General features: G+C 43.1%; 4 protein-coding genes across 10 annotated transcripts; 3 read left to right on the top strand and 1 right to left on the bottom strand.

The window, feature by feature from the left end:
* The first annotated feature begins 10,208 nt into the window (after positions 1–10,208).
* LOC124978971 (39S ribosomal protein L49, mitochondrial-like) lies at positions 10,209–10,709 on the top strand. The gene has a single exon (XM_047542965.1). The coding sequence runs from the start codon at positions 10,209–10,211 to the stop codon at positions 10,707–10,709; it is 501 nt and encodes a 166-aa protein (XP_047398921.1).
* A 16,159-nt stretch (positions 10,710–26,868) lies between these two features.
* Cntrob (centrobin, centriole duplication and spindle assembly protein) lies at positions 26,869–42,926 on the bottom strand. Of its 6 annotated transcripts, none has more exons than XM_047546983.1 (19): positions 41,715–42,924; positions 40,855–40,939; positions 40,517–40,598; positions 39,903–40,059; positions 39,119–39,235; positions 38,786–38,902; positions 38,350–38,448; positions 36,878–37,114; positions 36,379–36,525; positions 33,436–33,569; positions 32,747–32,872; positions 32,299–32,461; positions 31,126–31,384; positions 29,639–29,793; positions 29,307–29,370; positions 28,990–29,160; positions 28,736–28,868; positions 27,670–27,722; positions 26,869–27,389 (listed from the first exon to the last, which is right to left on the bottom strand). In XM_047546983.1, exons 1-19 carry the CDS (start codon positions 41,985–41,987, stop codon positions 27,346–27,348), a joined length of 2,616 nt encoding a protein of 871 aa, XP_047402939.1. In that variant the 5' UTR covers positions 41,988–42,924; the 3' UTR covers positions 26,869–27,345. The 6 variants fall into 6 exon arrangements, 5 of the variants coding, with proteins under 5 accessions (XP_047402939.1, XP_047402938.1, XP_047402936.1 ...); XM_047546982.1 differs by having other exon boundaries at positions 27,650–27,722; positions 40,517–40,580; positions 41,715–42,921; XM_047546980.1 differs by having other exon boundaries at positions 27,650–27,722; positions 41,715–42,920.
* A 125-nt stretch (positions 42,927–43,051) lies between these two features.
* Trappc1 (trafficking protein particle complex subunit 1) lies at positions 43,052–44,662 on the top strand. Its single transcript, XM_047546986.1, has 4 exons — positions 43,052–43,295; positions 43,451–43,521; positions 43,827–43,965; positions 44,282–44,662. Exons 1-4 carry the CDS (start codon positions 43,197–43,199, stop codon positions 44,408–44,410), a joined length of 438 nt encoding a protein of 145 aa, XP_047402942.1. The 5' UTR covers positions 43,052–43,196; the 3' UTR covers positions 44,411–44,662.
* A 522-nt stretch (positions 44,663–45,184) lies between these two features.
* On the top strand, positions 45,185–53,107 carry Kcnab3 (potassium voltage-gated channel subfamily A regulatory beta subunit 3). Of its 2 annotated transcripts, XM_047547495.1 has the most exons (14): positions 45,185–45,826; positions 47,121–47,164; positions 47,252–47,289; positions 47,521–47,600; positions 49,353–49,397; positions 49,483–49,527; positions 49,735–49,778; positions 49,954–50,040; positions 50,311–50,396; positions 50,543–50,663; positions 50,748–50,842; positions 50,928–51,048; positions 51,224–51,312; positions 51,590–53,107. In XM_047547495.1, exons 1-14 carry the CDS (start codon positions 45,585–45,587, stop codon positions 51,665–51,667), a joined length of 1,215 nt encoding a protein of 404 aa, XP_047403451.1. In that variant the 5' UTR covers positions 45,185–45,584; the 3' UTR covers positions 51,668–53,107. The 2 variants fall into 2 exon arrangements, with proteins under 2 accessions (XP_047403451.1, XP_047403452.1); XM_047547496.1 differs by lacking the exon at positions 49,353–49,397.
* The last annotated feature ends 4,354 nt before the right edge of the window (positions 53,108–57,461 follow it).

Below are 57,461 nucleotides of genomic sequence, written 5' to 3' on the forward strand. Positions count from 1 at the left end.
CCTCTGACACTGCCTGCAAATTTGGGGGCTTCTCAAAATCACTCTGTGTGTGTGTGTGTGTGTGTGTGTGTGTGTGCTTAGAAAAGAAATCACTTGTGCTTTGCATATTAGAAAGTCAACAGATAATTTCTAAAATTGAAAAATGAAAAAAGAGCAGTACCTGCATATTACTTAAAATTAAGAAAACAAATACTAAAAGCAGTCGCTAACAAAGACTTTCCTCTATGCAGCAGGCCTAGGCAGGAAGAAGAGACACGATGGACCACTCTTGCTTTCACCATGAACCTTTTAATATGTTTGATGATATTGGCTAAGTGAATGCATGACCTGGCCAGATAAAGAAGTAATTTAAAAAATTTTTTAGTTGTAAATGGACACAATGCTATTATTTTATTTATTTTTATGTGGTGCTGAGGATGTAACCCTGTGGTTCACATGTGCTGGGCAAGCGCTCTACCACTGAGCCACAACCCCAGCCCTAGAAGTCATTTTTAAAATCTATGTGGAGAAGTTTGTTACCATATTCAGAATTACAAAGGCCAGCCACATCATGAAGATTTGGGAGAGATGGGTGCAGTGGAAGCCTGTTTAGGGAGCAAGGAACAAAAACCAGAAAGGAGAAGCGAGTTGTGGAGAGCAGCCGAATGGGGTCTCCACTTGCCCTGAGCAAGTTGTGATGGCGGCCAAGCAGGGAAGCCACAAATTCTGACCAGAAGGAATGAAAAGAATTTGTGGAGGCTGGGACTCAGAAAGACCCTGAAAGAACAGATTTTTCATAGAGAAGTCGCTTCATCATTTTCCAAATCTTTTCAGTTAGACTTAGGTGCTGCCAGTCTAGGGAGATGACAACAGAAACAAAGGACAGACAGGCTACAAAAAACAAACACAAGAACTTAAAAAGAAAAGTCTATTAGCATGAGGAGGAAAGACTCACTTTCATACTGTAGGTACCCCTGGTGACCATCCTGTGTCATAATCCAGGGTAATTTTTTTTTGGCAAGGAGTACAGGAGTTTAAACCTAGGGACATTTTACCACTGAGCTACATCCCCAGTCCTTTTTATTTTTTATTCTTATTATGTTTTATTTGATACAGAGTCTCACTAAGCTGCTGAAGTTGGTCTAGAACTTGCAATCCTCCTACCTCAGCCTCCCAAGTCGCTGGAATTATAGCCATGCAACACGGCTCCTGGTTCAGGGTGACTTATTTTTATAATGATTGTATCAAGTCATTGGGAAAGTTGATCTGTGTTCAGTGGGCTCTGCTTTTTTTAGGACAGAGTTTTAGAAATATGTCCATTGAAAGTGGCTTAAATTATTTACAATGTGTTATCCTCAGTTATCTGTCCAGTCTGTTTTTTTTTCTCCTAGTTCCCTGAGAACTTTCCCTTGTCCCTTTGCCCCTTAGTGGGGGAACTACCCCCTCCATCTCCATAGGTCTCCCCAGCCTTGCCAAGACTGAAAAAAAAAAAAAAAAAAAAAAAAAAAACAGTTCTGTCACCTTGATGTCCCATGTTCTGTCACCTTGATGTATGGCCATTCAGTGAAGGTCACTCTCTGGCCTTGCTAGTCCTAAATGACCAAGATGCTGAAGCTAAATTCCATGGTAAAACCTGTAACCCACTCAGTTATGGGGTGATGATCAACTTTCTGGAGAGTACCCAACCTCACCTGATGCATGCCACCTGTTCAGTGATGAAGACTTATTGCTGAAGAGCTGCTTTCCTTAGAAATCGAATTGTCTGAGTTCCAGAGATTATTTTGCACTGTTCACTATGAATCATCAGACAAGTGAATTCATTCCCTGCTCTGGTCTTAGGTGTCCTCACTTGTCTGAAAAATAAAAGTACAGAACTATGGGGCTGGGGATGTAGCTTACTACGGCATTTGTCCAGCAGGTGTGAGGCCCTGGATTTGATCCTCAGAAACACAAAAACAAACAAACAGGCCATTTTTAAGGTTGCTTTCTTCACTAATGTTGTCGAACTCAACTATTCCAGCCACAGGTCCCTGAGTTTCTGTGTTCATCTGCCTCTACCACAGATGGGGTTCATTCTGCCCTTCTTTACTGACCATCTCTAAGTCTGGGAATCTTTTCTTTTAATTTTGACAGGGTTTTGCTAAATTACCCAGATTGATCTCGAAGCTGCAATCCTCCTACCTCAGTCCTCCACAGTTGGGATCACAGGTGTGCCACGTAGCAGTGGCATATATATTTAGTCCGATATATGACTGGACCATAATTTACCACTCCCTCATTACTGGACGCTTGGATTGTTTCCTTCCTTTTGCTGTGAGAGTAAATGAATGAATATTCTTGTATTTACATCATTTTCTGCATGGACCTGTATCTCCTGCACAAAACTTAGAGATTCATCCTTTAGGCTGCATCAAAGAGAACATGCAGAGAGTGTTTCCCTAAAAGTTGTTAGTTAGAAAAAAAATTGTGTCTCACTATCGTTTTAGTTTGCATTTCACTTCTTTTAATGTGCTTGAGATATATATTGGGGCTGTGGTTTTAGTTCAGTGGTGGAGCGCTTGCCTAGCACATATGAGGTACTGGGTTCGGTCCTCAGCACCACATAAAAATAAATAAATAAAATAAAGGTATTGTGTTCATCTACAACTAGAATTTTAAAAAATATATATTGTATAATCTCATCATGACCTTTGCTTTTTTTTTTTTTAAATTGGGCTAATATTTTTTCTTAATTTCTGGAAGCTCTTTGTAGTTTAGAAAGTAAGCCCTTGGTATTTGATATGACTTGTAGATGTTTACCCTCAGATTGTTGTATGTCTTTTGACCTTATTTGTAATTTTTAATTTGACATCTTATTCTGAGATATAGTCACATATTAATACTTGTTTAGAAATATGGCACATCTCATGTCCCCTTTACCCACATTACCCCAATGGTAACATACTACAAAATGATAACACACTATATTTATGAATGTTTTTGCAACAAAAAAAGTTTGTTGTCGCTGTTAATTTAGTGGAATTTATCAGTCTTTTTATTTGTAGCTTCTGATTTTGAGTTACAGACGCCCTTGCAATACTTAAGTCACCAGTAGAGGGAGCATCACTTCCATGACTCAGTTTAGTAGGGAAATAGCTAGAGATGTCCTTTTCCCTGAGAGTGGTCTCTCCATCCAGCATGACTTTTGCTTTCTCCACAGAGCCCACTTCTTGTTGCTCCATGCTCTGGCCTTGGCCCTGGCCTGGATATACAGTTTCTGGCAACGCAAACAGCTCAACTCAGCTAAAGATGGCAGTGCTGAGAGCTCCTGGGAAGGCCTCATGTTCCCGCCCATAAGCCCCTCTGGCCTATAAACTACCCAAGTCAGGGCCAGTTAACTGGGTAGGCAGGCTTGGGAGCAATGCCATTTCAGTGCACTTTCAGCGCCCTGTCTGTCCAGAGTTCCCTGGGATTGGGGCAAACCTCTCATGGACAGTTCTCAACTCCACAAACCTCTTGTTTTCCTTCACTCTCCTGCCTTTTCTTCTCACTACAGAGTTGGGGACTGTGAAGTCAAACCCATCCCCAGGCTTCTATCGACCACCTGCCATTTCTGCTGCTTAAGCCACAATTACCGGGCTTCCTACACTTGACCTGTAATTGAATTTCCTTGGGAACTCAATGACAAGATTGATTCAGCCTAATTGAGTCAAAGATCAACTCTCCAAGCCATTCATCTAGTCCTGGTTTCTGCCTGGGGCTCTCTGGGTCAGGGCTGTGACTTTCACAGTTTTTGTTTAAATAGTGAAGAACCCAACTGACACCTTTTAAGCACGTTCAATGGATCCTATGAACATTGACCTTTTTTTGCCCCCTTCCTTGTTCTATGTTCTAGCCGACTGAGGGTAAAGGAAATTTCTGCTGTTAAATTTGTTTGCGTTTTCTTCACATGAATGTTCCAATGCAATTCTAAGAAGAAGAAAAAAATGTAGGCAGTTCAAAAACAAGTTTGGAAATGAGTAAAACATCAGCTTCTAGGAAGTTAGCAGATTGTTCTTTTTAAAATTGTCTCTATATGACTCAATAATAAAACAACAAATGAGGGAGGGAGGGATGGGGAAATGTTAATTAATGGGCACTAAATTACAATTAGTGGAAGTAAGCTGCTCTGGTGTGCTATTGCACAGTAGTGTGACTATAGATAATAACAATGAGTACTGTATATTTCAAAAAGCTAGATGAAAGGAACTTTAATGTTTTCACCATATATAATAAGTGTTTGAGAAAACATGTTTAACCTTATTTAAATATCATGCAGTGTATATAGGTATATAGTGGATATAGATATTGAAACATCACATGGTATCCCATATATATACATGTATATATATATATAATTTTTATGTTTTTATGTATCACTTAAAAATAAATTTGAAGTCAGACATGGTGGTACACCCCTGTTACCCCAGGTACTTGTGAAGCCAAGGCAGGAAAGTACAAGGCCAGCCTCAGCATTGCAAGATCCTCAGCAACTTAGGGAGGCCATGTCCTAAAATAAAAAGGACTGGAATGTAGCTCAGTGGTAGAGCAAGCCTGCCTAGCCTGTGTGAGGCCCTGTATTCAATCCCCACTACCTAATAAATCAATCGATCCAATAAAAAATTTAAAAAGTTAAATAACCCACTTTTAAAATGAACCTAATTTTTGTTGCATGCCTGTAGTCTCAGCTACTCTGGAGGCAGAGGTGAGAGGATCATCTGAACCCAGGAGTTGGAGACCAACCTGGGTAATATAGAGAGACACTCTCTCAAAAATAAATAATAATAAAATGAGCAAAGAATCTAAATTGCTAGTCTTCTAAAGAAGGTAAAAAATTGGCCAAAAGCACATGAAAAGATGCTCAACGTTATTAGCAACCAGGAAAATGTAAATTAAAACTGCGGTCAGAGGGGCTGGAGTTATGGTTCAGTGGTAGAGCATTTGCCTAGCATATGTGAGGCCCTGGGTTTGATCCTCAGCACCACATATAAATAAATTAATAAAATAAAGGTCTATCAACAACTAAAAATGTTTTTAAAAAACCACTAGAATGGCTATAATATGAAAGATCGATAAGAACATGTTAGAGTGAGGTTGTTGAGAAATTGGGACACTCATATGCTGCTGATGGAAATGCAGAATGATGTAAGTTCTTTGGAAACAGTATGGCAGTTCCTCGAGAGGCACAATGCAGTTACCATGTGACCCAGGAATTGTATGCATGGTGTTTATACACACACAAGAGAAATGAAAACATGGTTCACACAAAACACACACATATATAGTCTTATTCATAAAAGCCAAAAAGTGGAAACAACCCCAAAGTCCATCAATTGATGAATGGATAAAGTTTGGTATAAGGATACAGTGGAATTTCATTCCACCATAAAAGATAATGAAGTACTGATACATGCTACAACATGACCTTGAAAACACTATGCTAAATGAAAGAAACCAGACAAGAAGACACACACACATTGTATGATTCCATTTACATGAAGCATCCAGAATAGGGAAAAACATGAGACAAAGTAGATTCTACGGTTGCTTTTTAGGACTGAGGAGGGCGTGGGGGTAATGGATAAAGGGTGTGGGGTTTCTTTTTGAAGATATGAAAGTGTTCTAAAATGGATTATGGTGATGGTTGTGCAATTCCTTGAATAAATTAAGAATGATTGAAGCTGGATACGTTGGCGCACGCCTGTAATCCCAGCAACTCAGGAGACTGAGGTAGGAGAATTGCAAGTTCAAGTTCAGCCTCAGCAATTCAGCAAGATACTGTTTCAAGAAAATAAAAATAAAAAGGGCTGGGAATGTGTCTCAGTAGTTAAGTGCCCCTGGGTTTAATCCATAGTACCCCCACCCCTCAAGAAAAGAACTATTGAATTGTACACTTTAAATAGATGAATTGTGTGGTATGAGCATTACATTGCAAGATAACTGTTAGGGCGAAAAAGTTAATGCCAGGGAAGAAACTTTCCCAGGCAAAGTCTGAAAACAAACAAACAAACAAACAAACAAACAAAAAATGATGAAGAGTAGGTAGTGCATCACCTGGGAGCTCAGCAGGACACTCAGGCGCCTCCCAGACCACAGATTCAGAGACTGCAATTGAACAAGATCCACAGGCAATCTGTATTCACAGTGCAGTTTGAGAAACACTGCACTAGACGACATTCTACAGTGGAAATTTTAAAACTACCCCTCACTGACCTGGTTCTGTCTCAAGTATTTTTGCAACTTATGTGAATGTGGTAGACAGTCTCCAAAGATGACGGCAGTTTGGGATAGGAAAAATCAGCACTTTGGACATTTCTGACATCAAAGTCTGTGTGTGTGTGTGTGTGTGTGTGTGTGTGCGTGCGTGGTGTGTAGGGGTGGTGTGTTCCCACACACTAAAGCAGTTCTCCAGCAGACACCAGCTGGGCCTCCTCTAATTCAATTCAATTCTGACCCCACAGGTTAAGGGCTCAGTTCCACATGCTTCCCACCACTGTCCAATCTAGTTCAGGCCACAGATGTGCTACCACTGCATATATCTCAGAGAGATTGTTCAGGTGGGTCCTTCCACAGCAAAGAACCTTGTGCAACTACAATGCAACTTTGTTTAAGTGACTGTTTTAGGGTGGTTTGTTTTGTTTCTGTGGTGCTGGTAATTGAAACTGGGCTATCCCCAGCTCCTTTGGAATGTTTTGTTGCAAAGTAATATATAACAGTCAGAGGGGTGGAGTGAAGGAAAAATAACAGAATGATATAAACATCATTACCCTATGTACCTGTATGATTACACAAATGGTGCAACTCTACTTCATGTACAACCAGAGAAACAAGTTGTACCCCATTTGTGTACAATGAATCAAAATAAATAAATTAAAAAAAAAAAAAAAAAAAACCAACAGTCAGGCACTTGGAGCACAGTAGTTCCTGTGATCCCAGTGACTTGAGAGGCTGAGGCAGAAGGATGGCAAGTTCAAGGCCAGCCTATACTATAATCAACTTGGTGAGAACCTGTCTCAAAAACAAAAACAAAAAACAAAACAAAACAAAACTGGAGCTGTAGCTCAGTGGTAAAGCACCCACCCCTGGGTTTAACCACCAGTACCAAACAAACAAACAAAAAAGTAATATATAACCAGAATAACTATACTATTCTGAGGCTGGACATCTGAAATTGGAGGTCATGGTTAGCAGAAAATTCTGTAGCTAAGTATTAATTGTGCTGTATGCCAAGAACCAGTGATTTGTTTTACTGCCTAAATTTAAAACCCCTTACTACACCTTTCAGGCAGTTACCATTCAAGATATCACAAGAGGGGCTGGAGGTGTAACTCAGGGGTAGAGTCCTTGCCTTGCATGTGTGAGGCTCTGGTTTCAATCCCCAGCACCTTCATGAATAAAATGAAGATATCATAAAAGGTAGAAGAGAAAAAAGAATAGCAACATAACAACCTAAGAGTCAGGAAAATAACTGTCCAAACTGTATTTATTTGGTACCAGGGATTGAACCCAGGGCCACTGAGTCACATTCTCAGCCTCTTTTTGTATGGTATTTAGAGACAGGGTCTCACTGAGTTGCTAAGGTTGCCCTTGACCTCACAATCCTCCTGCCTCAGCCTCCTGAGCAGCTGGGATTACAGGTATGCACCACGACACCCAGCAGTTTTCAAACTTTCTTAAACAAGATGTTAATGGTGTACACATGTGATGTACCTCTATCATCAGTGACTGTAAATAACTGATGTTTATGAGTAAAAAAATGGAAATGAAAGACAATTCCGAAAAAATTCAAATGCTATGCTGGAACCAGGGAGGTCCAGTTCCACTGCCACCAGATGAAGACAAGACTCAAGAAGCAGAAAGATGGGAGCCAGGCTTGGTGGCCACGCCAGCACCTCTGGGAGGCTGAGGCAGGAGGATCGAGAATTCAAAGCCAGCCTCAGCAAAAGTGAGGCACTAAGCAACTTAGTGAGACCCTGTCTCTAAATAAAATACAAAATAGGGCTGGGCATGAGGCTCAGTGGTTGAGTACCCCTGAGTTCAATCCCGATAACAAACAAACAAACAACAACAACAACAACAAAACAGTGATATGGGAATAGAAGGAGTTTTAATGGCAGCAAGCCAGCAGGTAGAACACAGAGGGCCTTGATGCAAGTCCATTAGCCAGGGTCACAGGTGCACAAGCTTATATGGGAAGAGATGGGTGCAGGAAGCAGTGGTCCTTAACTCTTACAGTAATCATTTCTCTTGACGGTTGGTTTTCATGTTGGCCATAGGTCACTAGGTGTCCTTGTAAACCTAAAGAAAGATACTAATAGGGAGGTTGTTTGAGTGGTGTTGTTCTTTGATGTTTTCCTTTATTCTTCTTTCCAGGAAAAGCATCTAACTTAGTTGGTTAATTATTTGGGGAGAAGCAGTGGAAAAGCAGACTTGCTGGACCTAGAAGCTACTTAAGCCATTCACTGGTTTCAAAATCAAAACACTAATCAATGCCTTATTTTAAACATTTTAGAAAAAGAAAAGTAAATAAACTGACAAAAATATTTCATTTATGATCACAATAAAAGCCTTTAAATACCTGTGGAAAAAATAATTAGAAGTGTCCAGGACCCACAGCAATAAAATTACAAAGCTTTACTAAAGAAAAGGCAAAAAAAAAAAAAAAAAAAAGTGGGGAGAAGCAACAAAGATGAAAGAAGCATTATCATGAAAATGAAAAGTCTCCTGAATTAGTTAGTGTTGCATCTTGTTTTTTCTGATGCATTCAGTTATTATCTCTAGTAATTTTGAAGGGATTTTCATTTCATTTGCAAAATATGATAGTTTTACTCCTTTCCTTTCTTTGTGTATATCTTCCTTTCTCTTCTCAGATGGCTTTGTCAGAATTTTTAGAGCCAAGATAAATAAGGGAAATAATATGTCCTTGTCTTATTCCTGTTTTATAGAGGAACATTTCACACTTCTCCATTAAGTGTAATTTTGACTTTTGGTTTTCAACAGTTGCCTTTTGTCATGTTAAAGAGACAATCTTTTATTGCTTTCAGGAAGAATTTCAATGAAGAATCCCCTTTGGGTCTTTATGGAAATAATTATATGCATTTTTACAATTTTTTCAATAATATTATTGGGAATATTATTAAGCTCAAGCTGACTCTTGAGCTTTGGTGGCAAAGAAACTAGAAATGGTTAAAGCATATGTTCCTTTTAAAATTACATTATATTCTGATTGCTAAAATCTTATCTCAATTTTTTACAAATCCATTAATGCATGACCTTACTGTTTAAACTTCTATTATAATGTTATTCTTACTAGATGTGATAATCCAAATCTGCCTCATCAAAAAAAAAAAAGAGACAATTTAGAAAGAAAGTTAATAGCAATAGCAATAAAAAACTTAGGCAGTCCAACCTCACTAGGAAAAAAAATGCTAAATAAAATCATAATGAGATACCAAAATTCACAGCAAGTTTTAAGATAATCCCAGTTCAGAAAAAAAAGGGATACTTTTCTTGCACAGAAGTATAAATCAGTACAACTCTAAAATTTTATGTTCAAAGCCCAAATCCAATGAACTCAGGAAAGAGAAAGAAGATGGTCAGATATGAATAGTTCTGGATCTCTTCTTTCTTGTACTTTTCAGATTTTCTACATATATATATGTTGCTTTCATAATTAAAATGTGCATATCCAAATTATAACCACAATGAGATACCTCTGCACATTCACCAGAATGGCTAAAATGAAAAGTAAGAATAATATTAATGTTGGTAATGATGGGGACCCCTGGGAACTTATTTGTTTTTGGTACTAGGGATTTAATCCAGGGGTGTTTCATCACTTTCACCACTGAGCTACATCCCCAGCACCCTCCTTTTTAGTTTTCTTTCTTCCTTTCTTTTTTTTTTTATTTTCTTTCTTTCTTTTTTTTAATTTTGAGACAGAGTATCACTAATTTACTTAGGACCTTGTTAAATTGCTGAGGCTGGCCTTGAACTTGCTATCCTCCTGTCTCAGCCTCCTGAGTCATTGGGATTACAGGCATGTGTCACTGCACCAGCTGCCCTTAGAATTCTCAAGTATTACTTATAAATTGGTTCACCCACTTTGGTCTCACTAAATTGCACAGCCTGGGTCCTGGGCAGTGCGCGCGGGCGGGGCGGCGGGACCAGGCCGGCTGCGCGCGCAGAGGCTAGCGCAGGGGCAGGCCAAGATGGCGGCGGCCGTGTTCGGGGCGTCGCTGCGGGACTGCAGACCTGGAGTGCCGCAGGACTTGGCGCTTTGGCACCAGAGCCAGACCCAGGGGCCTCCTGATTACCCCAGCTTCGTGGAATCTGTGGATGAGTATCGCTTTGTGGAGCGCTTGTTACCTCCCACCAGCATCCCAAAGCCCCCAAAGCATGAACATTATCCCACCCCTAGTGGTTGGCAGCCTCCCAGAGATCCCCCACCCAACCTGCCCTACTTTGTGCGGTGTTCTCGAATGCACAACATCCATGTCTACAAGGACGTCACACATGGCAATCGCCAGATGACTATAATCCGGAAAGTGGAGGGGGATATCTGGGTCCTACAGAAGGATGTGGAGGATTTTCTGAGCCCACTGCTGGGGAAGACACCTATCACCCAGGTTAATGAGGTGACAGGTGCCCTGCGAGTCAAGGACTACTTTGATGAGCAGCTCAAAGCCTGGCTCCTTGAGAAGGGCTTCTGAAGCCCACCGAGCAACCTGCATGGTTGGCATAGTCCCCCATAGACTATGTTCAGGCGATCTTGGGAATTGAGAAGTATGTTGTAACCCCTGGGACAGGAAACAGAAAACAGGGCTAATGACTTGGGCAGGGCAGACTATGAGGGCTAAGACTATTGACCCAGGCCTTTCTTAAATCAAGAGGGAAACAGGTGTCCACTAGGGCAGAGCTGTCAAGCATGAGAGACCCACCTTGAACAGCCAAGCTAGGAGAGGACATTATCTGCTGTCCCTCCCCTCATTGTGGGACAGTCCATAAGATGGTGCCTGGGAGCTCCTCAAAGGCCAGTCCAAGACCATCCTCCCAGCCCAAGACCATCCTCCCAGCCTGTTGACCTGCACACAGGAAGTTGCAGGCCTTTCACTCCTGTGGGTCCTCCTCAGGAGCCAACAGACCTTCACTCTTTCCTCACTCTGGAGTCACAGGGGCCAAAGGCCTGAGGGTCATCCCCTGCCCTCAGACTGGCTAAGACAGGGTTTGGATCTGGCTTCTGTAATTGGTCTCTGACCTAAGGCAGGGTACTGATTCTCTCTGGGACTCAGTGTATATGTAAAATGGGTATGTCTTTGTAGTTATTTAATAATCAAGTGTCTACTCCTGGAAAGTACAGACCATTATCAATTCTATAGCCTCAGTAAGGAAAAGGAGCCCAACCCTAATACTGACACAGACCCCACCAGTCATTAATGCAAGTTTTTATTTGGCCATATATACAATTTAAGCTATTAAAATTTGTACGATATTTACAAATTAAATAATCATCTGGGAAAAAAAATTGCACAGCCTGGTCTCAAGCTTGGGATCCTTCCACCTCAGCCTCCCTAGTAGCTGGGATTACAGGCAGGCACTACCCCTTCCAGCTGTATGAACCGTTTAACCAAACAATTCTACTTCTAGGAAATTACCCAGAGGAAATAATTCAGGATCCTAGCACAAAGATTTATGTCCATAGATACTTACTGCAACAATAATGCATTGTATTAAAACCTTTAAAGAAACTCTTGTGGTCACTAGGCGCGGCAGCACATGCCTATAATTCCAGCTATTGGGGAAGCTGAGACAGGAGGATCTCAAGTTCAAGGCCAGCCTTGGCAACTTAGTGAGACCCTGTCTCAAACTTTAAAAAAAATAAATGAAAAGGGTTGGGAATTTTGCTTAGTGGTAGAGCACTCTAGGCTCAATCCTTAGTACTAGGAAGAAAGAAAAGAACTTATTATCCAAATGGAGGGGCCTGGTACAAAAACTTACAAGCATCAGTTATTCCCATGGTATGTGATATGTCTATGTGATGTAATATTCTGTAGGTACCAGAATTTAGGATATGGACTAGAGGTGCAGCTCACTGGTAAAGCACTTGCAAGGCCCTGGATTCAGTCCCCAGCACCACACACACCCAGGCTTCCAGGCCTAAAATGAATACTCATATTCACAATATAAATTTGTGTTTAACTAATAAATGGTGTAAATTAAACATGCAAAATAGTATGTACAGTGTCAGTATAATTATGTAGAAAACAAAAATATGTAAGAACAGGGACAAAAAACAAGAAAAAAGAGACTAACACTGTGTTGTCATTGACCCTGAAAATACAGCGTGTACAGGCAAATGCTTTTCACTAATGTCCTTCTTTTTTAGCATTGGAATTGAGACCTGGGTTGAGCTGGCCTCAGCACTCACCAAAACTCCAGATCTCCTTTGGGTTCAAGCAAATAAGCTCATTAGGAGGTTTCTAGAAACTGCCTGACTTTGATGGTTTCTTTAAGACTAGAATCTCCCTGTTGCAGCTGGAGTTCTTCAGAACTATCCTAAAACATCAAGAAGACAGACTCAAATTATTGCTTATGTCAGAAAAGTTTTCTTCCACCCTGTTAAGTGCATTTTGTGGGAGTGGTGCCGTGAATTAAACTGACAGAAGAAAGATTTGTGAGAACAAAGACAAAGCTTATTCCCATACTTACGTGGTAACTCAATGAAAAGTGGCTCAGGTCAATAACTAAAGGTAGGGGTTTATATACCCAATTTAACAGAAGAAAGGGAGTGGGAAGAGAAAGGCTTCTGAGGGAAGAATAAATGAGTTTCTTTAGGAATAACAAATAGACTTTTAGAGGGAACAAAACAGGAGATAAGATTATTTATGGTAATGTTTGTTTATGCAGGTGCCAGTGGTATGAAGAGGGGGTTTATGGTAGTTTCATTCTTGGTCTCCTTCCTGGGAGTGAAATAACCCAAAAGAAATGCTTTATGGTGGGCTGGGGTTGTAGCTTCAGTGGTAGAGCGCTTGCCTAGCATGTGTGAGGCACTGGGTTTGATTCGCAGCACCACATATAAATAAGTAAAATAAAGGCCCATTGAAAACTATAAGAATATTTAAAAAAAAAAAAAGGAAAGAAAAAAAGAAATGCTTTATGGTAGTCTCACTCCCAGAAGTTTCTGCTATTAGTCAGAAGTGGGTTGGCATGGGTGGTGGGGGCACGCAGTGGAGACTTTGGGTCTGACTCTCTCTGCATCTCTTGATTCCCAAATGTCTTCAGTTCAAAATTATTTTTGTGCCACTGTGATATAACTTGAATCTTTTCACTTGCCTAGAAAGAATATTTTGAAATACTATCCCTCTTTCTTACCGCTTTTCCTGTTAAACCTCAACCCTATCTCCAATCACTCTTCCAAGTATTCTGCATTCAATGCTTCAGGGAAAAAGGTGGCACATCTGAACACATAAAAAAAAAAAAAAAAAAAAAAAAAAAGATAAACTCTTGCTGACTTACTTATACTTTCAAAAAGTCTAGGCCACGTGGAGAACAGGAAGGAGTTTGGCACTCAGTCTGCCAGGGCAGGGCTCTTCATTCCCCGACACGGAGGAGAGAGAGAGGGGAAGGGAATGTGTGCTGAGTGCCCTTCATCCTCACACCAACATTTGACTGCTCGGGGACAGAATCAGAAATCCCAGATACATTTGGGGGTGGTTGGGTAAAGGGTAAGAATCGCAGAGAAGAAATGGCTGGTGATGTGCTCAGACCAGGAGCCCACTGTAGAGGTCCCATGGGGTTCCTGGTGATCAGGCCTGTGACAAAGACGAAAGGGCCTAGGTGGCCCCATAGAGTTTCCTCAGCACAGAGGGCTGAGGGAGCAACAGACTGGATTCCCAGAGGACGTGAAGGTTCCAAGAAGTCTCCAGCCTTGAAGAAGGTTCTGGGTTGGGAACACAGCACAAACTGCTGCAGTACCTGGGGCTCCAACTGGGATGAGGCAAAGATGACCCAAGTGTGATGTGATGGGAGGAGCATTGGGACAAGTTGGAAGTGTTACGAGAATCAGGTCTGTGCTAATCACAGTTCAAAGGTCAATCTGGAAACAAGAGTTGGTAGGAAAGAATTGGGTGTATTAAAGCCCTGAAGAAGATGGGGTGGGGGGCTGTTGTCCTCATAGCTTTATCTTCCAGAACTCAAGGGCACAAAGTTTAGAGGGAAAGTGTTGTGGGGTGCAACTTAAGAACAGACCAATCACCACTGAGAAATCCAAATTTGAGAGTCTTTATTAAGCTGGTCGGCTGACTGTCTCACACAATGCCCCAAAAATGGCTATTGGGAGAACAGCCCTGACCATAGGGTTACAGGGGTTTTTATACCACAAATCAATACATCAATCATAAGTGTCTGTTGCTATGATTTAAAATTACAAACTAACATCATGAGATCTGAAATCATTAGCAGAAGGGGGAAGTGGGTCAAAATGACCTTACTTAGGTACAAATTAAAGAATGATTATTAACATCTAGACAATCACTGTTGACATGGTACATTGTTTAGGAAAATAGAAATCAAAAAGAGAATAATTTTTCATTATACAAGAATTGCCGTTTTGTGTTGCCAAACATGTCATGCTAAGCAACTGTTGATGGGTACAGAGTCGGGGTGTTCCCTTGGGAGAAGCATTTCCTACATAACATGAAGTCTCAAGGTAAAATGGAGTCTGTTTAGTCATTGCCCATATAGCCTGGCCTATAACATTTCCATGGAGTCAAATATGTCAAACTCACAGAAAAAAGGTACATGGAGACAAGGGGCAGCATGATACATGTGGATCATGGTCTCCATCACCCAGAGCAAGTATCTCCTTTGTTTTCTTTTTTTCTGACCTGAGCGCCACATCACAGTGGACCTTGACCTCCTGTAGACTAGTTCCTGCATTTTCCTAAAATAGACATATTTCTTTTCTGCAAGTTAAAGCTCACAGCCATGTACTTGCTTTGTGTGCATGGCGCTGGGGATGGAACTCAGGGCCCCACACATGCTGGGCAAGCACTCTGCCACTGAGCCACATCCCCAGCCCTGCGGTCTTCATACTTGTGTTAGTTGATGCATGAAGACTGAGAAGGCACAATACAAAGGTCACCAGATGGTCTGGGTTCTGGAAATCGGAAGAAAGATTATATAGCACTTAACAACTTAACCATTGAGGTGCAGCTTCTCTTTTGTAGCATGCTGACAAAAGGGTGGGAGTATAAACCTGTGAGAAGATTAGAGAAGCCTGGCATGGTAATGGTCACACACCTGTAATCCCAGCTACTCCAGAGGCTAAGGCAGGAGGATCACAAGTTCAAGGCCAGCCTGAGTACTACTAAGACCCTGTCTTAAAATTTAAAAAACAAACAAACAAACAAATAAAAACAAATAAGCAAAAAACCAACACAGGGCCGGGGGTGTAGTTCAGTGGTAAAGAACCCCCAGTTCAATCCCCAGTACCAAAAACCAACAAAACAAAAACCCTTTCTCGAAATAAAATAAAATTAAAAAGGGCTAGGGATGTTATTCTGTGGAGAGCGCTTGCCTTGTATGCCAGAGGCACTGGGTTCAATCCCCAATACTGAAAAAAAAAAAAGTAATGAGATGCAATTAGAGGGAAAATGTATGATGAGAATTATATGCACAGAATAATTCCAATTATGTGTGTGCATGAATTAAAAACTAGAATAAAGTATGACTCTTCTATAATAAACAAGAATAAGCAAGCTTTATAATAGAAAATCAAGTTTTAAAACTCCATTTAACAATGATTAATTGAGCAAATACTTCCTGCCAGGCTGCATACTTAAAGCCTGTAACACCAAGCTAAAGAATCCAGCCCTGCTGGGCACTGTGGCACATACCTGTAATCTCTGTGGCTCAGGAGGCTGAGGCAGGAGGATGGCAAGTTCAAGGGTAGCCTCAACAATTTAGCAAGGCCCTAAACAATTTAGTGAGACCCTGTCTCAAAATAAAATATATAAGCCAAGCTTGGTGGCAAACACCTGTAATCCCAGTGGCTCAGGAGGTCGAGGCAGGAGGATCAAGAGTTCAAAGCCAGGGGCTGGGGCTGGGGCTCAGTGGTAGAGCACTTGTCTAGCATGTGTGAGGCACTGAGTTCAATTCTCAGCACCACATATAAATAAATGAATAAAATAAAGATCTATCAACATCTAAAAAATCTTTCTTAAAATAAATGTTCAAAGCCAGCCTCAGCAATTTAGTGAGGTCCTAAGCAACTAAGCAAGACCCTGTCTCTAAATAAAATATTAAAAAGGACTGGGGGTGTGGCTCAATGATTAAGTAGGTTCAAGGTTCAATCTCCAATACTAAAAACAAAACAAAACAAATAAAAGAAAAACCCCAACCCAGCTCTACTTAAAATCTATTGGGAATAATTAGCTGGGTATAAGTGGCATCTGCCTATAGTCCCAGCTACTCATCACCTTGAGCCTAGGAGTTTGAGGCCAGCCTGGGAAACAGTGAGACCCCATCTCAAAAAAACCCCAAAAATCAAATGGGAAAAATGGACATGAAAACAAACTGTTTAATTCTGAGCATGAGTCCATAAACAGCCTCAAGCTTAAACCCAACAGAAGCCCATCGAATGCTAAAGTTTTGACCCATCAGCCCCATCTGTTTTCCATATTTGTCTCAATTGTTTTATTCTACTTTTTTAAATAAAAAGTTGATATTCAAAAATATACACAAATTAAAAACACCATTTGAATACCATGAAACATCTTGAAATGTTGGTTCATTTGCTGATATGCAAAAGCCCAAATCCAGACTTGAAAGGCAGTTTTGAGCCAAACATATATAAATTACAAATTGTGATCTGTCTAAAAGATACACATTAAAAAGTCGGGGATGTGGGTTAGGGATATGGCTCAGTGGTAGAGCATTTGCCTAGCATGTGGAAGGTCTTGAGTTTGATTGTCATCAATCAAACTGAAAAAAAAAAGGTTGAAGTTGACTCGTTTTGAGGACTGACCCCAAGTATGCCCTCATCAGACACATTCCCACCTCCTGGGACAAAGGCTTATGAGAAATATGTGATAAACTGAGAGTGAGAAGCATCTTTTGTTCCAGAACTTACATAATGCTTAATTTTATATCAACTTGTCTGGGCTGATGCACCCAGCTATTTGATCAAATATTATTCTAGATGTTTCTGTAAGCATCCATGAATTTCTTGCTTAGACTTGGGTCCCATACCCAAGATATCTCATTATGTGTTTGCAAATATTTCAAAAGCTGGAAAAAAAAATCCTGAAATCCAAAACACTTCTGGTCCTAAGCATTTTGGATAAAAATTCTCAACTTGTATACATATATATATTTGTACATATTTACATGTACATATGAGATTAATACTGAAATGAGCAGACTTTTAGTAAAGCAGATGACACACACTCCGTAGTGTAGGTGGGCCTTGTCCAATCAGTTGAAGGTCTTCCTATGTAAAAGATTGACTTCCCCGAGCAAGAAAGAATTCTGCCAGCAGACAGCCTTTGATCAAATTGAAGCTCTTACCTGGGTCTGCAGCCTGCCAGTCAACCATGCTGATTTTGGACTTGCCAAGCCTTCACAATTCTGTGAGTCAATTCCTTCAATAATGCTCTGTCCATACACACACAGACACATGTACAAGTTAAAAATTCCTTATAACCAGAAGTGTTTCCAGTTTCAGATCTTTTTCCCCCAGATTTTGGAATATTTCCATGCACATAATGCAATATCTTGGGTAGGGGACCCAAGTTTAAACCTGAAATTCATTTATATTTAGTATGCATCTTATACACAAAGACCAATTGTAATTTTGTGCAAAATTTTAAAGAATTTTATGTACGAAACAAAGTTTCATGATGTAGAATTTTCCACTTGTGGGGTTACATCAGAGCTCAAAAACTTTCAGATTTTGGAGCATTTTGGATTTCAAATTTTAAGATTAGAGGTATACACACACACACACACACACACACACACACACACACCCCTGTTGGTTCTGCTTCTCTGGAGAACCCTGATTAATACACCCTATAAATACTCTTTCTTCTATTTATCCTCACTGAAGACCCTCCAGGTTAAAATAAACCTTAATAAAATGCACAAACACTCAGTCTGTGTTGTGGGTTCTTCCTCAGCCAACTCATTGTTGCCCAAAGGCAGAGGCTCAAGCGGTCTACAGAGGCCCACAGAGGCCTACATTGATGTGGTAAAAGCACAGCTGCCTGGTGTCAGTGTCTAGAACCTTTCTTTTAAAATCACTTCCAAAAGGAGATAGTAAGACCTACTCACCAAATTTTCACCATCCAACATGATTGTTACTTCGTTGTTGCTGTTGGAAATGGAACCCAGGGCCTCTCACAAGTTAGCCAAGTGCTATCACGGAGCTATATTCACAGCCTTTACACTGTGATGTGATTTTTTTTTTTTGCGGTGCTGGGGAGCGAACCCAGGGCCTTGTGCTTGCAAGGCAAGCACTCTACTGACTGAGCTATCTCCCCAGACCTACACTGTGATTTTTAAAGAAAATTCAAGTATGTGGTAAAGTAAAATTTAAACAGTGAAAAGCAGTACCAAAAGAAAAAAGAAAAATCCTAGTGAAAACAGCTCAGAAGACAAAGGAAGCCCAGGACACTGCCTTTCTTTCTTTTCTTTTCTTTTTTTTTTTAAAGACTCCTGAAATGTTAATAAATAAATAAATAAAAATAAAGAGAATGATAAAATTAAAATTTTAGATGAAGTTTTTTGATAAAAATTTCAACTTTAACATTTTAAATGGATGCTTTTTTCATCCTGACTTTTAAGCACACACACACAATTTAAGATGCTACTAGTGAGAGAACTTGGAGACTTGTAGAGGATGCACAGTGTAAAATATTGCAGGTGTTTTTTGACTGTCAGACACCCTAGTCTTTCATCGCTGCGCAGTTGGCCTGCCCTTCCTGTGCAGTCCTCCGTTCTCTAAGCTGCTGCACAGCCCCAGCTCCCGCTATTTCCTGTAGTCCCACAGCTCCCAGTTTCCACAGAGTGGCCATACTGGTTTCCTTCTCATCTTCCCTAGTCAGTAACTTAATAAAATGTGACGCATGAACAACACACATTCATGTAAGATCAATTTCATGGGTTTGTTCATGATAGCTGGTATCTTTCTAGTCCTTTCTCCTTGCATTTTATTAGTATGTCTGTATACATATAGTTTTACACAGTTACATGTATACATGAAGTTCATTTTTCTAACACAAATGCAATAATGTATGTATTTTTCTTCCTTACTATGAAATATTTTATATACAAGAAGAAATAGACTCAATATGTATGTATAAAGTCACTAACAACCTTGGTAATCACCAGCCAGTGGGAGGAGTGGAGCCTTATTTGCCCTCCAAAGACCCCAGAGTGCTCTCCTCATGTCACCTTCTCCCTGCCCAGGGGTTACAGTGATGCTGAATTTGGTGCATATTACTTCCTCACTTTTTTCTTATTAGTTGTACCAGGCAACACATAATTCCTAAACAGAACAACATTTATTCCTATCTAGGTTAGTGTTTTCCTCCAAAGAAGTGCTGCTTATTTTTTATTACTTATCTCTTTGCATATTTCATGCAGCATAAATGTTATTTTGAAATTTTAATTTGCTGGGTGTGAACATGTTGGTTTTTAAAACATCAATTTCATGGGTTGGGGGACGTTACACAGTGGTAGAGCTCTGTGAGGCCCTAGATTCAATTCTCAGTACTACCACCAACAACAAATTAACTTTAAAGAGCACAGCTAAGCAAGCATCAAAATCAGTAAACCTGTCTCCAATCCTCAGATTTGTCCATTTCATCGGTTGTCTCAATGAACTCCTTCCTCCACAGCAAAATGATCCTGTTCCGGATCACGGACCATGTTTACTTTTAGCGTTTCTTCTGTCAGTTTTGGTCTGGAACATTTCCTTTGTCTTTTCGTGACTTTCATAACCTTGACAATTTAGAAAATTACAGGCCAATCGTTTTGAAGAATGTCCCGCGATTTGGGTGTTTCTTCATCACTAAATTCAGATTATGGGTCTTAGACAGGAATTGTGAAGAGATGCCCCAGCATCCTATTAGTGGCACATGATTTAGATTTGACCCATTAATGATGAGATTCACTCAGATCACTCGATTAAGCTGGTTCAGAGTTCTCTGCTGTAAGGTTACTCTTTCCCCATCATAATTAATAAGTACTTTATGTACATGGTGGGGCACTTTTTTTATTTGTTTGTTTATTGATTGATTGATTACAGCAATGGGAATGGGACCCAGGGCTTCGCATGTTAGGCAAATGCTCTATCACTGATCTACATCCCTAGTGTTCCCCCAAGGGTACTGTAAAACCATGTAAATACCCTGTACCTTATCAGATCGTGAATTTATTAACATTTATATTCATAGGGACTCATGATTTCTGATTTTTTTCCATGGAGTAACGCCTTGCTATCATGATTTATTGTGAGGCTCAAGTTGTAGAGCTGGCTTCTGTGATATTTTGCCAAGTCCCTGTCTTTCTTTGAGCATATCCTTACTTTCCACCTTGACATGATTTTCCAGGCTTATCTTGTATTTTCCCTGGTGTGAAGTCAGCCATTTTTCCAAGGAGCCCTGCTTCCTTCTTTGTAAAGAATATGTAAGAGACAAGATCTGGATCCTGAGAGTATTCATTATTAATGGGGTTGTTATGCATTGAATTAGTCCCCCTGAAACATATATTGAGATTCTAACTCCCATTCACCTGCTTGTGACATTACAGTAGTCCCCCCTTATCCACGAGGGATGCCCGCAACTACAGTAATAAACCCGGCATAGACTATGTCTTCTTTTCCCCTATGCATGTATGATAAAGTTTAATTCATAAGTTAGGCACAGTAAGTTAATGACAATTATAATAATATATGGTATTGTAATAAAAATAGTGCAATGTTCTCTCTCTCTCTCTCTCTCTCTCTCTCTCTCTCTCTCTCAAAATTCTTGGTGTGTGTGTGCGGTACTAGGGATTGAACCCAGGACCTCACAAGCACTCGACCCCTGAGTTACATCCCCAATCCCTCAAAACATCTTACTGTACCATACTCAACCCTTTTCTTCTTGCGATGATGTGAGATGACACTATACCTTTGAAGGAGATGATATGAGACAGTGTTACACTACTACCTAAGTCACTTGAAGCTGGGTGCGGTGGGGCACACCTGTAGTCCCAGCTACTTGGGAGGCTGAGGCAATAGGGTCACTTGAGCCCAGAGGTTTGTGGTCAGCCTGGGGAACAGAGTGAGACTCTGTCTCTAAACAGCAACATCAACAAAACAAAGTTACTTAAATTATTTCTGGAATTTCCCTTTTCATATTTTTGAACTGTGGTTGACCAAGGATAACAGAATGCAGAAAGCCACACTGCTACCAGGTACAGTGGTGCCTCAGCTCAGGAGGCTGAGGCAGGAGGATCGCGAGTTCAAGTTGGCCTCAGCCACTTAGGGAGGCCCTAAGCAACTTAGTGAGACCCTGTCTCTAAATAAAGTATAAAAAAGGGCCATGGATGTGGTTCAGTGGTTAAGTACCCCTGGGTTTAATCTCCCTCACCAAGAAGAAAGAAGAAAGAAAGGAAGAAAAGAAAGCCATACTACTTATAGGAGGGTTGCCTGTATTGGAAACAGAGTTTTGTAATCAAGTTAAGATGAGGTCATACTGATTAGGCTCAGCTGTAAATACAATGGATGGATCTCCTTATGAGAAGGTCATGGGAGGACATAGCGACATGACACACACAATGACGGAGGCAGGGATAGGAAGTGATGCTTCTACAAGCCAAGAAAGATCAAGGATGCTGGCAACACCAGGAGAAGCCAAGAAGACACAAGGAACATCCTCTCCTGGAGCCTTCACAGAGGGCATAGCCCCTGCCAGCACCTCAATTTCAGACTTCGGGCTTCCAGAATGATAAGAAAATAAATTTATGTTGTTTTTAAGCCACCCAGTTTATGATAATGTGATAGTGGCCATGGGAAATATGGAGGGATATTACTAAGAAATATGTGAATGTATTCACACCAACTTACTTTCATCAATATTTCCATGTCTGTCTCTATACATCGAAAACCCTAAGTCTACACAGATGTATTCAGGGTTCATTACAGCTTTCACCTTTCCATATTTGTAAATCCTATATCCCACAGTGAGAAACCTCGCTCCCATTATTTGCCATATATCCATGTATTTGATCCATCCCCCATGGATGACAATCTCCACCACGTCCTCCTTCACACAGCGGCTCTGTCTCACTCTGCTCATGCTCTGACACCTGGCCAGGTCATTCTGCCAGAGGGACATTCTCCTCAGAGCCTGGCCCTCCCCTGTGTGGATCCCCTCCTCACCCTCACATCCCAGGCCCCACTGGACTGCTACATCCTGATTTTTAATATAGTACCTTAAAAATATGCTGTGAATTTTCTTCTGCAATCTGCATTTTCCACTCAACATTATTCTTTTTTCTTTTTTAAAAATTTGTTCTTTTTAGTTCCACTCGACATTTATTAGCAAACTTTATACCCACTGATGCATATAACTTTAATTCATCTACATGTGCCGTTGTGGGATATTTTATTACTCTATATGGACAATCCATTGTTTGCAGGTTTTGGCTATGACATCTATCTGTATAATTGTCTCCTGGTGCACACACAGGCAGGAATTTTTTCTAGGGCACATCCCTGGGGATGAATTCACTGCATTGTAGAGTGTGTGCCTCATCACATATATTAGGTAATGCCAAAATGTTTCCCAAAATGGTCTGGTTCTCTCACCAACTGAGCTTAAGTAGAGCTTCTGTTGCTCATCATTCTCAGCAAGACTTGATACACTTAGACTCTAAAAATGTTGCATCTTGGATGGTGTGAAATGACAGTTCACTTTGATTTCATTTGCCCTGTTCTTCTTAATGAGGCTGAGCATCTTTCCCCACATTCCCAGACCATGAAATGACTGTTGATGTCTCTCCATTTTTAAATCTTTTGTTAAGCCAACACCTTTTTAGTGAGATTAATTATACTAAAATTGACCTATTTTCTAAGAATTTTAATAGACCATTTAAATTTCAAAGTGTCATTTAGCCTGTTAAGGCAATATTGTGTTATCATTTGAAATATACACATCAGTTTAGTGTCATTTAAATATATATTTTAAATATATGATTTAATAAGCATTTCAATTGTTATATTGCCATGAAGATAATTATGTAATCTGTGAATATTAGTACTATCATTTCATCTTTTCCAAGTTTTGTGTTATACTGCACAAGCAAGGATCTCACCACATATTAATAGATGCAATCATGAAGAGCATCCTTACCCTAGAGATTTTTAAGAGAATGCTTCCAACATTCCTCATTAAGAATGATGTTTGAAAGTTTAAGGCCAGTCTCAGCAACTTAGTGAGGCCCTAAATAACTTAGCAAGACCCTGTCTCAAAATTTTAAAAAAAGAAAAAGGGCTAGGGATGTAGCTCAGTGGTAGAGTGTGCTGGGTTCAATCCCCAGTATAAACAATAAATTAAAGATTCTTTCTATTCCTGCTTGCTAGAAGTTTGTTTTTGTTTGTTTTGATATATTGGGCGCCAACTCAGGGCCTCTAAACAAATGCTCTACCACTGAGCTACATCCCCAGCACTTTTTAATTTTACTTTGAGACAAGTCCTCACTAAGTAGCTGAGTCTGGTCTCAAACTTGTGATCCTTCTGCCTCAGGCTCCTGAGCAGCTGGGATTCCAAGTGTGCACCACTTTCAGTTTTATAGTCACAAATGGTCGCTGAGATGTATCAAATGGTCTTTCTGCAGCTCAAATGATCATATAATATTTTTCTCCTTTAATCTGTTAATGATGTAAATGTGATAAGTAATTATACCTATAGACTTTCTAATGCTAAACTACCCTCATATTTCTGGGATAAATACAATTCACTTGCACATGCCTGTGTGTGCATGCTCGTGCCCACACACACCACTGCTGGATCCAGCTCTACAAATACCCTTTAACTGAAAAGCAAGTGTCCCACTTAAATTCTCCTGCTCTTGCATTTGAGGCATCTTTTTGTCAATTTATCAGTATATTTAAGATTTTGAAAAAATAAATCTTATCTTTCATTTTTTACATTATTTCAGCAGAAAGTTCGGTTGGGTTATGTAGGCTCAATTTATTGTTAGAAAAATACAAGTTCAATTTCCCTTACTTTCTAGCAAACATTAAAAAGTCTGTCTTAATAATGATGGGTTATAGTGATAATTTAGGAGGGGCCTTTGAATTATTCATTCAACCATACTTTCAGAATCAAAATTTTCTATTTTTTATAATTTCTAGGTATTTATTATCTGGAACTATTCTTTTTCTATTGTTTCTCTAATAATTTATAAACTTGTTCCCTTTTAAAGACCAAATCCTTGTGCTATGATTACTTCTTTTTCATACCAATTTTCTCTTCTCCATAAGAATATTGGTTAGAATTTAAATTTTTTGCTTTTTCCTGCATTCTGTGGTGTAGGGGCTAGTTAGTTCAGTCCTGCATCTTGTACTAACTTGTCTGTCTAATTAATTTTTTCATTAGTCACTCCTAACAATTGGCATGGATTATCTCAGCAATTATTAATTTTCAATTTCTCTAAGGGAAGTACCAGCCCTTGAAGGGCAGACTCCTGCTGTTCACCAAGATATGTTCTCTCCTTCTTCCTTTGTTCTCATATAATAATAGCTATAGGTACATACAAAAAGACACATTTCTGAGTCTTTTGCAGTCATACATAACCAGGTGACCAAGGTTTTGCCAACGAAATACAAGGAAAATGGATGTGTGGCATTTCCAATGGTGGGTCTTAAGACATTGGACATGGCCCCTTTCCCCTGCTTGCCAACTGGGAGTCCCACGGGATAACCTTCCTTCAGCGAAACAGATGACAGTGATTTAGGCAGAGCAACAACATGGAAAGAAATTGAAGCCTGACATGACCATGTGGAGCAGGACTCCCCCACTATTCTGGACTATAACCAGAGAAATATACCTTATCCAAAAGCCACTGTGCCTCTGGGTTTGTTATGACAGCTCAGATTTCACACAAATACATTACACCCTTTTGTATGCTTTGAACTCTTGCCCACATATGCTGGTGAGAGTTCTCAGGATACAAAATCCTATATCAACACCATATCTACTCCAAGGAAAACCTGAGTTTTGAGACTGTACCCATTTCCTCTGCATGTGGGTTTTTTTCCTTGAAAAAATTTATTTATTCACTTACTTATGTTTGCCCTTCTCAGAATATTCCCAAAATGATTATAGAGGTAAAATCTGGTGAACTGCTTGGCTGTGGGTTTTCTCTTCTTATCCAGACTTCAGGATGGTTTCAGTGAATAAACAAACTGTTAATGTGAGTGCAATATATACATTTAAAAGTCAACCAGGCACAGTGGCACACACCTGTAATCCCAGTGGCTTGGGAGGCTGAGGAAGGAGGATTATAAGTTCAAAGCCAGCCTCAGCAAATTAGAAGACCCTAAGCAACTTAGCAAGACCCTGTCTCAAAATAAAATATAAAAAGGGCTGGGAATGTGGCTCAGTGGTTAAGCAGCCCTGGGCTCAAATCCCTAGTACCAATAAAATAAAATAAAATAAAGTAAAACAAAATGAAAGTTGTTTGGTTATAATGACCTTCAATATGGCTAAGTCAGCACTGTGCCTTTTTCTGATTTTGTTTTAGAGTTGTTTAGGAAATATTCTCCGGGTTGTACTTCACAGCGAGAAATATGTAGGGCATGTTGACTGATGGTGGCAGGTTAGAATCCAAGAGATAATAAAATGAACTGGATGCTCATTTTACCAATTTTAAAAAGTGGTAGAAAGCCATCTCTTACCAATAATGACAGTATGCCATAAATCAGCATACTCTCATGAAATATTAAGTAGATCAAACAAATTGAATGCACTTGTGGCAAAGAAATGGAAATACAAAAATTTTCATAGATGGGTAGGTGGTCAGGCTCAGAAAGCCTCCCAAGCCTGTGCCACTCCCATACCCACTTGTATTTTATTTCTTTGCTTTTATGTGCCAGAGAACACAGTCAAGAGCAGGGCTGAGGAACCAGCTGTCCTGGACACAGGTAAGCAGAAGCCATGTGATTACTAATCTTCTATCTTCAGCTTTTCTTCCTTTTCCTCTTCCCTGGGGTTGAGGTGGAAGGAAATAAAACCTGAACGTTTACTGATACAAAACGCTATGTGAGTCTATATTCTACTATGTCTGTTCTGGTTCTAATTCAGTAATTCAGGGTCAAATTGAAGGGCCTTGCCTTCCTCAGAATCTAAACTCTGTCCCTCAAATGCCCTTCATATTTGCATTTCCCATCATCACCACCCACCCCATGATCCAGATCAGAAGTGCTGCCATGTCCAGAGGCTGCCTCTTTCAGTTTAATTGAAACTGGACTATATGTTTTCAGTGTTTACTCCTTGAAGCTGGGGCCCTTAGTTTCATGTAGATGTTATCTTCTGTAATGTTATTTTTCTTTGTTCATTTTGGTGAGTGTTAAAATGGGTTGAGAAACATGGCTTTTTTTTTTTTTCCTTCTTGCCAGTTTTCTAGTCTTTTATCATGTTTTAAAGCCATTGAGTGAAAACTAAAGCCACAGTGTGCCTGCTGGCTGGAGCAGATCTGCCAAACTGAATCCAACTAGCGTCACCTGGAAGACTTATCTGCTCTTAAAAGACAAATCCCCTGGCCCCCCCACAACAACCAAATTTTTACTCAAACTTTTTATACAATAACTTAATTTTTTATTAAAAGTTAAGTTTTTTATGTTTATTAAAATAACACAATTGTTTTAGAAAACCTGGAAAATACAAATATGTATAAAAAAGATAATAATAATCCATAATTCTACTTCCAACCAGAGTTAATCATGCCATAAGTTTTAAACATTGAAACTTAAGGCTCACTCAAACTCCTAAAATCTAGTCATGGACTGTTGTCTTTCAAAGTATTCATGTCTTTTCCCATAGGAAATAAAATATAAACATTTGACATAAAAAATATACTCAATGTGGTTTCTTTACAAAGTAGTTTCCTACAAAATCTCCATTTTCCAAATTCCTCTGAGTTAGACTCTAATACAGACTATGGCACATTTATTAAAATAACAACAACAAGAGAACAAAACAAAGAAGGGCAGGGGCTCATCTCCAGACTCCCCCCCGACTCCTTATGCTACCAGGGGCAGGGTGCCCACTTTTCTTCCGTGCAGGTTTTTCAGTCTTAGGGGCTGTAGTAAGGCGGCGAGGGACAGCCTGGGAAGGTATCTGAGAGTTGGGGAAAAGAGAAGGGAAAGTCAGTGTCATATACTCCCAATCCCCCTACCCCACAGAGGAAAGGCATGGTGCACAGAGGGGGCCAGAAGCAATCACCAAAAGGAAAAGAAAGTCTATGTTCTAGCAAGTGAGAACTGGGATTGGAGGGGCTAGGCAATGGGGGACTGGAGCCAGCCAGGGAGTATGAAGAACTGAAGGAATTAGGCAACGAGAGCTCTCCTCTCCCCTGTCCCTGCTGGACTTTCCCTCACCTCTTTTCGGGGGATCTCACCCAAGCGGGAGTCTGTGTTTCTTCTGGGGATATTCTCCCCTCGGCCATCAGTCCTGCCATACAAATCAACAGTATGAAGATGCGGGAGCCATCCCCCCAACTGTACCCAACACTGGATGGAAGAAATACTCCCCAGTGCTGTCTCTCAAGAAGAAATGCCAAGCCAGGGGTGGGGGCACACACCTATAATCCCAGTGACTCAGGAGCCCGAGGCAGGAGGATCACAAGTTTGAGACCAGCCTCAGCAATTTAGTGAGGCCCTAAGCAACTTAGTGAGACCCTGTCTCAAAAAAAAAAAAATAAAAAGGGCTGGGGATGTGGCTCGATGGTTAAGTACCTCTGGGTTTAATCCCCAGTATTAAAAAAAAAAAAAAAAAAAAAAGAAAAAGAAAAAGAAAAAAAAAGAAGAAGAAATGCCAGGTGTGGTAATGCACAACCTGTACTCCCAGTGATTCATCAGGCAGAGGCGGCAGGATCGAAAGTTCAAGGCCAGCCTCAGTATCTTAGCAAGACCATCAGCAACTTAGAAAGACCCTGTCTCAAAATTATTTTTAAAAAATACATATATATGTTTACGTATTATATATTATACACATATATATAAATGACGGGGGATGTATCTCAGTGGTAGAATGCCCCTGGATTCAACCTCCAGTACCAAAAAATGAAATGTGAACAAATGCAATGAAGCTGGGAATTAAATTGGAGGGGACACTAGTGAAATCAAATAATAAATTATATTAGATCAGTAAAAAATCTAGGATTCTCAGTTTTGACCTGCAGGGAAAAGAAACGAAAACACTAAAGTACAGAGACAAGGGAAGAGGGTTTTATTGTTGTCCTATTTTCAGTAAAGAAAAATGTAGTAGAAAGGAAGAGATAAAATAAAGGTGCGAGCAGTGAGAGAAGACTTGTGGGCCTTTGTCTCATCCCTCACTTTCCTCCCCAGGAAGAGACAGAAGACTCTACTTAATGAACAATATCCACACTGCACTCAGCCCTGCCTGATCCATCTTCCCATGCAGATTCCATCCCCAAATCCCTCCTTCTCCCTCCCAGGCTGTACCCGCCGTGTTCCAGCCTCTTCAGATAGAGCAGCAGATCCTCAGCAGGCAGATCCCCCCAGCCCCGGGCCTGGTACAGTCGTAATAGCTGAGACACCTCCATCAGCTGGCTTGAGGAGCTGAGACCATCCGTACCTGAGAGACAAGTCAATGACTGACATAACCCTAGGGCGCCTCTCCTAGGCTTCATCCCATCTCCCTAGGAATTCACACCTGGGACCTTCTCTCCGTCTCTGGTAAAACATGAACAGCTTACCTCTTTCTGGGGAACCAGTGCTGGGACCACTGCCTTGTGAATGGGATGAAGGAAGCTCATGAACCCGGAAAAGACTAGATGCTGTGGCTAAGGGGACTTTAGTTTTATGGACAGGGGGTGGAAGGCGTGGTACTTGAGGGGCTTCCTCCCAAGATGGGACAGTCCGAGGACCTACAACAGGAAAGAGATCCAAGAACAGGGAATGGAGCCAAGAGCCAAGGAGTTTTACCACCTAGTAGCTCCTCAACATCCATGCTAAATCATTAACACCTACCTGTCCAGGTCCAGCCCCAACCTTCTTGAGGGCTGGAACTTACCAGACTTAGGGAGCAACAGGTCAACAGAGGGGTTCTCACTGTTCTGGGGTACTGTCTCCAAAAGCTGGGGGGACAAGACAGTAAGGTTCCCTAGGGGACTGATAAAAGAGGGAGATACTTAGCTACAGAGGGAAGCAGAAGCTGCTGAAGGAAGGGCTAAGGTCATTGGACTAAATTCCAGAAGAGAATTATGCACTGGGAATGAGATAGACTGGCAGAATATGGGACAAAGAATTGGCCCCCAAAACTGAAGAAAGCCAGAGTCCTCGATTTCAAGAGTAGGGAAAGGAAAGGGAGCAAATAAATAAGGCTCTCTGGGTGGACTCTCTTACCTGCTGCAAAAAATTCTTGAGGCCCTCCAGCTGAGAAGTAGGTGGAAGCCCTTGCTTTGGGAAGCCATCCCCATCTGATCCAGGATCTTCTTCAGGAAATGGCCGTTCTGCTGTGTGATCAGAATGGAAGGCCCCGAGGGAAGAGAAGGCCCCAGCTGTAAAATGAAATAGGCATGCATGGGTGCACGTGTGGGGTAAGGGGAAAGAGCCACTCCACAAATCAATTCACCAAATGCCTAAAAGAAAAGGGTTTATTAAACGTAAGGAGTACATCACAGCAAGAAGATGACAACAGAAGTTTAAAAGAGCCTGATGCATGCCTATAATTCCAGTGGCTCTGGAGGCTAAGGCAGGAGGATTGCGAGTTCAAAGCCAGCTTCAGCAAGCAAATCAGGGAGGCCCTATCGCTAAATAAAATACAAAAAAGGGCTGGGAATCTGGTTCAGTGGTTGAGTGCCCCAGAGTTCAATCCCTAGTACCAAAAAAAAAAAAAAAAAAAAAAAAGAAAGAAAGAAAGAAAGAAAAGAAAGAAAGAAAGAAAGAAAGAAAAGAAAAGAAATTTAAAAAGGGCTGGAGTGAAAAGGGTCAGAGGTGCCTGGGAGACAGCACAGCTGGATTCTAAGACACAAGTGTAGGCAGAAGAAGAAAGCTATGTGGCTCAAACTCTAAATAAAAACACCATCCTTAAAGAACACAAAGACTTACCAGACAAATTCTGTTGCTTCACCTGAATATGCCCCTAACCTTGTGTTACTGTTATTATTATTGATATATAATTTTAAAATTGTGATATAATTCATTCCTCTTCCTTTTTTTATATTTTTAGTTGTAAATGGACACAATACTTTATTTTCATGCGGTGCTAAGGGTCAAACCCAGGGTCTCACATGTGCTAGGCAAGTGCTCTAATACTGAGCCACAACCCCAGTTGTCATGTTTATATCATCCAGAATACCTCCATCCGCTGATGACCAAACCTGGGGTAGACACCCACATCCAAGGTCAGCTGATCCAATGGAGGGCTACTGATCCATCCCATGGCCTCTGTAATTAGGACCTAAGAAGCTGATGCCAATGTCTCTAAATGTCTAGAGCCTGGTTAGAGCCAGTGCCAAAGCTGGTCAACCCATGTGGAAGTCAAGGATAAGAGGAGTAAGACCCTTGAGTAATTTATAAGAGATTGTTAGTAAAGCAGGAAAAGGAACAAGTGTATAGGTGAGGCAGAGTCAAGAGACTATATAGGGACAGCTGCCTCAGTTTCAGACAACACCCTTATTCCCAATACTAGTTCTGTGTCTAGCTTCATCAAATTCCCACGAGATCTCCTTCCCTTTATCTGAATCAATGTAAGTGGGTTTCTGCTCCTTACAAGTTAGGATCACTAAATCATGTGTGAAACCAAATGTTCAAGTCCCAGTCAGAAAGAAAGTTAGGTAAGGGGGGCCATTCTATGCATGAAAAGAGAACCCCAGTGACTTCTCAGTTACCGGTAGGAGGAGTGAGATCTGGTTTGGGCTCCAGGGGCTGGAAGGAATGCTGGGTCTGGAAAGGTGGGCCCAGCAGGAGGCTAAGATCCGGGGAGGGGCTGCAGAGAACAGGAGGCACTCCAGGCAGCTCATCCCTTGCTTCCCTGCTCTGCTGCAACACTGGCTTCAGGGCCACGGCCACAGGAGGCATGGTCCACATCCTCTTCTCTACCTTCTCTGATTCTGGAGGGCCAGGACTGGAGGGTCTGGTCGGAGGTACCTGGCAAGGAGAAACAGAAAGAAGAATAAAAGCCCAGTGGGTTCAGAGACAAGACATGGTACAGACACTTGAATAAGATTACAAACTACTTCCTTAAAAGGAGATTGAGTAACATCTATTCGATTTTTATCAAAGTTTAAACTGTTTATTTTGAATCTTACAATTATTTCTACAAATTTTATAGATATAGTTATACAAAGACATATATTTTATTTTGATGATATTTACTATAACACTGTTTATAGAGGCAAAGTCCAAAAAAACGACTTCATGGTCATCAATAAGCACTTGGTTGAATAAAAAGTTATACGGCAGTAGACAGAAGGCAACCATTTGGAAAGTGGGGCAGGTTTGGGGTGGTAAGGGGAAGGAGGGGAGATGGTTGCTTCTCAGGAGGGGACCTGAGAGACTGAGGCACAGGTTAGGATGGAGATTACTTTTCACATTAACAGTTTGGATTTTCTTTAAAATCATGTGCATATGTTTACCTATTCCAAAAAATATTTTAGCTAATAATAAAAATTGCATAATTAATAAAAGGAAGTAGGAGATGCCAACATAAGAAGGGCTAAGGTGAAGACTCCACACTCTACTTCAGGACAGGACTTAGCAACAATTTTTAGTCCTTGCTCCCATAATTAATTCAGCTGTCATTCCATCATATGAGTACTGTATATTATTCATCACCTCTTGGTACTGGGAGAAGACAGTTATGCTCAATGGAATGGGGTCAGTCTGGTTTAGCTATAGCCATAAAAAAAAGGTTTATTTTGGTAAGACTTCTGGAAAAGTTCACAGATTTTTCCTCTCTGATATAGACCTTTCTTGTGACTTCCCTTGGGAGGAAGCTAGACTTCCATAGAAGGAATCTAGAACACAACTCTGAGAAGCTTAGCTCACAGGGCAATGCCTACCGGAGGGTTAGGAGGTGGGAGGGTGGTGCTGAGCAGGTGGCTGGCCTCGTCCCAGTGGGCCTGCAGCATGGCCTGGAGCCGCTCTACGAGCTCCACCCGCTGCTCCTCCAGCTGTTGGTTCCCACTCTGCAAGTCCCGCACCCGTGCTTGCTCCCTTGCCAGTCTGAAGAAAAGAGGGGAGGGTGACTCAGGGCTTCAAGAATGCAGATAATTCATATCCCAGGTCTATCTCCCCTTCTACAAAAAATTTTCCCTCAGCTCCCAGTTAACACCCTCTCCTTGTTCTATCTGAATGAAGAGCCAGAATAAAATGTCAGACATGGAAAGGTGATGCACCAATTCAGAAGATAGCAAATCTACTGAAGGACAGCTCTTTATCATTTCCACCCTGGGCTTTCCTCCCTGGGAAGGGGCTCAGGCCTAAAAGGGACACTCCAGAGACCAGTACCTGAGTTCATAGTCTTGAGCCACTTGCTGCTGCCGTTCCTCCCGTTCTGCCATTTCCACCTTGAACTGAGCCAACTGAGTAGCCAGTTCCTGCTGGTGCTGTCCACTGAGGTCCTGTAGCTGCTTCCTAGGAGAGCCAGGGTGACAAAAGAGGGATGAGACTGGAGACAGAGGTCATCGCTAAGAAAAAGACACAATGTGTGCAAGAGAGGGAGAGGTAAACAGTCAGTCAGGCAGCCTGGCCACAGCACAGAAATGGCATGGACAAAGCAAGAGGTCTGAAGATGAGTTCCCCAGAAACAGACACTACAGTGTGGATTCATGGAAACTGATTTATTTAAGAAGTGTTCCCAGGAAAAACCGATATGACAGTGAGGTGCAAACTCATGGAACAGCTCTTAGAAACAACACAGGTCATACCTCAGCACTGTCCCAACAAAGGAGTTAGACACTTTATAGTCCAGCCCCCTTCAGTTCTCAGTTAAGGACTTCTCCCTATAGGATGAAAGTCCCAGGACTCTGGCTCTCCATGAACACCTGATGGGAGAACTCTTAAGAGGACTGAGGTTCTGACCGAAGGGAGCAAAAACACACTGGGGCCGATGTTTGGAAAATGGCAAAGACCTCTGAGAGAACATGTGGGTAGAGCACTAACAATACCTGCTACAGCATACAGTAAGTCCCAGGTACCTGTGATGTTCCCTCAGAGAGGCTGCTTGCCGAAGGCTGCTCTCCTGAGCCTGCGCCAACCGCTCTGTCACCCGCTGTTCCAGCTGCACAGCCAGTTCTGACTCCATCTGAATTCGCTGGCTCTCATACCGGGCCTGTGATTCAGTGAAATAAAGTGGGATAATAGCTCAATTCTGTTGATATAATGTAGACAAAACCCAGTACCAAAACTCCCCTCACCTGTATAAGGGATGGAGAACAAGAATTTTACCATAGTAGTAAGAGGCTCTCTTTCCTTAAACTATGCATATCTTATATGTACACAAAAGCAAAAATGACTTTGGACAAAAGAAACATATTTTAACCCAAGGCAATATTAGAACAATCAAATCTATGATATACATCTGCGATAACATATATAGTACCCCTAGCTCAGTACCTGAAATCAGCCGGCACTCAATGTCAGCATCCCTTTCTTCATAAGCAGAGTCCATCTATAATTGCTATTTCCATTTTCTCACAATACATTCCTTCTTGGACTCACTGAAATTTGATTTTTGTTTGAGTACTTCACTGCAGAAAGCTTAATTCTAGATCCTACAGTGTTCATTTCTCAGTCTCTGTCACATGTAATCTTACTGCAACACCTGGCACCACAGGTCTATCCTTCCTTCTGCAAACTTTCTTCCTCAGCTTCCCTTATGCCACTTTCTCCTTGTTCTCGTTCTCTTTGAATCTCAGATGACTGCTCTGCCTCCCACTGCCTATAAAGGTGTCCTTCATCCTCTTCTACCATATGCTAACATTACAGTTGCTGATGATTTTATACAAACATGATAAACTGGCATTTAGGCCATATTTTTGCTACCATTTATATCTTAATGCTCCCTAAATCTCCCTCTTTTATTTTTATTTTTGGTGCTGGGGATGGAACCTAGAGCTTCATGCATGCATGAGTCATATACCCCCAGTTCTATAAATCTTTATTTAAGATTTAAGCCCATACACCAGTAACCTAATGATGATTTGGACACACCTCAGATAGAACATACCCCAAATTCAGCTCATTTAGGTGTTTCTCTTTCTTTTTTTCCCTTTTTTAACTAGGGATCGAACCCAGGGGCACTTTACCACTGAGCTACATCCCCAGTCCCTTTCATTTTTGATTTTGAGTTAAGGTCTCACTACATTGCTGAGGCTTGTCTTGAACTTGCAATCCTCCTGCCTCAGTCTCTCAAGTAGTTGGGATTATAGGTGTGCACCATGGTACCCAGCTCAGTGGACTGGTTTTTGCCCTCTTACCTTCTCTTCCTATTATATTTCTTGCCTTAGGTAAAGGCTCCTCTCCCTTCCAACATATACCTGAGTTATGTGAAACCTGGAGTCATCCTGGGCTCTTGATTTTTTACTCGCTACTGGTCATTCAATTCTACTTCTTAACTTGCTCTCAAAAACCCATCAATTTGCTCTTAACACAGTTTACACATAAAAAGAGATCCATAAAGGCCAAAATTCTAATTGAATGTAGAACAGAGTGTCCTGACTCCCAATTCAGTGTTCTTTGCTCTTCAATATAGTGCCTTCACTATGGGTGGAACAAGTCTCTTTCCAACCCTTTCCTCCATTCCAGGGATAAGCAAACTATAGCCCAATTCAGCCCTCCGCTCCCTGCTTTCGTAAATAAAGTTTTACTGGGACACAGTCATGTCACTTGTTTACATAACTGTCTACAGCTACTTTTATGGTATAACAGCAGAGTCCAGTGGTTACAACTGAGACCACACAACTGACAAAGCCAAAAATATTTATTTTCTGGCCCTTTACAGGACAAGTTTGCCAAATCTTATTCTATTACATGACAAGGGTCTGCCTAGTTTGATTTTAAGATTCAATGTACTACTAGCTAGGTGGAAAATATTTTTCCCAGTTTAATTATATCTTACAAACAATTTTGGGGTACTATTGTATTCCAGGTCATGAGCTATTCTGGGAATTTCAAAAGTAAATAAAGGAATCATTGCTGTCCTACGTCCCCAGTCTACTCCAGAGGAATTAATACAAGTTATTCAAGTAATCAGAGTTACACAGCAGACTGTTACTATTAGAATTAGGTCTCTGACCAAAGCTTTCACCAGCTCTTATAGTGACCGCTAGGTGTAGTGTCATCTCTTTTAAAATAACATTAAGTTTTGTTTGTTTTGTTGTTTTGGTACCAGGGACTGAACCCAGGGATGTTTTACCACTGAGCTATATCTCTAGAACTATCTATCTATCTATCTATCTATCTATCTATCTGAGACAGTGTCTTGCTAAGTTGCTGAGACTGGCCTTGAATTTGCAATCCTCCTGCCTCAGCCTCCCGAGTTCCCGAGATTAAGTGTCTGGCATTCCAAGGTATCTTAGGTAGATGTAAGTCTATTTAAGTCAGTTTTCTATAAAAATAACATTAGGTCAGTCTGATATTGTGGGAAACCACCACTCAGTAAAAAATGGTCCTTTTTAAAACAAATTTTTTAGTTGTAGTTGGATATAATACCTTTATTTTATTTATTCATGTGTGCTAAGGATTGAACCCAGTGCCTCACATGTGCCGGGCAAGCGCTCTATCACTGAGCCACAACCCCAGCCCTGGTCCTGTTTTTTGTTGTTGTTGTTGTTTGGGGGGTTTGTTTGTTTGTTTTTAACTTTTAGTTAATAGACACAATACCTTCATTTATTTTTATGTGGTGTTGAGGATCGAATTCAGTTGCCTCACACATGCTAGGCAAGCACTTTACCACTGAGCTATATCCCCAGTCCAGTCCTGTGTTTAATACAGAGTACTATTCATACTACCTAGAAACCACTGATGGAATGAATCCAAAATACCTGAAGTGGAATTTCTGCCATGACTACTGAGAGGTACTTTGCCTCAGACCTACTTCTCTCAACGAGAAAAATCCTCAAGAGCCCTTTGCTGCTGACCTGCACCAAGCTCATTTCCAGCTGCAGTGCATCTCTCTCTCTCCGAGCTGTATCTAGCTCCCCTTCCAGTCGCCGCATCTCAGACTGTACCAATGCCAATTGCTGCTGAGCCTCCCGGGCTGCCTGGGCCTCCCTCTGACTGTTCCCCTAAGAAAGAAAAATCAAATGTAAGAACAAACCTTGTGTCCTACCTCCTGGTTACCTCTACTCCTCAAATCATCTTCCCAATCCCTAAATAAAACCCAAGTTTCCTCTCTCTCTCCTCCTGTTTGTCTTATTTCCCATCCTTATTTAATGTTGCTTCCAGTCTTCCACATATTTGATACTCTCTGCCCTTCTTGCTGGCCCTACCCTCTCAAGCCTGCTTCCCATGTATAGCTCTTCACTTTCCATCTCTGTCTCTCATCTCTATTTATACCTCATATTCTGGCATCACAACCCATCCGATTAATTTCCCCTTCTGTTCCCATTCCCCAATTCTTCCAACTGCTGCTTTTACCTTCTCCTTCTCCAGCCGTGCCTGGCCTTCCTCCTGCAGTGCCTGGTAGCGTTCCTTAAACTGTTGCTCCTGCTGGGCCCAGGCCTGTCGCTCTTCTTCTAGGGCAACCTGAAGGGCATCCAGCTTTCGATGCTCACTGAGCTGCACAGCCCGAGCCTTGTCCAGCTCTTCCTGAAGGGTGCAGCACCGCTGCTGTTCAACCTCCAAGCTCAGAGTCAGACCTTGCCTCTCTTCTTCCTAAAGCCCCAGGAGAAAACCAAGATCCCTAGTAGGCCCCTAAGAGACCACTGACTTGGGTTGGGGATGTAGTACAGTTGGTAGAGTTTCTTGCCTCACATGCACAAGGCTCTGGTTTCAATCCCCAGCACCAGGAAGGAAAAAAAAAAAAAAAAAGACCATCAACTTGCCACTGCCACCCCCATACAAGGTATCCACTGAGAATCATGCCCATTAAAAGTATGACAGTTGACAAGGTCACAGGATTATAATATAGTAGATAAGAACTCCTGTCCCAGAGTTAGGTGGACCTGGATTCAAACCTCAGTCCGAATCATAGTTATAGCATTCATTTACTATGTATTCTTAAGCACATTATTATAATCCTGTAAGCTTGTCAACTATCACATTTTTAAGGTACATAATTCTGAGCAGGTACATTATCTGCAAAATGGAGATAATAACAAGGTATGCCTTGTAAGGATTAAAGGAAAAAAGAGTATATGAAGCATTTAGCACAGTAGCTGGCACATGATAAGTACTTAACACACAAGAATTATCACCATCATCATCAAAAGGAAAGCCACAAAGATTAGAAAAGTCCAGACTCAAGTCAGGAACTAGCCAAACAAGAGCCACCATCAGTATTGTCGGATGTGGCCTAAGACGACAAGTGCCAGCCTATCTGTAGTATGTGTTGCACAAGTGACAAGTTCCAAACACGGCCATTAACTCATATGGGCAATCAATTGATCACTTTAGTGCTAAGAAATCTGAGTGAATCTCATCCCATACCCTTTTTGGCTACGCCCAGAGTTCCAAAATTAGCCTGAACAAAATCACCTAGAAAATTTCCGAAAATGTTCCAATTCATCAACCCACTGTATAACTACTGAAGCAAAATCTCTGGGGATGGGTCCCTGAAATCTATATTTTAAAACAGTTCCCCAGATGTGGCTCAGTGGTTGAGTGCCCCTGAGTTCAATCCCTGGTAGGCAGGCGCCTACCCACCCCACCAAAAAACCAATTCCCTAGATGATTCTAATGAGGACATGTGCAGCATCTCTCAAACTTCCTTGGTGGCAGAGCCTTTTTTGGTAGACTATCTAGCAAAACTAGTATTCAGGGAACACATCTTGGGCAACACCACCCACCGTGGTGCAACTCAAATTATAAACTCCTATAATCCACCAATAGCCGATAGCATTCTAGAAGGAACAATCGTCACTGGAATTACCCCAGCCCAGTCTTCTCACCAGTGCCTCTCTTTCCCGTTGCTGCAGTCTGGCACCTTCCTGCTCACGATTCAGGGCCTCCAAGGCCTCAGAAAGACTTTGTTCCAGGCGGGTTACTGTCTTTCAGGGAGAGAGAAATACAGGAGAGAGGAAATGAGGAAAATCACTCTACACTATGCTTCAAAAATCATTAACAATGTAAACTTGAAAATCTAGCATTAACTAAGTGATATGAGGGCCAAAGAGGAGACTACATGGTATGGGGAAAACAGGGAAGTCAACTATGATGCAAATCTGATAGCAGAAACAATGAAGGGAGAAGAGAGGGCAAGAAAAACTGTCAGAGCAGCACTGCAAGACAAAGGTGGATCTGTTGGGAACCTTAATTCCAAAGCTGTTTCTTTCCATCTAGAATTTGTGACTTAAGTTATAACACCATATGACCCAGGCCACCCACCTCCTGCTGCTTGCTTCTGGTGAGTTCTGCTGCCTGGCGTTCCTCTTGAAGTCCTCGAAGCACTTCTGTCCGCTCTGCCTCATGCCGGTTCCAGCCCTCCACTACACGGGCCAGGGTCTTGTGAAAGACAAGTAAGACAGAATTTCAAAATAACTTTTTTGTCCTCTTTCTACCCACAGGGGCAAGGTCAACAGCCATCTCATCCCAGTAGTCAGTAAACCCACCCCTCATCCCAGCTCTTGGCATGCACAAAGAAACAAACCCCAAACTCTCTTAATTACTGTTCTTAATGATTTCCATGGACGTACCCACCCCCTTTTGCTACCCTGGCACCTTGTCCAGTTGCTCAATCATGATATCTTTCTTGCGGTCAGCAGCCACAGCCACCGCTAACTGTTGCTGTAGCTCTAGCACTCGGGTCTGTAGGCTCTGAATGTGGCGCTCACAATGCTGGGGAGGAGAGTGAAGAGTCTGGGTATTGCTCATCTTTAGTCTGACCATAGCACCAAACTTTCTAGCTCCTCTACAGGGAAATGGCGCTCACAATGCTGGGGAGGAGAGTGAAGAGTCTGGGTATTGCTCATCTTTAGTCTGACCATAGCACCAAACTTTCTAGCTCCTCTACAGGGACAGGGAGCCTGGGTACCAAGAACAAAATAGGTTTGGAGAGGGAGGACCAGTAATTCTGGAATAGGAACCTTGAGGCTTAAGACTTCCAACACCTTCCAGGTTCTTCCCTTTTCCAGATCTCCTGAGAAAAATTTCCATAAACCTTTTGGCAGAGGTATAGTAGCCCACACTATAAAGCATAGTAATTTACTGCCTTAAGGGGCTCATCAGATGTAATGATTAAACATAACAAGGATAGCTGGGCATGGCGGCACATGCCTAGAATCCCAGCAACTTAGAAGGCTGAGGCAGGAGGATTTTTAGTTTGAGGTTAGCCTCAGCAATATAGCAAGGCCCTCAGCCATTTAGTGAGACCCTGTCTCAAAATATATTAAAAAAAAAATTTTAAGGGCTGGGAATGAAGCTCAGTGGTAAAGTGCTCCTGTGTTAAACCCCTAGTACCAAAAAAAAAAAAAAAAAAAAAAAAAAAGAAGCCTTTATATCTCACCTTGCGACGGGTATGCTCTGAGTCCAGTGCATCTCTCAGTCCCTGAAAATCTGGGGGATTGAGTGGAGGCCCTGGTCGAAGGCTCGTATATCGAGGAAACAACTCCTCGAGGCCCTGGGCTGAGCTGGATGGAGATAAGTCCTGCAGGGGCCGGGTACTGAGCAAATCAGATAGAGAATGTTAGGGTTGGAAATGCCTTTGAGATCCAATAGTCCTACAATGATAATTTATAAATGAGGAAACTGAGACCCAGAAAGGGCAAGAGGCTTGCCTGAAGTCATAAAGCTAGATAGTGCCAGAGCCATAAATACCAAGCTCATTAGCCTGTGATTCACTCTACAATGCTTCTTTCTCCATACCACACTCTCTGCAATAACCATCTCAGCATAAACATGCCAACTCTTTTGGGAGAAGAAGGGCTGATGTTAAGAGAAAGTCTGACAGTAGGTTCCAGAAGGAATAAAGGAAGGCGGGGACAAAAGTAGGAGAGAAAATATAAAAACTGAAAGCTTAATGACTACTTTCCTAAGAAGTCCAAAAGCAGTCAGGAGAGTACTAAGAAGTAGAACACATGGATTCTAAGTAAACACACAAGCCAGGAGGACCCCACTCACTTGAGTAAGGTAGCTGTGCTGTCACTGTCAAAGGAGTCCTCATCCCGTCTCTCTGAGCCAGCACCTGGAATGAGGGGATCCCCTGTACACAACCCAAGGGGACCACACAGCCAGGGTCAGATAAGGATAAGAACAGTAACTATGTGAAGAAGATGAGAGGAGAGGGACTTCCTTACTACTGCCACTCTCCACCCTCTCCCACAAAGAACAGGTGACTTTACTACTAAAATCTCTTGTCTCAGAGGTCTAGGATTTCATCTAACACTTCCTCTCTCTACTTTCTCCCACCTCTCACATCTAGGCTGTCCTTCAGAGCTGTAAGGAAGGGATTTACTCACGATAGACTGCATCACGTGAGGTTTGGAGCATGGTCTGCAGCTGACCTCGAACACTTTCCATCTCGAAGATATGCTTAGAACCATCCTAGAAAAAAAGACCCATGGAAACACAACCTTATAATCTACATTCTACCTACTGTCAGGGTAAAATTTTTACTCCAGCACCAGGGAAAGCCAGAAAAGTGAAACCAACCCATAAGGGATGTCTTAACCTTGAATCAGAAACCCAAAGGCCTATAGAAACCAGGAAGATAGTGCAAATGAATAAAGTGGGTACATGTTAAGACAAAGGTGGTAGAAATTCTTACCAACTAAAGAGCAAATGTCCTGTCTAAAAGCCATGTAGTCCATGGCTATCAGAGCTCAAATTCTAGAAGTCCTAACCAGTTCGTACATTGATTATGACATCTTTTCTGTCCAACACAAATACCTATTTTCTCTGTAACATGTATAATTGATTAAACTATGATTCAGGGATTTATCTGCCAAATTTCAATCCATACAATCAAAACAGTACTGAGCTGGAAGGATCTTAGTATATTTTCTGCTATTCTTAAGTCCCCAGTTCCCTCTTGGGACCAAGAAACCCCACTCCTAACGCGCAGGTCCTAGTTATAGGACAACAACCTACCCCACAGAGTGCATGTCTCTGATTTAAAAAATTTTTTAAAATGGGGAGTTTTTCATAATTTCCCAAATTATGTGTTCCAGATCATTGCCTGCCTCATAAACATTTGTTCCCAGGAAGAAGCATGACTGAATAAAGTGAAAAGAAAATTGAAATTCAATCAGCAAAGCTAACTTGCAATCCCAACTCTGGTGTCTAGTACCTTAGAGGTTCCCAAGACACACCTCCTCACCTTTTTCTTCAAGTTGTTCTCCAATCCCAGGGACAAGTTGTGACTCAGTTCTTGGGCCAAACCATCTAAGGCCTCATGAGGAGGTGAGGAAGTGGAGGCTAAATACAGCTGGGCTCGGGCTGTGGCCTCTGCCTGGCGGCTGAGGTGCAAAGAAGCATAGAGTTGGGAGGTCACCTCAGAGGACACTTGGTTCAGCCCAGGCGGTTCTGACGAATCACTTAGGAGATCCTCAGGCCGGAGAGGGGAACTGGGTCTGGTAGCTGACGTTGCCATAAGTATAGGTAAGAAACAAGTGGAGACGATAGAAAGCTGGAAGCTCCGGGTTCAGCTTTGAGAGAGTCCAGTGGGAAAACTTCCTTGGAGAAGTAAGATTTGGGAGAAGGGAGGAAGACTCCTTGGTGGATCCTGGTTGAATAAGGGTTTCAAGGCTTCCTGGTTGGATGAAGGGTTTCCACCAGTTCTAGAGGCCATGGAGTGGGTAAAGGCACTCTTTCCCCAGTTCCTGGGGATGGTGCAAAAGGAGGGTGCAGCACAGAGGAGGTAAGGACCTAAGACCTACTGTGAGGCAACAGCACCACTGCAGCGCCTCTTCACAGCTAGACTGCTGGAAGCTGTAGATCAGTTTCGGCACAGGTGTCTCTGGTGAACTGAACTCTCAATTCTCACACCCAGAACGGGCAAACTGAAACGGACCCCAAAATAATAGGGCCCAATGTCTGTCCCTCAACTGGTTCCGGTCTCTCCCTTTGCCTGTCCCCGCCCACTTCACCTGTTCTACCAGGGTCAATTCCCATGTAGATCCCCTCCAATCCCTCCTAGAAAGAAGGTCAAAGCGAGGATTTCTAGAATCCCTCCCTTACACCCCAAAAAAACCTTGTGAACCTTCAGTCACAGCCTCAAACGTCCCTAAAAAGTACGCCGCACTCAAGCTTAGCTTGAGTTCCTTTACCGCGACCACCCGGTTCCGACCACTCTCCGCAATTCCAGTCCTCAGCCCCCAACCTGCCAAGGTGGAGAAGAGATTGCACCCCTCCCTTAAAACTGAACTGGAGAAGACTAAGGTCTCCCGCCTTAGCGCGATCCTCTACGCTCAAAACCGTTGGCAACCTCCCGCCGCCGCCCCGCCTCTTGCCTCGATGACGTCACCCGACCACGAGACCACGCTCGCAAAGGCTCACTCTGCTTTTGAAGCCAGGGAAGCTGAGCGCGCGTGCGCAAGCCGGGCGCCACGGATTGGCTAATGGAGGGAGGCAAGTCTGATTAAAGGTGTTGAGGCGGAGTTAATGCCCTGCTTTTGCAGTTCGAGAGCCCAAAGGGGCGGGGCTGCTAGGAAACCGGAAGTAGCTGCTCCAAGACGCTCAGAGCAATTCCGGTGAGTCCGGAGGTGGAGTCCCCACTTGGTTGGAGGGATCCGCGGCGGAGAATCCGAGCCTACTGAGTGGGAGCGACCCTGGGACGAGGTTTACATTCCCTGTCCTGCAGATGACTGTCCATAACCTATACTTATTTGACCGGAATGGAGTGTGTCTGCACTACAGCGAGTGGCACCGCAAGAAGCAAGCGGGGATCCCCAAGGAGGAGGTGACGAGAGGGCCCCGGCTACAGTCCTGGTGACCTCGCACTTCCAAACGTACACAGTCCCAGCCCAACCCCTCTTCTCCAAATCCCGGCTGATTCCCAACCTCCACCCAGTCTCCCCCCAAAACTGAGACCTAACTCTGTCCCTCTCCTTCTAGGAGTACAAGCTGATGTACGGGATGCTATTCTCTATCCGTTCGTTTGTCAGCAAGATGTCCCCGCTAGACATGTACGCCGTGAGGAGGAGGACTATCTTTGGGAATTGGGGGGCAGAGGGGCTTGTTTTGTAGAATGAAAGGGACATTGGCTTCCAAAGCGGGGAGGAGGAAGTAGAGAGGCTTAGAGTGAGAGTTTTGAAGCTTTAGGGGGGGAGGAGAGGGCGCTAAACTGAACAGTGAAGATGGGAGGTGTCTACTCAACCAGGTTCCTACAAACTATATGCTTAAACGAAGAGGGAGTCGACTTTGAAGGATCAGAAGTATTTCTTCGGAAGAGATTCCACTGCCATCTTTAACACCCTCCTCATTTCTGCAGGAAGGACGGCTTCCTGGCCTTCCAAACTAGCCGTTACAAACTCCATTACTACGAGACTCCCACTGGTATCAAAGTTGTCATGAATACTGACTTAGGCGTTGGACCCATTCGGGATGTGCTACACCACATCTACAGTGCGGTCAGTGTCCTCCCGAGGGACCCTTCCATCATAACCCCTTAACAGCCACAGACAGAGAACCTCCCAAGTCCCTCAGGTTTTCTGCCCTATTCCTACTGTATTGTATCTCTGTTAAACTCAAGAATTCTCTCGGAGGCCTTTAGATCCTTGAAAGTCTTTAGATCCTTAAACATTCCCACCAACGGTTTCTCCTAAGGGAGTGCTTGCCTCCCAGTCCTAGTTCCTTGTGTGTTCACACACCCCTGAGGTTATACTAGATTTGGGATTGAAATTTAGAAATGTCCAAAAAGTCAGAATTTTACTCCTTTCTCCACAGCTGTACGTGGAGCTGGTGGTGAAGAATCCCCTATGCCCACTGGGCCAAACTGTGCAAAGTGAACTCTTCCGCTCCCGGCTTGACTCTTATGTGCGCTCCCTGCCGTTCTTCTCTGCCCGAGCGGGCTGAAGCATGCTACTTAACCCCTCAGGAGAGTCTGAACTGCCTGGGGCCCTTCCTAACTTGAGGCCCCCTCTGTAGGCCACTCCGTTCCTCCATCTACCTTCCTCCCCAGCAAAAACATAAAGCCCGACCTCCACCCCATACCCTCCTCTCCAGAATGAAGTCCACAGGAGTCCCTGTATGTCCATTCCGTCCCTCTCTCCTGTTTTAACCCCAATATGACGCCACGAGAAGCACAGAATAAACTTTGTCACCTTATGTAGCCTGACCATGTCTGTTTAAATGGACCCTTCTGGTTCTGCCCCAGTTGAAGGTAGAAACTAGGGTGGCCATGTTCCCCAAACCTGCAAAGAGGTTTTACCAAGGATTTCTCAATAACTGTACTGTTGACACCTTGAGCTGGAAATTCCTTTTTGTGTTTTGTAGGATTTTAGCAGCAACTCTTGCTGCTAAAGGATAGTAGTACTAGTACATCCTTCCTCGCCCCCAGTCGTGACAACCAGAATGTCTCCAAACCTTGTCACATGTTTCCTGGGGGACATAATTCCTCCCAACTGAGAACCACTGGGTAGAGGGTAGGCTGACATGCCTTGGGTCCAGAAAGTGTGGCAACTACGCGCCTAAGATCGGATCTCGAGCTCATCGGAGCACACAGAATAATCAAGCCACTGAGCCTTCAGCAGGCAGGGCTCATACAGATGTGCAGCTGGTTTGGCAGGGAGGCGGGCGGTTCTATGCAGATGAGGGGGCGGCGCCTGCATGTTGATAAGCTGGGCTGGATGCCGACGCGACTGGAAGCCCGGCGGGTCCCGCTGCGGTTCCGGCTGAAGTGGCATCCCTCTCCCACCACCCCTTGTCCCTGGGTCCCTACCCTCTGAGGATTGTCCTTGATCTTTACCCTCATCCGTTTCCTTCTCCTACTTCCTGAACAGCGCCCCCCGTATCTGAATATATCCACTCCTGGAGCCCCCAGCGTTTCTCCCTTCCCGCTGCAAAACCCACGACCTCCAGCAGCCCGCCCCCGCGGGCCCGATCTGCCTGGTTGCTCCCGCCGCAGCCTCCTCAGCCTTCCCGCTCTCTCGGAGATCGCCCTATTACAATCCCAGGTGTCCGGTCTGGGGTGTCCCTGCTTCTTCCTCCCGTCCTCTCAGAGCCCCCTCCCCCGCCCTGACCAGCCGGCATGCAGGTGTCTATCGCGTGTACCGAACAGAACCTTCGCAGCCGAAGCAGTGAGGACCGTCTGTGTGGACCCCGGCCGGGCCCCGGGGGCGGTAATGGAGGGCCAGTCGGCGTGGGGCACGGGAATCCTCCGGGGGGTGGCGGGTCCTGCCCTAAGGCCCGAGCCGCTGTGGTTCCCCGGCCCCCAGCGCCCACTGGGGCCCTCCGCGAAAGCACCGGCGGAAGCACTGGCATGAAATACAGGTATGGGGTGGCCGGGTAGCCCACCCATTTGCTCCCGGTTCGGGACCCCTGAGGCTTCCTTGGGATGGCTGCCAAGACCCTTTCAAACTTTGGTAAAAAGATTCCTTCGGTCACCGACACACTCTTACTTAGTCCTTCTCTTGTTCTCTATCAATACCCCTGACTGACAGGATCAAGTTTACCACGGTTGAGTCCTGTCAGACCCAGGGGCTCCCGAGTTGCCCTCTTTACCCCTAGAAAGGGTGGGGATCCATGGATCTCCAGGCTGCACCCGCCTCCAATACAGTGTCCTTGGGTCGGTGTCCTGAGGACAGGAGGGAGGGAAACGACTTCTCACTCTGGCCCGATATGGGTGTCTGACCCAGATACTGCCCCCACCTGCCCGGAGAGCCCCGTTTCTTGTGACCTCTCCGGGATCAGAAGGGGAAGGGGACTGGGGCCTGTGGCAAGTTAGGACTACCAGCCTACATTCTCATGCTGAGGGACTGGGCTGGATGGGGAGATTGGGCAGAAATTTTACTTTATCTCAGAGAACTGACAGCCTGACTCTCAGAACTCCCAGTAGCGGGAGGGAGAGGGACTCCTGGTTGGTAGTGAGCAGAGGTCATTGATCTAACCTGGCTTTGTCACCTGAGGAATCTGATTCCCTCCATGTATCTGTCCTGATTGGAAAATTGAGCCCACCACCTGGGTGGGGCCCCTTGGGAAGAGGAGGGTGCTCACTGGTTAGGAGATAGTCTTCACAGGCCAATGGGAGCAGAGAGATGGAGGGGGAAGAGGCTTTCATGTCACATTCCCCTTCAGGTCTCCTATATGTGTCTTTGCTGGAGGCCCATCTGTGGGTCTAGCCAGGGACCCTGGTCTGAGTACCTGAACTTGACTTGGTTTACCTCTTCCACTCTGAAGTCACCCTGAGTGTGCCATTCTCTGAAGGGTCTGTACTTACACAGCCATCCACATTCCCTGATGCCCCCTACTCCATATGTCCCACAGATGATTCAAATACAGACAAGAGTTCACCCAGAAGAAAAACCAGACAGTACATCTTCAATGTGATAAGAGGGAATAGAGGCTTTCCAATCAGTTATTTGTTCACTTGTTCTTTTGATAATATTCTTAGGGGATCTGCTATGGGATAGTACTGCCCAATCCCACAGGCCTACTGGGTTTACTTTCTTTGGACTGAGACACCTAGAGGGCTTCTCAGTCTGGAAGGAGAGGAGCTGGGGGCTGATGACCGACCTAGGTTCATAATGGAAGAGCCACCCTTTCCTTCTGCTTTTGTGTCCTACAGGAATCTAGGAAAGTCTGGTCTTCGAGTGTCCTGTCTTGGCCTGGGTGAGTCAGAATAGGAATTAAGGGAACGGGGCATTCTTTCATAGCCTATCTCCCACAGTTCTCATGTGCCTGGTTTCTCTCCTGCAGGTACCTGGGTCACATTTGGTTCTCAGATCTCAGATGAGGTATAAGTGATGGAACCTAAAAGCAGGGTGGGGTGATGGTGAGGAAATCAGAAAAAGGACCTGGAAAGGGGTTTGGACAGCAAGCATGGGGAATGAGGGATCTGTGGCTGGAGAATGCAGAAAAGGGAAAGAATGTGGAAATGCAGGATAAGGTACCATGGGTTAGAGTGTAGTGAGGGAGGTAACTGAGGGGCAATGAGTGATCTTCAACTCTTTCTCTCACCTTCCTAGACAGCAGAGGATGTGCTGACAATTGCCTATGAGCATGGTGTAAACCTGTTTGACACCGCTGAAGTTTATGCAGCAGGAAAGTAAGGACTGGGGAGAAAGAACTAAGTAACACTGGAAGGCTGAGGGTCCACCAGGGCTTCTTATTTCCCACTAAAGAACTGTGGGACTTCTAGGAAAACTAAGGTCCAACCTTTCAGGACATGGGCCCCCAAAGCATTATGGGAGTTATAGTCCCAACATCCATCCCTCTCTAGATTACAGGCCAATAGGCAAACTGTATAGTCACATTAAATAAAACTAACAAATAAAAAAAAATTATCTTGAAGAAAACAACAACAACAACAACAACAACAACAGCTGGATGCAGTTGTACAACCCTGTGATCCCAGCAATTCAGGAGGCTGAGGCAAGAGGATCACAAGTTTGAGGTCAGCCTCAGCAACTGAGAGACATCCTGTCTCAAAATAAAAAAAGGAATGAGGATATAGCTCAGTGGTAAAGTGTCCTTGGGTTTTACCAGTACCAAACAAACAAACAAAAAAACCAACAAATATATCTTCAGTATGGTTACATGCAACTACATAAGAATTACAAAGTTGTATTTTCACCAGGACAAATCATATGCCTATGGCTTCTCACTAGGAGTAGCCAAAACCTAGAATGGCCTATCCTGTAAGACTTAGCCTAAATATCAGTTCCTCCAAGAAGCCTTTATCCAGCTCCCCAAAAGTTGGTCACCACCCCCTATGAGCTTACACAGCACATTATACTGCCTTCTGACACATAATTAATTACTAGTTTACCCAGCTGTATTGGCTGCTTAACTCAGAGGCTTCCCCCTCCATGGAACTTGTCTTGCTTTTCCCAAAATCCTCCACAGAACCTAACACAGAGCAGCTAACTAACACAGAGCCTAACACAGAGCCTAACACTGTTCTGCTATGGAGTCAACATGCTCAAAAAGTGCACAACGCCTGGGCACAGTGCACCTGTAATCCCAGTGGCTCAAAGACGAAGGCAGAAGGATTACAAGTTCAAAGCCAGCCTCAGCAACTTAGCTGGGGATGTGGCTCAGTGGTTAAGTGCCCTTGGGTTCAATCCCCATTAACCAAAAAAAAAAAAAAAAAAAAAGGTACACACACAGTGGACTGAAGATGTAGCTCAGTGGCAGAGTACCTGCTAGCATACATGAAGTTCTGGCTTCAATCCCCAAATACTACAAAACGACAACATTGATAAAACGTGTGGTCTAAGTGTTTACAACAAAAAGCACAGGAGATCAAACGACAGTAAAACATTTCAGGAAGAGTTCACCATAATAATTTAAGACTTAAAAAAATAATAATAATTTAAGACTTGTCACAAGTTAGCTCATAATTATGTGCTGAAGAATTGTGTAACCAATTCAAATGAAGCTAACGAGAAGGCCTGATCCATAGACTGTGGCCATCAGAGTACATTCTGTGAATGAGGCAGAATCTGAACTGAGCTTAGGATGGGTGGGAGGCTCTGAGAAGGGGGAAGGCAACCCAGATGGTTAAAACCAGACAATGCAGTATCCTCCCTGGTTCTACCAATCTATTCTTTTACCTTCATCCTAGCAATCCACAGGAGGACTTAGTATATAGTTGATACACAAGAGGTATTTGTTGAATTAATAAATGAATATCATATAACTATACCTCTAGCTCCAGAAGCCCCTCTTTAGTCCAAAATGAAGTTGAGAATCCAAATGGGCTACTTTTGCTATACAAAAGAGCAAAAGCGGGGAGGAGGGGAAGGAATTGACCCACCTTGGAGGGGTCGGTGTCTTTGCATTGTCTTTCTTCCAGGGCTGAAAGAACCCTAGGCAACATCCTCAAGCGCAAAGGCTGGAGGTGAGACTGTGTTTTGGAGGGTTTCTGGGGACATGATCATCCAAACATCCTTTTCTTTCTGGTTCTCCCATTTCTCTTTTTCCAGGAGATCAAGCTATGTCATCACCACCAAGATTTTTTGGGGAGGACAGTAAGTGACTGTTCCACTGTGATTGGGAGGATGACCTAGTAGACTAGTATGAAGGTGTATGGGGTGGGGGTGAGGACTGCTGTCTCACACCTTCTATGGCAGGTCCACATCCTGCCTGTGAGGACTCATGTAATCCTCATGGCTCCAGACCAGCCCTCCCCAACCTATCTTTGTCATACCTAATCTTTCACTTACCTTTTCCTATAGGGCAGAAACTGAACGAGGCTTAAGTCGCAAACACATCATTGAAGGTGAGAGTTAGAGACTGGGAAAATGAAGTGGACGGGCGTGGTAGTCAGAGGAGTTGGAAACATTTTCTAAAGCTTTGAATTGGAGGCTTTAGGTGGCCATGGCAATGAGGTAAGGTCAAAATTCTAGGAAACAGAAACTGAGGAACTTACTTTCCTCTCCTCACCTCCACCTAAGGCTTGCGAGGATCCCTGGAACGCCTCCAGCTGGGATATGTGGATATCGTCTTTGCCAATCGCTCAGACCCTAACAGTCCTATGGAAGGTAAAAGCAGCACTCCCAAACCTGATAGCCCTTCAAAACTGGGCACTTTCTTAAACCCTCAAGAAGCTAGCCCTAGCTCAGGTGGCCTTCCACACTCCACAGCAGATGCTTAGACTATAGGACTTGGACAGGGAGGGAGACGAAGAACAGATAAAAACCTCTTTGGTTGCCTGGAGATCCTGAGGGGTCTTGGTGGGGCAGGCAGAGGCCTGCAGATCTGGCAGATTCTAGGGATCTGGCAGTGAGGCCTTCCCTTTCCTGTGTACCTAGAGATTGTGCGAGCCATGACCTACGTCATCAACCAAGGGCTGGCCCTATATTGGGGGACATCCCGATGGGGGGCTGCAGAAATCATGGTGAGTCTGTGTCCTCACTTCCCCCATCCCACAATTGGTTCCCACTTTTCACATGGCTACCCCAAACTGCAGTGCACTGGGGGAGGGAGTGAGGAAGAAAATGGAAGGAGTGCTTTGACTCCCATTTCCTGCCCACCCCAACCCAGGAAGCCTACTCCATGGCCAGACAGTTCAATCTGATTCCTCCAGTGTGTGAACAAGTGGAGCACCACCTCTTTCAGAGGGAGAAAGTGGAGATGCAGTTGCCTGAGCTCTATCACAAGATTGGTAAGCAGCCCCACATCTCTGCCTTTCACTCAGCCTCACCTGTGGTCTAAGTCCCTTTCGCACACCTGAACCTCTCACTCTTAGGTGTTGGTTCAGTCACTTGGTCTCCTCTGGCCTGTGGTCTCATTACTAGCAAGTATGATGGACGAGTTCCAGATACCTGCAAGGCCGGTATCAAGGTGAGATCCGAGATGGTGGGACTGAGGTTATCTTCAGATGCTGTGTGTGGTGGTAAGGTCTTTGCTGATACTCCTTGGCTTCCAGGGCTACCAGTGGCTCAAGGACAAAGTACAGAGTGAGGATGGCAAGAAACAACAAGCCAAAGTTATGGACCTTCTCCCCATTGCCCACCAGCTGGGCTGCACTGTAGCCCAGCTTGCTATTGGTGAGATACTGCCAGTCCTGGATCCTGCAGGGAACTGTCTCCCTTTGAAACTTCACAAACCTATCCTAAGGCTAGTTTGTCCCTAGGGACTACCCTCTTCTTCAGAAACACTTCTGAAATCTGTGTGCTCACTGATTCCCATCACTTCTCTTTTTTTCCCCTCCTCTGGCCCCAGCCTGGTGTCTCCGCAGTGAGGGTGTCAGCTCGGTTTTGCTGGGGGTGTCCAGTGCAGAGCAGCTGATGGAACACCTGGGCTCCCTACAGGTGAGTTTGGAGACTAAGTAGCAAGGTTAATCTCTGTCCCCTTCCCCAGCAGTCAAGGCTACACTGTTCAACCCAGAACGGTCCTGTGAGGTTAGCCAATACAAAGTCCTCACTTTGCAGGTGAGAGGTCCAAGACGACAAGGTACGGCAGGGTCACAGTTGCGACTTGTTCTTTGCCAATGGGCCCCACTGCGGTGCTTCCCCGGGTCTTTGAACCTCATGCCTTTCGTCGATGACCCAGTATTTACTGCCTTGTCCACCACCCATTCTCCTCCAGGTGCTGAGCCAGCTAACGCCGCAGACAGTGATGGAGATAGACGGTCTCCTGGGGAACAAATCGCATTCCAAGAAATAGTCCGTCGGGGGCGGAGACTCAACCGATCCACTGCACCCGCCCAAGACCGCATCTCCGCAGCCGCCCCTTCACCCCACCCCCGTATCCCTCCACGCAGCGGCTAGAGCAGCCCCGCCCATTAAGGAGTTCTGGATCAGAGCCGCAATGCGCATGAACAAAGCCATATCCTTCCGCAGTGGGTCTGGAGAGAAGTAATTCGCCCACCCACTGCTGCATCTTTCTAGGCCTTCTTGCTAATCCCCGGCATGAGCTACGGGTCGTCCCCTCTCTGCCATTTGGTCTCGCTCCTTTCTCTCTTCTCCCTTTTGCCGGCGCCCAGAAAAAACCATGCAGAGTACCTCAAAAGTAACCCTTGAAATGTCATCAAGGGGTAAGGAACTAATAAGTTGAGTTGCAATGTCATCTGGGACATAGGAAATGGGGTTTTACAATATTCGGCACAAAGGCAGCCAGGCTGGTCCTGGCAGGAAGAAAATGAAAATCTTCGGAAACCAGAACTCTGCCTCCCAGCTCGGAATTTGAAGACTTAAATCTAGAACGAGTTTAATACTTTGTTCTTGCAGAGAGTGGCCGGTGGGGAGGGGGGAATAGTGACAGCACCGGCAAAAGCAGAGGGAAATTTGATAGCACATGTACACTGTGGTCTGGCCAAAATGGCCCTTGGAAAACAAAGTTGGGTGGTGCTTTTGCATTAATTAATGATAGTCTTTGGGCACAGAGATGGGGCTGACTGACAAAGGTCTGGGAACGAACTTTTGAGCCTTGAGCTGGACTTTCTACCTAGCAGTGGAGGACTGCAGTCTTCCTCCTGCAATAACCCTAAAGCAATAATGATGGCCGTTCCTCTCTAAGACTTCCCAGGGAACTGTAAATAAAATTTCAGCTTGATTCTCACAGCATCTGAAATTGCAGGGGATGGAGGGTAAGGTTTTAGCTTTACATACATGGTCCTCTTGCCCCATCATTAGAAGACTCTTAGTACCAGTTTTCTCTTAGCTCAGTGATGCAGGCATCTCGCTCCTGGTCACTGTTCAAATGAAGGACAAAGGCACCAGGTATCCCAGGCATGGGTTATTTTCCTTCCTTTTTTAGCACCCAATGATCTGGCTTCCTAGTTTTGTTGTTCCTCTATGAAAGAGTTAGTTGCCCTTTTTCCATTTTTAAAATGTTTTATTAGTCATACTTCTTCCTTGTGCTCCTCCTTTCTCTCTCACCTGATACCCACACATATGCTAAGGAACTATGAGAGTAGTTTTCTCATGACTGAGTAAGAGGCTGTTCTGAGGCAGAGGCTTTAAGATTTACTAGAAGAGAGGTCAAGTGCAAAGAGAGGGAAAGAAGTGTTTTTGGTGTGTGTGTGTATGTGTCTTTGTACTATGGATTGAGCTCAGGAGTGCTTTACCAGTGAAATATCCCCACTTTTATCTTTTATTTTGAGATAGGGTCTTTCTAAATTGCTAAGGTTTACCTTAAACTTGGGATCCTTCTGCTTCAGCCTCCTGAGTCACTGAGATTACAGAAGAGTTATCATTTTAAAAGGGGGGGAAAAAAGAAAAAGAAAACCAGTGACATGAGAGTGACAGAAAAGTAGAATCAAATGTGTGATGTCAGATATTGTCCCTATTTTCTTCCTCAAAGAACTCTGATTTCTTGGAGACAGAAAATGGGTAGAAAGTTACAACCCTTAAATATCAGGGCAGAGGAGAATGAGAACTGCCTTTCTTAAATACAACCTCACCATCTCTTTTCTACCCCTCTTTATCCTGCCTTGATCCTAAAGCTGGGAGCACAGAGCAAAACCTATTTCCAAAAGAGAGAACCCAGCAGCATGCCATTTACTGGATTAATAACCAACAAGATCAACTAATGAATACTTACATCCACCCCTATCATCTCCCACTCATTTTGGAAGACTGTGGAGGAAACAAAGAAGTAAAGTGTAAGACTAAACTATGATTAGTTCTTCTGTAACAAACACACAAGATTTTATCAATTCACATAGTCTCCTTAAATAGTTCTCTTGGAGAGTTATGCATTTCTTATAGTGTTGCCTACCCCATTGCTGAACACATTTTAAATACCCCTTTTAGAACTACCTTCAGAGGCAATTTAGAAGCCCCTTGCAAAACAAATAAAAACAATTTTAAAAAACCTTCCTTTACTGTCATATCTCCTTTGTATATAAACATTAGCTATATTTTTCACCACCTCACTCATGAATTTAACAAGCATTTGTTTATTGAATTCTACTATAGTATGGCACAGGGATATAAGGGTGAACAAAACCAGACTCAGAGCAACATTTGTGCAGTTTACCAATTGGAAAGAGAAACAATCACATGACCACCAACCAAATATAAACTTCAGTTGTCCAAAGTCCAGAGGGGATAAAAAGGGGGAGGGGGTGAGGAAAAATAGCATATACAAAGGCCTTCTGAAGAAGGGAACTTGTAAGCTGTGTTAGCTTTTTGTTGCTGTGATAGAATACCTGATAAACAACTTAAAAGGAGGAAAGATATTTTGGCTCACAGTTTCAGACCTTTCAGTCCGTGGTCACTTGGTCCCATTGCTTTGGACCTGTGGTGAGGCAAAACATCATGATGGAAGCACATGGGAGAGGAAACTCTCCTCTAATGGCAGTCAGGGAGCAGAGAAAAATGAAGAGTCCAGGTCCCAATATCCCCTTCAAGGGAGAGCCCCAATGACCTAACTTCCTTTCATTAGGCCCCACCTCTAAAGGTTCTACCCTGATAGCACCACCAGCTGAGGACCAAGTCCTTCAAAACATAAGCCTTTCTTTGGGGAACATTTAAGATTCAAACTATAACACAAGTCAAAGGTTTCCAGAGCCAAAGTTTCTGAGGCAGGGACAGAAGTAAAATGTGAAGCATGGGTGGGATCAGAACACATAGGGCATTACAGAGCACTTCTATCTTTATCCTAAGGACAGCAGGAAAGCCTTTATATCAGTTATCTTTTGACACACAACAAATCAATCCAAAATCTAGTGCCTTGAAACAACTTAAAGAGTTATTTTTTCCAAGATTCTGTGGGTTAGCTGAGAGTTCCTTTCTGTTTTCACCTGAGTTCATTCATGAGGCTGTGTTCAGCTGGCCGATTGGTTGAGGAGAACTCTAAGATGGCCTCATTAGCATGTCTTACAGTTACTGGCTCTTGGCTGGGGAACCTGTTCTCTTCCACATGGTCTCATCCAGTGGTCTAACCTTACTTGCTTGCAGACTCCAAGGGGACAAAGACATAAGCTGCAAGTCCTCCAAAGGATTAGACTCCAGAATGCACACATCACTTCTGCCATATTCTGTTAGTAAAGGCTGGTCATAAAGTCAGCCCAGATTCAAGGTGTAAGGAAATAGACACCAATTCTTGATAGAGAAGTGGCAAAACTGTGTTGCAAAAGAACTGGGGGACATTAAACTACCACCACATTAAAAGGTTTTAAACAGGAATGGAAGGACTATATGGTAGAACATGATTGAATCTGGCATTTATAACTATCTAAAAGTCTACAGAGGTGCTTGTGGATAGACTGCTTAGGTAGCTTTTGCTAGGGTCTAAGCAAGAGATGATGGCAGCTTGAATCGAAGTGGTTGGCAGTAGGTGGAGATTAATAAATGAATTAGAGAGATGAATTTTTAAGTAGTAAAAAGACTCAAGCTTGGTGATGGGTCAATAAAAGAAGGCAAGGGAAGAGGAAGTGTCAAGGGTAACACCTTGGTTTTTGGAGTTGGGTCAAGGAAGGGGTAGAAAACACTAGAAGTACTGACTTGGATAGGGAGATCATTACTGTTTTTTGTTTGTTGTTTGGATATGTGGTATGGAGATTGAACCCAGAGGCCCTCTACTACTGAGCTATCCTCAGACCTTTTAATTTTGAGATAGGGTCTCACTAAGTTGCTGAGACTGACCTCAGACTTGTGACCTCTACCTCAGTCTCCCAGGTTGCTAGGTTTACAGGTCACCACACCCAGCTTTCAGTCTGAATTAAAGATAAATAAGAAAGGCCATGGAGCAGGCAATGGGATACACAGATCTGGAGCTTGGTCCCTTGGCTGCAAACACTTTGGGGACATTTATATAATAAAATCTACCTTAAAAGATTAAGATTTGGTGCTGGGGTTGTGGCTCACAGTGGCACAGCACTTACCTAACATGTGTGAGGTACTGGGTTCAATTCTCAGCACCACATATAAGTAAATGAATAAAATAAAGGTCTGTCAACATCTAAAAAATATAGATATTAAAAAAAAGACTAAGATTTGGGGGAAGGGAGGAGTGGAGGTTCATCCAGTTAAATGGGGGGAATTGAGGGGGAATGGGAATGGGACAGAATGAAACAGACATAACTTTCCTATGTTCATACATAAATACATGACCACGTAACTCCCACACTATGTACAACCACAAGAATGGGAAGTTATATTCCATGTATGCATGTAACATGTCAAAATACATTCTACTGTCATGTATAACTAAAAAAGAACAAATTTAAAAAATAAATACAAGAAACTAAACATAAATTAAGATTTATCACCAATTGAAGATATTTAAAAATATGAGGCATACAAAGGGCAGTTCCAAAAAGTTTTGAATTATGATACCAGAACTGGAATAAGTAGACAGGTTTCAAGTGACCATGAAGACAATACAACTCCAAACTTCTGAAATTTTTGCTTAAAAATAATGGTATACCTCTCACAAAAGACTGCCTTCCAGGTTTTAACAATTTAGTTAAAAAAAAAAAAAAAAAAACTAGCTCTTCATTACCTGTGATAAGCCAGTAAGTGCCCTGAGTGGAGAGAAGCCCATCTTATATTGACCAAATACAAGATTCATGTTGAAAATATCTAGTACTAAGAAATGAATACAATATAGGCAGGGAGCACAGGACAACAATAATAATAGCTAATGTCAGGTGCAGTGGCATACACCTGTAATACCAGCTACTTGGGAGGCTAAGGCAGGAGGATAGAAAGTTCGAGGCCAGCCTTAGCAATTTAGTGAGGGCCTAAGCAACTTAGCAAGAACCTGTCTCAAAATAAATAAATAAATAAATAAAAATGGCTGGGGATGTGGTTCAGTGGTAAAGTGCCCCTGGATTCAATTCCCAACACCAAAATATAAATAAATAATAGCTAATACTTGCTATTTACTATGCAACAAGCACCATTTAAAGCACCTTATTTACACAAGCTCTTTCAGTCCTTACTATTGTTATCCACATTTTGAAGATGAGAAAATCAAGGCCCAGAGAGATTAAATAACTAGATCAAAGTGCTGCAACTGCTGGTGGAGGCTAGGGTTTGTACTCAGGTCAGTTGTTTAGAGGCTAAGTTATTACCCTCTCCAAGAGAACCTGGGATGTAGGTCCAGGAGAGAAAGATGAGAAGGCCGCTGGGTGTGGGCACCACACAATGAGGGAATGCAGACTGTGAGTACCATGTCCTGTTTACCTGTGGAGGTAGTCAGACTCCTGAGTCAGAAGTCATGTTGGACTGTTTTGCTAGAGCCATCATACTGTGTGGGTGTCTAAGCCCAGATACTCCGGAGGGAAGAGATTCCCAGCATTCCTAAGGCTATGGTTCCTTTCTTAGGCTGAGATGTCAAGTGTATTGAATAGTTTGGGGAAAATGAAATTTGAGAAGTGAGTCTTAACATAGGAAGGACATATAAGAGAGTTGAGGGCATACTGAGACACTGGGTAGCATCCATGCAGATATCTAGGAGCCCACTACAGGTTGGCAGAACAGGCAGTATAACTGGCTCAGTAAATCTG

Source organism: Sciurus carolinensis, chromosome 3 (genome assembly GCF_902686445.1).
Source record: "Sciurus carolinensis chromosome 3, mSciCar1.2, whole genome shotgun sequence".
NCBI lineage: Eukaryota > Metazoa > Chordata > Mammalia > Rodentia > Sciuridae > Sciurus > Sciurus carolinensis.

What these genes read in the sequence shown, in the direction of transcription:
- LOC124978971 (XM_047542965.1), top strand. Translation starts at nt 10,209, where the DNA reads ATGGCGGCGGCCGTGTTCGGGGCGTCGCTGCGGGACTGCAGACCTGGA.
- Cntrob (XM_047546980.1), bottom strand. Translation starts at nt 41,987, where the DNA reads ATGGCAACGTCAGCTACCAGACCCAGTTCCCCTCTCCGGCCTGAGGAT. An exon ending in CCTGTTGCTCCCTAAGTCTG is followed by an intron (nt 29,161 to 29,306) that starts GTAAGTTCCAGC and finishes TTCCTGTTGTAG; the next exon opens with GTCCTCGGACTGTCCCATCT. An exon ending in CACTGGTTCCCCAGAAAGAG is followed by an intron (nt 28,869 to 28,989) that starts GTAAGCTGTTCA and finishes CTTGTCTCTCAG; the next exon opens with GTACGGATGGTCTCAGCTCC.
- Trappc1 (XM_047546986.1), top strand. Translation starts at nt 43,197, where the DNA reads ATGACTGTCCATAACCTATACTTATTTGACCGGAATGGAGTGTGTCTG. An exon ending in CGGGGATCCCCAAGGAGGAG is followed by an intron (nt 43,296 to 43,450) that starts GTGACGAGAGGG and finishes CTCTCCTTCTAG; the next exon opens with GAGTACAAGCTGATGTACGG. An exon ending in TACACCACATCTACAGTGCG is followed by an intron (nt 43,966 to 44,281) that starts GTCAGTGTCCTC and finishes CTTTCTCCACAG; the next exon opens with CTGTACGTGGAGCTGGTGGT.
- Kcnab3 (XM_047547495.1), top strand. Translation starts at nt 45,585, where the DNA reads ATGCAGGTGTCTATCGCGTGTACCGAACAGAACCTTCGCAGCCGAAGC. An exon ending in AGTGTCCTGTCTTGGCCTGG is followed by an intron (nt 47,165 to 47,251) that starts GTGAGTCAGAAT and finishes TCTCTCCTGCAG; the next exon opens with GTACCTGGGTCACATTTGGT. An exon ending in CTCAAGCGCAAAGGCTGGAG is followed by an intron (nt 49,398 to 49,482) that starts GTGAGACTGTGT and finishes CTCTTTTTCCAG; the next exon opens with GAGATCAAGCTATGTCATCA.